A 72,089-nucleotide genomic window follows, 5' to 3' on the forward strand; every position below is an offset into this window, starting at 1 on the left:
CTGTGGTTTATGGTCCAGTGTGTTCCAAAAGTACTCTGCAAATTAAAAATAATAAGGACTGAAACAATGTTCTTATCACATCCACCAGTCACGGAAGTGTTTTTACTACCATGTCTTGCTCCACAACATTGCATAATATATGGTATTGTTATGCAGATTGCCATTGAAATCAATGCTGCAGATGTCCCATCCATTTCAATGGGTCTTTGTGTACTAAAGATAATACTTGGCTAAAACACTGCCAGTGACGCTATTGTCAAAACTACTCACAGAACAAAGCTCTGACTAGATAAGATGCACAAGCACAGTAAGTAGGATCTTTTGTTATTGCTCTGATGTATGTTTCCATACAGTATCGCACAGTATTACGGTAGAGTGCCCTTTTTGAATGTGCAGGGGAAAGATATAGGGTACATTTTGCACAACACCACTCAATCCTGCTTCCCAATGCGTTTTGCTTTTGACTGCAGTGGGAACTGGGTCAGACCTGTACTGTTGAAACCCCTACCCCTCCATTCTTCATGCTCAGGTGGCCCAGGTGGGAAGGGGACATCTTTATTGTTCATTGATTCTGGGACCAGTAGGCACTAATCAGGTTCCAAGATGCAAGTTAGCGTAACCACAAAAGTGCTACAAATTATGCCAGCTGCCAACAGACCTTTTCCCTGGACATGCTCACTGTCCTAGTGGATGGGAGGGGGTATGCTGGCTCTATACCCCTCAGGAAGCCTCATGGCTGGTTAAGTTGCCTTTACAGCTGCTTTGTGCAGCCAGTACAGTACAAAGTAATCATAGTGAGGCTGAGAATCTGCCAAAAGAATTCGTTTTCCTCCAATCCAACAACATATTCTTGCACCAGATGTAACCTTCCCATTCCTTTCTGCTCATGGAATACACAGGAGAGGATGTCACTGCATAAGCCACAGCATGGCTGATGGGAGAGAGGGGAGTCCAGAGGGCCTCCACACCACCAAGAGTCCCCAGCCGTGCAGGCACACAAAAAGTTTCTAGGGAGTGATGAGGTTCCATGGTAGAAAGAAGCTCCTGCAGACCCACTTGGGCAATGCAATGTGTGTATCATGTGGTGCCCTAACTTGCACCAGCTCCAGCCATCACCCTGTCCCCTTTGGATCATCTTGCAGTTTGAGGTGACTCTAACCCTGCCCTGTCTTGCACTCACAGGCAGGACTGTGGCTACCCACTGTGCCGGTGGGCAGTGGAGCAGTGTAACCCTTCTGCCAGGTGGTTAATGGCAGCAACAAGTGTCACATTCAATATATCTAGGTTCCCTCTTGACAATAACTAGATTGGCTCAAGCCCCCATCCAGAAACCTGGGAAAACTAAACACACCTTCCCTCAGTTCCTTCTCAGGCAGAACTTCCTCCCTCACAAGCACTCCAAGACTGCGAACAAACAAGGGAATCCTTATTAGGGGAAAGGGAACACACTCAAACTTGGAAAAACCCACCATCAGAATATATAGGGTAATAAAGAGTAAAATACCCCCCTCTCCAGTAACTTACTGGCCATCTTACTACCTTCCCATATGCCAGTGAGAATGTCCCACAGGTGATATTCCTTTGGCCATACCTCAGATCACCCATCCACTAAACCCTACCCAAGGCTGGGATCAGTGAGTAGCAGTCGTTCAAGTGTCTCTTTACCGGTCTCTCTCCAGTCCCAAGCAAGCTGCTTGCCCGGTCCTGTCTGGAGGTGCCACCGCCTAACCCAGCTTAGTGATTCAGCTTTAATAAATGCTGGGTAGGCAGGGCCTCACCAGAGTCCACTCAGCTCTGCTGCTGTCCTTTACATCATCTCTTGCCCCAAAGGCCTCCGTCTGTCTATCTGAGGTACTTCCTTGGTCTCTAGCACCGCAGTATCTGAGAACCTCACAGTCTTTAATGAGTTTATTTTTACAATGCCCTGATAAGGTAAGGAAGAGCCATAATACCTATTTTACAGCAGGGTACCTGAGGCAAAGAGAGGCTAAGTGATTTGTTCAAGGTCACATAGGAAGTCTGTACCAGAACAGAGAACTGAACCCAAATCTCTGGCTAGTGGCCTAATCACTAGACCATCCTGCATTGTCTCTTGCTACAGTCTATGTTGTCTCTCGTAGCAAAGGCTGCCTGGGAGGGGAACCAAGAGCACTTAGGACCTTGGAGCAGAGTCCTAGATGATTGGAAATATGGTCTGACACAGGTAAGAGCTTTTTCCTTCCTTTGAGCCATTCTGGGAGCCTATTATCCCCAAAAATGCAAATTAGGGTATACTTATACTGACCTCCCAAGAGTCACTAGACAAATTGTTGGCAGCATTGTTCTCAGTTCATCAATAGAGGGAGTAGAAAGTTCAGTCACCTCTGGAGCTTCTGGCCTTAGGACATACTGCAGCATCTCCTTGAGTTCCCACCCCAGTCTCCCCACCCCTTTCCACATATGCACAGGGCCAGTCATAATGTGGCCTATATATTGTTAAGGAATTGTTATAAAAATTTACGAGTCCATGCACAATTCTCAGTCTTGCAACGAAATGGGAGTATAGCTCATCAGCAACAGTATCTGAGCTTCATCTCCTGGCAGGAAAACATTCTTCCAGATTAGCTCAAGTACATAAAAGTGAAATGAAAGAGTTGTCATATCTTGCAATAGATTTCTTATCTTTAGGTTGTTTTAAAAGTGATCTTATATTTCATTAGCCCATGCTTTGTGCATCTAGTGAGTCTAACATGTTTCTGAGTGTGTTGGAAGTATAAGCCATTAAAACCAGAAAAGTATGCTATTTCACAATTAGCTCTTCCTTCAGCCCAATTATATCTTCACTGGAATCTGCTTTGATTTACAGGACTTTAGAGCTTCTATGCAGTCACACACTATCACGATCATTTCTCCCTTTGAATTTGCCTGGTACTGAAGTTAGGTTTACAGGCCTGTAATTGCCAGAATCTCCTCTTAAGACTTTTTAAAAAGTCTGCTTTACATTAGCTATCCTCCAGTCGTCTGGTTCTGAGGGTTATTTAAGCAATAGGGTACATACCACAGTAGTGGTTCGGCAATTTCATATTTGAGTTCCTTCAGAATTCTTGGGTGAATACCATCTGGTCCAGGTGACTTATTACTGTTTAATTTATCAATTTGTTCCAAAACCTTCTCTATTGACACCTCAATCTAGGTCAGTTCCTCGGATCTGTGACCAAAAAAATGGCTCAGGTGAGGAATCTCCCTCGCCTCCTGTGCAGTGAAGATGGATTCCAAAAATTTATTTAGCACCTCCGCAATGGTCTTGTCTTCCTTGAGTGCTCCATTAGCATCTCAATCATTTAGTGGCCCCCACTGATTGTTTGGCAGGCTTCCTGCTTCTGATGTAGTTAAAACATTTTTTGCTATTAGTTTGTCTCTCCTTTGCTAGTCGCTTTTCAAATTCTTTTTTGGCCTGCCTACTTATCTGTTTCTACTTGACTTGCCAGAGTTTACACTCTTGTCTAGTTTCCTCAGTAGGAGTTGACTTCCAGTTTTTAAAGGGTGTCTTTTTGTCTCTAACCACCTCTTTTACTCTGATGTTTAGCCATGGTTGCGGGGGGAGAAAGAGGAGAGTTGGTCCTCTTTCTGTTTTTTTATTTGGGTTATACATTTCATTTGAATCTCAGTTATGGAGATTTTTTTTTAACTTAAATGCTACTTGGTGGGTTTCTTTAGTATTCCCCTCTCCCAAGGATATTAAATTTAATTATATATGGTCACTGTTACTAAGCATTTCAGCTTAATGTACCTGGTGGATCAGATCTTGTGCACCACTTAGGACTAAATCAAGAATTGTCTCTCTCCTTGTGGGTTCCAGATTAGCTGTTCCAAGAAGCAATTATTAATGGTGCCTAGAAATTTTATCTCTGCAACCCATCTTGAGAAGACATGTACCCAGTCAATATGGGGGTAGTTGAAATTCCCCATTATTATGCGGTTTTCTGTTTTTGTAGCCTCTGTAACCTCTCTGAGCATTTCACAATCACCATCACCATCGTGGTCCAATGCTTAGTAGTATATTCCTGCTATACTCTTATTATTCAAGCATGGAATTTCTATCCATAGAAATTTTATGGGTAGATTTCCCAGCAACTCAAATCTCCCAGAGCCCTGGCCTTCTGAAATGTCAGTCACTTCTGCCAGCTCTCTTCTTGCTTCTTTGTGGGCCACAACAGCCCTCTGCTCCAGCCCAGTTTTTTTAAAGTGTTTTTATCAATACCCTTTGTTTTTCCCTGTCTCCCTTCCTCACTCAGGCACCTAATCTTCATACCTTCCCTTCTCCCACTTCTGCTCTGCTCCTATCACCATGCCACCATCCTTTACTCCATCCGCAACCCTCAGAACTATTTCTTTGCCCTTTCTCTCCATTCCATTCCCTCCCCTCTTTTGTCACCTCTAGAAAATAAATCTAAGTAGCTGTAAACAGTCATAAGAAAGAGAAGAGAAAACTCAGCATCATTTTAGAACCCAGAATGATGTGCATAGCTGAGTATCCTCCTTTGTGCAGTTCTTCAATACGTTTGTTACCTTCAGGATTTTTAATTTGGGATGATCTGCAATGGGAGAATCTCACTTTTTTCACACTCGACACAAGTCCTCCTCAGAAAACTTATAACTCTTTGCACTGGTTCTCATGTCCCTTCATAGGCGGTGTTAGTTTCCATCACCTTTTAGAAAAAGACACTTTGGGGATAAGCACAATGATTAATGGGTGCTCAGAGTGACTAAGCAAATCCCATCAGTGGAGGACTGGAGACATGAATTTGGAGCAAACTATCATCCCACCCAGACAATTACTGCGGACCCCTGTGGGTGATGACCCACAGATTGAGGAAGGCTCACCTAGAAAATTAAGTTTCCTGGTTCCAGAAGAAGCACATTATTTATAGACTGAATATCATGTCCTTCACCACACTAGTCTACTGGGAACTGTTAGCTGGCAGTAATTGATAAGCATTCTAACTATAGCATAAACAAGGGAATGCAATGCTGTTTCCAGTGGAAATATTTACAACCTTGGCAGAATTGCCATCTCTTACACGTCAGCTGGAGCTAAGAGTTAACTTTATTCAAAATGTTGCAGGGAGCAACTTCAGCCATTCATACAGCTTCCCTGTGAGGTACTAAAATAATAGTCAGCTCTATGGTTGCTTCCGATTTCTGACCATAACAGTTTAATCTTGGTGTAATTAATGAATGTTTGATATTTTAATGGGTTCTTTGGAAAGATACATACAAGGCAGTTTATCTTCATTATTTTGAGTTTGCTTAATAAAGGTTCTGATTAGCTATTTTTTCCATAATATTTCTTGAGTAATAGAACAGTTTAATGCTATTTTTTTAATTACAAACTTAACACAGCCATTTATCACCAAGGAAGTAGTGGCTATCAATTACAACTAATGCAATCATAAAACAAAGTGGATATAGACTGCTTTAAAATAACAGTGTAACTAATACTGCATATAATAACAACATCAACTGTTGCGTTAGGATAGGTAATGGCCAATTTGTTTCAATACTAATCACTTTGATTTTACCTTAGACTTGGTAATAAGAACCCATTCATTACATTTTTAATAATAGCTAGTGATTGCTTTTAATTTATGGTTTTGACATAATTGGCAAAATTATCCTCTGGGCTACTGGTGCAACCCTGCAGAAGCCAGAGGGTGTCCCCAGTGTTACTGAGAGGAGACTTGAACCTGTTGTTTTTGAAAATTGAGCTTCAAGTGCAGTAAAGTAAGTAAAATGTTTGGGCTCCATTGTGGATTTGCTACACGCCCCATTTATGATACAGCCAGTGCTTAATTTATGCCAGGGCTTCCCAGGGCAGAGCTCCGGTACCTCTAGGCTTGGCAGTTCATAGGCCTGGCACCTCTGGGCTTGCTGCATCAATTATGAACATAAAAAACATTCTTGAGCCCTGGCATCTAATTGCTTGAGCCTTGGCACCTCTTTCATTACTTAATTAATTGCAGCATGTTGTTGCTTTGTCCCAGGAGCAGCCCAAGAAGCAAACTGTGACATAGATCATCCCAGTCTGCCTCCCAGTTCCCCACACCCTCTTTGGGAGCAGGAATATTCTACACCAGCCTATACCGCAGTGGTGTACTTCTTCTGGCATGCTGAAATAGCTGTGCTGGCTGGTGCATGAGGGGGATGGAGTCAAGGCTCCTTCCACTCCTACCAACATGCACAGTGGAGGCAGGGGAACGTAGCTGCCCCACAGAAGCTGCTATCCCACCTAAACAGCTACCCCGGTATGGGTAGCCACTGCAGGAGGGACCACAGTCTGGCTATTTGTTTTTAGCTGCTAAAATCAAATGGTTGAAGATTGCCACCTGTGCGGTACAAAAACCTGGGACATCCGGGATAATCCTGAGCCCACAAAACTGGACAGTTGGCAGTGTGTACTGATCACCCTTTTAGATTTCCCAGGACAGCTACCTCAAAAAAGGGCCATCTTGGGAAAGCCTAAACAGGTGGCAACTCAACATAGTTAATTTCCTGAGCTTGCGTGGGCAGGCCTAGGTGGATTCCAAGCTTTTGATCTTCTCCTTTATCCATATGTTAACATCATGACCTTTTCCACTTTCTCTCAAAGACAGAGAGAACAGTTTACTTACTGGTCATCAGCTTTTGGTAATGTTCATACATAATATTCAGTGAGTCATTTGAACTACAGAAGATGTGGATGCTTGTATTAGCTATACTATTGCATTGAAAATAAAATTATGTGTAAACATAATTATTATCATCAGAAACTTTTTGGATGGAATGTTTTGGTTTGTCTGGCTAAAATGTTCCATATCTTACTGATATCTTTGTCAATATTGGTCAATGTACTTATTCATTTATCCCTCATCTTCTTGTTGATGCCAATGTAAGCATGGTGTAAATCAGAAACAGTACTGTACATGATATTTGATGTGAAAAAATCACCCCTAAACAGTCCCCAGAAATGCAGGGTTTTTTTCAAGTGGCAGTTTTCTTGTCATCAAATGGAGCCAGTGTCCAGCAAATGATATCTTAGGACTGTTGTTCTTTAGCCTTTGGTTCTGCCAGAAATTGCCTGAACAAGCCTTCTTAACTGGACTCCTGGCTTCCTGTTGGTCAGTGTCTCCTTCTGGCCTTTCTAGACATGTGGAGGACTAAGTCTTGTTGGTAGCCTGACCTGAGCAGTGGTTGTCAGGGTGCTAACACCTCCAACAGAGGGCAGAGAAGGTCAGATAGATCCACTCACAGTCTCACATTATATTAGATTGTGGCAAAGTAATAATCTTCTCAAAGGACTGGTTTCTTAACAATAAAATGAAAATACAACAAACATAGAAAGTTCTGAGATGTCTGTGAAGACAAAGTTATAACAAGATCCAGTGGCTGGAAGTTGATGCTAGACAAATTCAGACTGGAAACATTTTTTTTTTTAAACAGTGAGGGTAAGTACCACTGGAACAACGTACCAAGAATTCTGGTGGATTCTCTTTCAATGGGAATTCTTAATCAAGAAAAGATGTTTTTCTAAAATATATGCTCTAGTTCAAATTGGAAGTTATATGGCCTGTGATATTCAGGAGATCAGCCTGGATGATTGCAGTAGTCTTTTCTGGTTTTATAACCTATGAATTAGGGCTATTAATCACAGTTAGCTCACACGATTAACTAAAAAAATTAATTGTGATTAATCGCACTGTTAAACAATAGAATACCAACTGAAATGTATTAAATATTTTGGATGTTTTTCTACATTTTCAAATATATTGATTTCAATTACAACACAGAATACAAAATATACAGTGCTCACTTTACATTATTTTTTATTACAAATATTTGCACTGTAAAATGATTAACAAAATAAATAGTATTTTTCACCTCATACAAATACTGTAGTGCAATCTCTTTATCATGAAAGTTGAACTTACAAATGTAGTTTTTTTGTTACATAGCTGCACTCAAAAACAAAACAATGTAAAACTTTAGGGTTTACAAGTCCACTCAGTCCTACTTCTTGTTCAGCCAATCGATAAGAGAAACAAGTTTGTTTACATTTACAGGAGATAATGCTGCCCACTTTTTAATTACAATGTCACATGAAAGTAAGAACAGGCACTCATATGGCACTGTTGTAACTGGCGTCGCAAGATATTTACATGCCAGATGTGCTAAAGATTCAAATGCCTCTTCGTGCTTTAGTCATTGTTCCAGAGGACGTGCTTCCATGCTGATGACACTTGTTAAAAAAATAATGCGTTAATTAAATTTGTGACTAAACTCCTTGGGAGAGAATTTTATGTCTCCTGCTCCGTTTTTTACCTGCATTCTCTCATATATTTCATGTTATAGCCATCTCGGCTGATGACTCAGCACTCATTTGTTCGTTTTAAGAACACTTTCACTGCAAATCTGACAAAACGCAAAGAAGGTACCAATGTGAAATTTCTAAAGATAACTACAGCACTCGACCCAAGATTTAAGAGTCTGAAGTGCCTTCCAAACTCTGAGAGGGATGAGGTGTGGAGCATGCTTTTAGAAATCTTAAAAGAGCAACACTCCAATGTGGAAACTACAGAACCTGAACCACCAAAAAAGAAAATCAACCTTCTGCCGGTGACATCTGACTCAGATGATGAAAATGAACATGCAGCGGGCCGTACTACTTTGGATCATTGTCGAGCAGAACCTGTCATCAGCATGGACATATCTTCTGGAATGGTGGTTGAAGCATCAAGGAACATATGAATCTTTAGCACATCTGGATGTAAATATCTTGCGACGCCGGCTACAACCGTGCCATGCAAATGCCTGTTCTCACTTTCAGGTGACATTGTAAAGAAGCAGGCAGCATTATCTTCTGCAAATGTAAAAAAACTTGTTTGTCTGAGTGATTGGCTGATCAAGAAGTAGGACTGATTTGACTTGTAGGCTCTAACATTTTACATTGCTTTATTTTTGAATGCAGGGGTTTTTTTTTGTGCATAATTCTACATTTGTAAGTTCAACTTTCTTGATAAAGAGATTGCACTATAGTACTTGTATGAGGTGAATTGAAAAATATTATTTCTTTTGTTTTTTACAGTGGAAATATTTGTAATAAAAAAAAGTGAGCACTGTACATTTTGTATTCTGTGTTGTAATTGAAATCAATATATTTGAAAATATAGAAAACCTCCACAAATATTTAAATAAATAGCATTCCATTGTTTAACAGCGCGATTAATTGGAATTAATTTTTTAATCGCTTGACAGCCCTACTATGAATCTATGAAACACCTTGGGCTAGGTCCTCTGCTGGTGTAAATTCATATAGCAGCAGCAGTCAAAAAAACTAACAATTTTGGGAATCATTAAGAAAGGGATAGATAATAAAACAGAAAATATCATATTGCCTTTATATAAATCTATGGTATGTCCACATCTTTAATACTGCATGTAGACGTGGTTGCCCCATCTCAAAAAAGATATAGGAGCCTGATGCCCCTATTTCCCCCTATGTACCAGGCTCCCTGGCTAGACTACTTCTCCCATGATGCACCTGCAGTCATATGACTTCCATGATACACCACTCAGCTGAGGAGGACATCCTAGTTACATCATGAAAGATATAGTCCAGCCAAGGGAACCTGACCAATAGGAGAGAATGGAGAAAAACAACAGCTCCCATGATGCATTGCACCACAATGGAGAAATGCAGTTTAACGTTGAAATGATTCATAATTAAATGTTTTGGGTTAGTTAAATAAACTGAAGTATTCTGATTCGGGTCAAGCAGACACAAAACCTAATATTTTGTTTTAAATTTTCCAATGGAAATTTAAAAGCTTTCCCAGCGGAAAATAGGAATTTTCTTTGAAAAACTGAAGTTTACCCATGGAAGTTTTTGATTGAAAAGAAACTGCATTTTCCACTGAAAAACCATTTTAACAGAAAAATCCTGACCAGCTCTAATACTGAGAGGATAAGTATTTTCCCTTTGTTTGCTCCACATTTGTGAACCCTTGGTGTTGTATCTTTCATTATTATGCTGTCTTATTATACATTTTCATCCCAACTTTCATCATCTTAATTACCTCAATCAAATCCTCTCCAACTCTTCTCCTTTGCAGGCTGCATAATCCTGATTTAATTCCAGTAAATCAGAGAGAAATGTGCATGACAAGAATGCATTCAGAGAAATGGAACATTTTGCTGCTTGTTTTAGTTTAACAGCTGAACTGTTAAAGATGGACCAAGTGGAAAGAACTAGTCAAAAATCTGATTATTTTTATAACATCATGTGTAATGCATAATTTACAGTAACCTATATCAAATCTGCTATTAATTTATACAACACTTTGTATTTTTCTAGAGTACATAGAAAATAGTCAGCAGTTCTGTTTATCTTTAATTTTAAAAAGTAACAAAATAATTTCAGCTTTCACTATTACTTGTCATGGGCCCTGATTCAGAAAAGCATTCCTGTTCAGGACAGCCCTTAAGAATGTCCTTAAATCCCAATGGGGAATAAACACATGTTGAAGTTAACCACAGGCTTAAATGTTATGCGGAGTAGAAATGGATTTAAGCACATGCTTAAGTGCTTTAGTGAATCAGGGCCGTAGTACCCACTAAGTAGTCTCCCTTCGCAGACCCTTACACTTTCAACTGTATCTCTCTAAAGGTTTGGTGAACAAAACCAGACACAGTTCTCCAAAGAAGCGTGCACTCGTTTGCTAGAATACATTCTAAAGACCTCTATACTATTTTCTATCTTTAGGCATCTTTAAGATGTGCCAGGGCTTCATCCTACATTTATTTAAGTCAATGGAAAAGTTCACATTGACTTTAATGATGCAGGATCAGTGCCCTGGCACATCTCTTTTATTGAGATCTCCAAGACGACTCGCTTCTGCAGTATGCACTCTTTTTTCTGTGTTGATCTCACAAGTCCTTGCAAGAGCCCATCAATACATGAGACATTTGGGGCTAGATTTTTCCTGATTATTTCCAAGTTTCATGAGGCTTATTGTTACGAAGGGGAAACTACAACTCACCTGGGAGAGTCAGCAAAGAATTTAACCTTAACACAGAGAAATAGAAGAAAATTAATTTAATTACTATTCTATTGTATAGCAGTCCAGTATCTGAGCATCTTCCAGTAGTGCATTAAGTAATGTGACTAACATCTGTCTCATCTGGTTTGTTCTTTCTCTCCTCCTCTCCCCAGGGGGAGAATTGTGTGTTGTTTTGTTTTGGTGTGTTTTTTTTTTTAAATGTACATACTGCTGTGTGTTTATATTAGAGCACGCAAGGTTGAAGTGTGCTTTGCCTTGCACTTAGTAGAGAAGGTGATGAGGTTTTGATAGTCTTTAGTTCCTGGGGAGTTCATTTCATACTCTCAGACCTGCCTCCAAGAAAGCTCTGGCCTTGCACAGATGAGCTTTACCCTTATTGTAGAAAGTTCCACTGTCCCTGAAGAGTAGAGATGTTGACCATGATCTGACTATCTGAAATTGATTCTCTGAAGTCATATGAAAATTATACTTAAAAGTAGAGAAAATATGAAAATAAGCGTAGTGAAATTCAGGAATAATAGAATTTCAAAGCACATTTTCACCAAGTTAAATTGAGTCAGACTTTTTATGTAACTGAGCAGTTAAAAGTAGGATGATTATTTAGGCCTTATTCTGAGAAATGGTTGAAACATTTTTCCTGAATTTTTTTCCTAAAAAATTCAGCTTGAGACAGACATGTGGTATGGAAATTTCAGCTGAAATGGTTAAAGTATGGCACCGTTATAAGCAACTGAAAACAGGATCTGTGACAGAGTGCTGTGCTAGCAAGTGAGCCACCCCTGAATCACTTAGGGCTGAAAGGGCTTGAGGGTATCCCCCAGGAAGGAATTCCCAAGTGAGCCTTCCTGGGTTCTCAAAGGGGTTTTGCACTTGGGTGGTGACAGCATCTACCCATCCAAGGTCAGAGAGAAGCTGTAACCTTGGGAGTTTAATACAAGCCTGGAGTGGCCAGTATTAATTTTTAGAATCCTTGCAGTCCCCCACCTTCTGAACTCGAAGTGCCAGAGTGGAGAATCAGCCTTGACAAAAACTTATATGTCTATGAGGACTGCAGTGCATTTATGTAGCCTTTCAAAAGTAGAAGCCATTAAGAAGTTAAAAAAAAAAGAAAATTTCCACTTAGATTTCAGAAACAAAAAGAAGATCCCTTGAACATAATGATATTTCTGCATTGAATGTGACAATAATATCCGAGCGAAGTACAGGATCATGAGTGCCTTAATTTGGAATGACATCTAAGTTTTCTTTATACAGCAGAGATAAGCAATTAATCTCAAATATTTGATCTGCCTCATGGACATTGTCTAGAATACAAAATACTTGCTTTTGTTTCAGCCCATTGACAAATTATGCTGTCCAATATAATTAGTTTGAGACAACCCAGGACATGTTATTAAATGATTAGATGACCTTTAATCTAAGTGGAGATTTTAGCACATTGCAGTCATTCAAAACCAATCAAGGAAAAAGAGTTATTACATTTCAAGAGGAAAAAAAGTCAAAGTCTACTTTATATAAGGAGAGGGCCGGTAAATTGGACCAAAAAAATGCAGGTATCAGCATAAGCACTGAGGGAAAGAAAAGATACAAAACACTGTGAATTAAGAAAAGAAAACAAACAAAACCTCCAAAAATCTCCACAAAAAGAGCACACAAAAGAGGCAAGGGCAGGATAATCAAATAACTCACCATGTAATTTGGGGCACCTGATGGCCCTTTGCCTCTAATCCTAAAAAGCCTTCAGGAGAGGGAAGGCTGGATCTGCATCTGGATTCCAATACTCCATTTCCATCCTCACTCATGCCAGGATTTTGGCAGGAGCTGAAAAACAAACATTCTTGTACCCATTACAGTAGCTCTTTGAGTAACCTGTGCAGAAAAAAGGCAAGTTTCACCAACAGACAGTTTGCAGAACTAGGTTTATGCAGTGATGAGCTGCCAAAATCTTAACAACCGGTTCCCTCCTCACCCCACTAGGGGGTCGTGGCCCACCCCCCCCCCCGGAACCCCTGTCCCATCCACCCCCTCCCCTGTCCCCTGACTGCCCCCAGAACCAGGCAGGAGGGTCTCGTGGGCCACCATAGTGGGTGCCCACCCCGCCCCTAAGAGCGGGAGGGACTGCCGGGGGCGAGGTGGGGAGTCCCGGCAGTGCTTATCTGGTGCAGCTCCTGGGAAGAATCCGGCAGGTCCCTCTGGCTCCTAGGGGCAGGGTAGTGTAGCTGGGGGGGAGCAGGCGCTCCCCCCACTGATCACATCAAAAGTGCTGCCTTAGGCACCGACTCCGTGGGTGCTCTGGGGCTGGAGCACCCATGGGGAAAATTTGGTGGGTGCAGAGCACCCACCAGCAGCTCCCTGCCCCGCGCCCAGCCCCAGCTCACCTCTGCTCCACCTCCGCCTCCTCCCCTGAATTCCCACCCCCCCCCCCCCCCGGCTTCCCTCAAATCAGCTGTTTGTGCAGGAAGCCTGGGAGGGCTGAGAAGCAAGCGGCAGCTTTGCGCTCAGGCCCAGGGAGGCAGAGGTGAGCTGGGGTGGGGAGCAGATCCCCTGCGCGCCGCCGCCCCCCGGGGGTTACCTGTTGCAGCGCAGGCGGCCCTCCTCGCGCCCCCCCCCCCCCCCCCGCCCCAGCTCACCTCCGCTCCGCCTCCCTGGGCCTGAGCCCAAAGCCACCGCCTGCTTCTCAGGCCTCCCAGGCTTCCCGCGCTAACAGCTGATTCGCAGGAAGCCAGGGGCGCAGGGCGGAGAAGCAGAGCGGGGCGGAGCGTAACTCAGGGGCGGAGGTGAGCTGGGGATGGGGATGGGCAGGGGAGCTGCCGGTGGGTGCTCTGCACCCACCATATTTTCCCTGTGGGTGCTCCAGCCCCGGAGCACCCATGGAGTCGGCGCCTAAGGCGGCACTTCTGGCCGATTGTTACATTCAGAAGCCTTTTTAGAACCAGTTGTCCCTCGCGGGACAACTGGTCCTAAAAGGGCTTCTAAATTCAACAACCATTTCCAGCGAACCGGTGCAAACCAGCTCCAGCTCACCACTGGGTTTACGTATGTCAGTAGAGGTTGAATCAGTCAAAGATCCATGTCTATCAAACACAGTCAATTCATCTGCTCCCAGTATTAGTTTCTTTTTATTTTGAACTTCAAGTGTCACAGACTTTGTCAAGGTGCCCCTGCTGGACACTCGCTAGGCGGATGTATTTGGGCCCTACATACTGGACCTGTGTGCTTTGCAGCTTTCCTGAGACTAAGCAGAATCCAGGCATTGCTTCTGGCTGTGGGTTTCTAAGCACCCTCTCAGGATATAGATTCTTTTTCTGCCTCCCATTCTGAGAGCTGGGACTCCATGGTCCAGCTGTATAGCACCTGAAACTAGCACAACTCCCCAGACTTCCCAGTTGCTTAAGCACACACACCCCTGGGCTCCAACCTTGTGGGCACTCTGTTTTATAGTTTACCTCTTCAGGGACACATGACAGTTGACACAAAAAGACACAGACTGCACAAGGTTTCTAGCCCAATCATCCTTCACTTTAGATAACACAAGAGATAAACACCTGTATGCTGTCCCCTGCCTTAGTTGTCTCATCACTCTTGAGCCTTCTTTGGAATCTAGACAAGAGTCCTCAATGCTCCATGCTCATGGCAGCTCATGGCGTCTTCTCCAAAACATGGAGTCTGATCTCACTCCTGCAGCCTGCTTCCTTCTGATTCTGGTCTCTTCTTCCTTTCTAAAACAGCTGGGAAGAGAACCTTCCTTTTATAACTTCCAGTCCTCTTTATCAGGTGACCCCTTAAGTCAGGCTCAGTGCCTCCCCGACATCCAGTGATCAGTTGCCTGGTTACCAACCCATCTACAAGGACTTGTTCTTTTGGATGGTAGCCAAATCAATGACCTAGGGTGCTTCCATTCTAATAAACAATCACCAAGGTTTAATAACCTTCTGTTGTTAGCCCTATGTCAAAGAATTTCAAACTGAGGTGGAGATAAAAAGACAGCAGAGAAGGCAGAACAGCCTTACAGTCAAAATGGAATTTGTAGTTTGATATATAGATACATATAGAGAGTTCATAATCACAAATAGAATTCATAAATTGAACATAGATTCCCCAGATTAGCACACCACGCTATGATCTGGTGTTTGAAATTCTGTATATTGTCCCTGAATCAGTCATCAGCTGGCAAAAATAAATAATAATGAGCTCATTTCACTAACAATGGACTCATAATTATGCCAGCTGCTCAGTCTGTAAAGGCTTTTCTTTTTCTTCCCCAGTAGAAAGGGTAAAGCTCTCCTTTTTGTTTGTCTTTCTGCTTGATTTCTAGGATCTCTTTGGCACTTGTCTGTATGTGGGGGCAATACAGAGCTTCGCTACTGCAGCAGGCGCTACATGAAGTGCTGGGGTTCACTGACATGCAGTGGGAGTGCATTTTTAGGAAGGTGGACCATGTACTCTCACCCTGGTTGCCCAGCTATGCTGTTTGGGGGTGAAAAAAGCCATAATCCTGCCTCCTCTCTGTATACTCTGGGGTGTCTAGTGCCTCAAGGGGATGCCAGTAGACATCCTCCCCGTTATAGCTATTATCTCATTGTTTCCTTGTTCTTTCCTGTCTGTCTTCCTGCCTATCTCCATCTGCAGTTTCCTGTTTGGTTAGATGGTAAACTCTTTAGGGAAAAGGTCGTCTTTTGGTTCTGTGTTTCTACAATGCCTAGCACAATGGGGTCCTGTTACTTGACTAGTGCTCCTAAGTACTATGGTAATAAAAGCAACAAGAGAAAATGAAAGCCTTCCACTGCGCTTTCTGTCTGGGGTTCTAAGAGAGCTGCCTGTTCATGCACTGATTTTGAATTCTTTCTGGAGATCCCTGTACAGGAGTCAAACAGGACTAAATTGTTCCTCTAAGGCACAGCCCTGCAACAGGTAGTGTAAAAATAAGCACAGGAGAAATTCTGGCTGATTCAGCATCTGTTCCTTCTCTTGGTGCCCAGGGAGTGCATGCTGGAGTGGCAGCTCACCTTAAATGGGTGCAATGTCTGTTCCTCTCCATTCTCAGTCACCTCTTTTGGCCAATGCAGAGAGTGGGATGAGGATCATGGCCCTCGCCTCCCCACTCATCAGGAAAGTCTATTGCTGCTGAGGGCACTAGTATCTGTGCTCCCTAGCCATAGTGCAGTGGGCTCATGTGCAGGGACACATGGTAGGGGAGGCTCCTTGAGCTCTCTCTTCCCCTGTGCTCCCTCTTAGGGACACAAACACAACCTGAACCATGGCACTGACTTGACATTTTCCTCATAATTCTGGAGTCTCCAGCATAAAGCCTTTCTGTGCAAGCTCAATAGCTTCATCTGCAATTTAAAATATATCCAGATTGCTGTTCCAGCTACATCAGTTCATGTACCAGTTTCCTTGACATTTGGACATTTTGCTGAAGCTTTAAATGGATGTAATGGATGTATTTGCTGTCTGCACTACAGAGAGTGGAAACTTCTGACAGTGGAAACTATGGGGACAGCTTCACAGCAAATAGTCAGCAAAATTAGCCCCGTTCTGTTGTGTGAAACATCAAAGGTGCCAGAGAGAAGCAGTGCAATGTCTTTCTTGGAATAGAGAAATAAAATCATATTAATGGCTAAACCTCTTGGGCATAAAATAAATATAATACATTAGATATCGCTCTTTGACTGCTTTTGCTGATAAAGGCAAACCCAATACACAGTGTTTAGGGGCGATTTAGTGAGCAGGCCCATTGGTGTCAGTGGTGACTCACTAGAGCATGGTCTGAGGAATTTGGACAAAAAGGTTGAAAACACTTTACAAACATGAGCTAATTAATTATAACACTAGTCTCCAAGCTAAGTGTTATCCCTCTTTTACAGACAGGGAAACTGAGTAAAAAAGTTTGGACAACTTGCCCAGGATTACACAGAGTTCTGATGTTCTCATTTCACAGTCTGCTGCTCAGAATTACTTGTCTATCAACTCTCCTAGAAGATTGCTATTGGACATACTGGAATATAATTTTCTATTGGACCCAAAATAAACCAGCAAAAAAGAACAAACCATGTAAATTTTTAGCCAATTCAGTTAAAAAGTGTACCAAATATCTGTGAGAAGTTTTACACAGTGTAAAAACTTCAGTAAATACTCAGGTATTACAAAGTATGTTTTCAACCAACATTAGTTCTGTTTTCTCAGAATCATACTCTCCTGGCTCTCAGGAGCAGAGATGCCAATGATGCCATATACTCACTAAGTTTTATTTTCCTTCCATATGATCCCTATTTCTTTTAAGAAGTTTCCATCTCAGAGAAGGGAATTTGGAAGTCAGTATTTTAGATTTAGTATTTAAGAGCTACATGGCAAATAATTATTGCATTCTAGTCCTACTATGATAGGATGCATAAAGAACTCTGGAAACATTTTGACAAACTTTAGTAGCAGCTGTTTAAAGAAACAATTACATTTCTTTGTGGCTCTACCAAGTGTTGTTTGTCTTTTCATTCAGAAAGCAGAGGTAAGTTTCATGACTTTAGAACTACTATCCACAAGCTTAGGTTTCCATATATTCTGACCTACTCACAATTTAAAATTAACTTACCTGAAGAAATAGAATAATTTGCAAAGAGAAGTCAACCCACTTTTTTAAACACTACATGGCTCACTGATCCCTGTTTCTGCCCATATACCAGTAAACTTAAATATGTTTTGGAATAGAGACCTATACTGCCCCAGGTTCAGCTGAAAATGGAGTGTCAGCTGTGGATGGGAATACAAGACATTGTCATTGTCCGGATTCTCAAAGTGAGATAGATATGGGAGATGTGAATTCATATAGTCTTTCCTGAATAGTAAATGTAATTTCATTTCTAAACCCTTTATGCTTTTAGTGCAATAAAAGTGAAGGCAGCTGTAAACAAACCATTTGGCAGCAGCTGAATGTTAGAGTTATTTGGGACTCTATTAAATCATTTATATGAAATGTCTTGAGCCAGTTGATCCCTATCTTCTGCAGCCTGAATCTGGCAGAATTGCATACAGTTTTTCTAATGAACATATTTAACTTCTGAAAATTTTCTTCTATGCAATAAGGGACTACATTTTGGAGAAATTAGGACAATACCTCCCTTCTTTCTGCTGTCTTCCATGCTATGCAATATAATAGAACCAAGATAGTCTTGAATAATGGATCTCAGATTAATTTAAAGATAAGGTAACTTCTATACTTTAACTTTTTACCAAGTAAATACTATGCATTCTGGTACCATAGACAGGACTCTGGCAAGCAGAGAAATAGAAAAAAAAAAAAGATACAGGTGTATGTATATAGTGTATGTATATGCTACATGTCTGTGTGATCAGAGAAATCTTGCAACAGATTCATGCGGGGAACATAGATGGCGATTCTAGGAGCTTCCAGTGACTGAATTAGTTGTTAGCATAAATTAGAGCAGCATCAAAGCCTCCCTATTAGCCATAAAAGCAATTATAATAATAAAAACAGTGCAGACAGTGCTGGAGAAAACGTTGTCCTCTTGCTTCTTAGGGGCTCAATCAAGACTTCCATTGACTTTAATGCCAGTTGGATTAGGTCCCACAAAATCAGACTCCAAAGTAATAGCCATACTCCAGGCAAAGCATGAAACAAGGATTATATCAACACTTCTAGGTGTCAGAATTCAAGTGTCCCCCTCTCTTTGCACACACATCCCCCAACCACATGCTGAAATTCTTGGTTTCAGAGTAGCAGCCGTGTTAGTCTGTATTTGCAAAAAGAAAAGAACATGTGGCACCTTAGAGACTAACCAATTTATCTGAGCATAAGCTTTTGTGAGCTACAGTTGCATCCGATGAAGTACATCAGTTGCATCCAATGAAGTGAGCTGTAGCTCACGAAAGCTCATGCTCAAATAAATTGGTTAGTCTCTAAGATGCCACAAGTACTCCTTTTCTTTTTGAAATTCTTGGCTAACTGAAGATAATTCCTATGTACTCCCATTAACATTTTCAAGAAGCCTGGGAACAAAGATTTCTAGAGAGCTTGAATAAATTGGGATGATTTTGTATTTTCTTGGTGCAATTACATTTCATAAAACTTATTTATAATGATTACAGGGTACAAGTAGCTTTCATCCTTTTCTCATTCATTACACTGTTTCTGGTTTCCCGCATGTAAACAAGAAGCAAAAGTAATTAATATCCTACAAAGTATATGATAAGCTGTTACAAATCAAAACCATTAATGTAAGGTTGTCCATGACACTTGGAATACATTTCCTGCTCCTTAAAAATGCACACTGAGAAATCCATGGTCTTCATACCTTAATATGAGATGAACTGAAATCAAAGAGTTTTTTGGGTTTTAGGGTGGGTGTTCAATTTCCATGGCTAGCCCCCAGCTGAACTACATAATATAACACAACATTGCCATTTTTAGGGATGCTTTAGAGCAATGACCGTTTCTGGTTAGAGTGGTGTAGGCAGCAAGGAAATGGTAAGAGTAGAGTTGTTTTCTTATAGTCTATAAAATGTATTTCTGCAAGGTTTGTGTATTAGGTTGTTTTAGACAGAGTCAAATGTTACTTGAGCATACAAATTTTTAATTATTTTTTAACCACTAAGTATTATCTTTAAAAATGTTCTATGGTAGTTATGAGCTGGCTGATTTTCCATCCTAGAAGATATTATGAGCGATGGTACAGTTCACCAGGTCTGTAGCCTAGAAATCACCAGTGGCTTTAACAGAGGTTCACAGGTTCAATTGTACATACAAAAATCATGAAGCCATGGGTGTAAAAACAGGCAGATATACACATCTCCTGGTCAGTGTAGATGGAAGGCCCCTGGGGTGGGTGATGGAGGGGGAGTCTGCCCGGCCTTCATCCCACAGTGGCAGCTCCTGAACCAGAGGACTGGGCCTAGCTCCCCTCTGCAGGCATTGAGACCTGATTCATGGAGTTACAGCCCCACTCAGGTTTGGCCAGGCTGCCTCTCTGATGGTGCCCCCTTCTGCAATTTAGCACAGTGCATCCATTGAATCAGGAGGCTACATCTGCCTCTGCTAGAAACCCATTCTTATAGGATTAATTCCAATAGAAAATAACAGTGCAAGTAATCAACCACTGGAATAGCTTACTAAGGCTTGTGGTAAATTCTCCATTGGAGTCTTTCAATCAACATTGTGTATCTTTCTAAAATATATGCTCTAATTCAACCGCAAGTTATTGGGCTACCTGCAGGAATCACTGGGTGAAATTCTATGGTGTGTGTTACACAGGAGGTCAGATTAGATTATCATAATGGCCCCTTCTGCATTTAGTCTAAAATTAAAGGTGCTGCTTGAAAACTCATGAGTTTGGATAGGCCGGAGAAAGGTTTGCGATCCTTGATCTTTATTGATTATGTATCCTTTTGGGGAGAGAAAATAAACTCTTTTGTGAAATTCTTTGTAAATGGTTATCGCAAACCTCTCTGGTCCTCCCTACTCTCCATGCTGTCGCCACGACCCTCATCAGGAAAAGCAGCATCAAGGAAAAAGAAGAAGTTTATTTTCTCCCCCCAAAAGAGTATATAATCAGTAAGGATCAGAATCTCTATTGAGATCTATCCCTTTTGTATCACTCAGGAAGCACAAAGGTGTCAGCAACTGGCTACAAATGGCCAGCAGAAAATTCCCCCTGCATAGAAAAATTTCCTGGCTGGGTCTCTGCCCTTCTACTCATCGGCTGCAGCTTTGGGGATGTACCAGGAAAGAGAGTGGCATACCAGGCAAGGAAGGGGACATGTCAGAGGGGCTCTGCTGTACCAACTCTTCACGGACATGGGATCCATTAAGGATCTCATATTAATGGCATATGTTAGAATAGCCCAGCAGCTCCTCTAAGCATCATTGAGACTGACCAGAGTTGGCACATACCAGCCACCAGGAACAGAGAGCCGTAACTAGCTGCCTCAGTATCCCCCTCTTCTGTGCTGGCGTGCTGTGTATGTCAATGACAATGTAGTTAATGTGAACAGCAGAGAGGAGAGTTTATTGGGCAAGTAGAGTGCTTTTTTATATTCTCAACATTTTTGTTTTCAAGATGTATGATTGTTTCTGCATCACACACTCAGCCAGCATGCACTAAACTGTTTTGTATCAGAATCACAAGAGCAGCAAACATTTGGATCCATGAGGCCAACCCTATTCATTTCCATTAGAGCAGGGGTTCTTAAAATTTTTCTTTCTGAGCCCCCCCACATGCAGTAAAAACTCCACGGCCCACCTGTGCCACAACATCTGGTTTTCTGCGTATAAAAGCCAGGGCTGGTGGTAAGGGTTAGCAAGCAGGGAAATTGCCCAGGGCCCAAAACCACAGGGGGCACCTAGAAGCTAAGTTTCTTAGGCTTCTGCTTCAGTCCCAGATGTCGGGGCTCAGGGCTCTGGGCTTCAGCCCCATACTGTGGGGCTTCGGCTCTAGTGAGTCTAATGCTGGTCCTGTTTGGCAGCCACCCTGAAAAATACTCTCGGCCCCCGGGGGGCCCCGGATCCCTGGTTGAGAATCACTGCACTAAAGTTCATAATACCCTAACGCAGTATGAAGCACAAGGTTTGTGTTGTTGCAGACATCTTAAAACCCTTACAAGATGCCTTCCCATTTTTCTCCCCATCCATCGCCTCTATACTAATAAACAAGTCATTTGTCCATCATTTTCCGAAGGCTGAAATCTTGATGCCTTAGTTCTAACTCCCACTCTTAGTTAGCTGCTTGCTGGAAGGTTTTCTGACTCTGTTTCAAGGGGAATTATGATTTCCAGGAGCAACAATAAGCTATTAGTGTGTGCTCGCTTGCTTATAATTGTCTTTTAAATCCTTAATCTTTTATTGACAAGTATATTTCAGTTAAAAAAATGCTATATGGAGATGCAAGATAGAAGGGAGTTCCAGAAGTAGCATATAAAGAGCCATGTTAGAGGATAACATCACAAAATACACCCCCAAGTTTTAATACCAACATCTTGTGAAAACAGAGAAGGAAAAAGAATAGCACCAAAGAAAATAAGATGATAAAGAAAAGAAAGATGGATGATAAAGCAGACAAAGAAGAAACCAAAGAAACATTGTCAGAATTTACTAGCCTGCATCGATAATCATTATGATATTTAGTGAATCAGTGCTGTGGTGCAATTATCAAGCTCTATAACTATTCTATGATACATGTAATATAGAATAAATGTTGACATGATCTAAAATATAGTGCCTGATTCACCATTGTGTTATTCCAGATTAACACCAGAGTTGCTATAATTTAATCACTATTCATTCTCAATAATGGACATGATACCAACAATTGCTGGCACCAAGAGGTTAATGTGTCACCTTTTTCCTCTCTTCAGTTCTGATGTTAATGGCCTTACTGCTGTGTAAAGATGGAATAACACAGCGGTGAGTGAGGCCTATTATCTCTTTCATATCTTTTGCCAACATGACCTCTATTTCTAAAGAAATGGAAAAGAGGAACAGCTATCAGTAACTGAGTGTCAGTTGCAGCTGTTAGCTACTAGCTTTTCCACTTCAGTTTCCTTTAATAACAGCAGATATCATATTGCAGAAAATAAGATTAGAGTTAGACAGATTTCATCATGCAGCCATGTGTGTCCAGGTTTAGGAAATATTTATTACCATTATGCATATAACCAGTAACGGTGGTGGTAGGAAGTGAAAGAAATAATAATCAGAGAAATAATGTGATGATAACCTTGAACATCCACCAGCTGCTACAGGAAGCAGATAGATGGGATCTTGGTTTAACATCTTTTTTCACAGTAAACCTTTCAACAGCTAGGTATGTGTATACATATTTAAATCCATAACATTCTTGTTCAGTAAGAATCATATTGGTAACTGCAAGATAATACCCCTAATTTCAATTTGTATCTTTAAATTGGATATTTTTACCAAGCTAATAGTAGCTACCCATTATGCTGTCTCTTTCTAGCTGTAATATGTCCATGATAATTTTATATTATCTACCATTAATACTTGCAAATTGTTATTAATGGAAGTATTCTGGAAGTTTGGAATAGTTGAATGGGTTAGTTTATTTTTTCCCCCTCCATGTATAAAACTCATCTTGTTTGATTTTGATGTCATATAAATATTCTCTTTCTAACAATATTACATCACCCACCTTGTGTCTCCAATATCCTGGACCAACATGGCTACAACAACACTGCATACAACAATGGAAGATATTGATTCTTTCTAATGAGACATGAGAAGTCACCTTGAGGTCAGTCTTAGTCTGCCGTTCCAGATGAGGAGCTATATGAATGAGCTGCCAGATTAATTTTTTGGAAAATGTGTGCACTGCATTGTAATCATAAGTATGTCTGATAATTAAAAAAGAGGACAGACATAATTATACCATATGTAGAATTTTCATTAGCTTATTTTAAAATAGTTACTTTGATCGTTAGACAGGTTTCAGAGTAGCAGCTGTGTTAGTCTGTATCCGCAAAAAGAAAAGGCGTACTAGTCTCTAAGGTGCCACAAGTAGTCCTTTTCTTCTTGATCATTAGAGTTTCATTAGCATACAGAAGAATCACAGAAAGACATTCCAAAGGAAAAATTAGCCAGTATCTACAATCAAGCTGACTGATTTTGCTGTATTCCACAGTGCTGGAGGGTGCTGGTGGGGGAAATCACAAATTAACCTTTTGATACCAACAATTGCTGCCATCATGTCTGCTGCTGAATAAACATATCAAGGACAAGACATCGTGACTCTTGATGTCCAAGGCAATGATGGGTTTAATTGGTTAATTGGAATCTGACATTTTCACTGATAGAATCCAGAGGTTATGCATTATTGCAGTCTGATGAGTGAAAGGTGATGTATGTGTGAAGCTTTCTGAGGTAAAATCACTCCCAAATTCTGCTTCAGAAATACTCTGATCCTAGTGCTTTCAAGTCAGTGAGGATACTCCATGTAGAGTGCTGAAAAATAAGGTCTTTTGCCGCGAGGGTGACCAGACAGCAAGTGTGAAAAATCGGGACAGGGTGTGGGGGGTAATAGGAGCCTATACAAGAAAAAGACCCAAAAATCGGGAATGTCCCTATAAAATCGGGACATCTGGTGACCCTATTTGCAGCTTACATACCCATTTTGGGTTTCATTTAATTTGATATTTCTTTTTGTGTATCTTCGGGTATGTCTACACTGCGAAGTTGTCGACAAAACTTTTGTCTTTCACAGGTACTTAAAAAAGCCACCCCGCAAAAGACAAAAGTTTTGCCGATGCAAGTGGCATTGTGAACGCAGATTTGTCGGCAGGAGTGCTCTTCTGCCGACAAAGCTAATGCCGCTCGTGCAGCTGGAAGTATTTTGTCAGCAAACGTGTCGACAAAGTACCGACAAAGAGCGTTTACACACGCTGACTTTTAGCAACAAAACCTTGTCGCTAAAAGCTGCATGGTGTCAACAAGCCATCATCAGTGTCTTTCTGTACTTTCCTTTGAGATCAGTGTTTTAAACTAAAAAAAAGTGACTTCTTTTGTAACTTTTGTTAAATTTGTAAAAGGTTTTTTGTTTTTAAAAAAGTTTCAACTAAATCCAAAACCTTAGAACTCTAAAGAGAGATATTATTGCTGCCAATTGCTATTATACATCATTTACTGTTTATACACATCAAGTCTGATGCAAGGCCTAATAAAGTCAATTGAAAGGCTCCATTGACAATCGGCTTTGGGGATCAGACACTATTCCTTGTGATATTTAACACTTGAATGCATTAGCACACATTGTAAATTATCAGTGGTAGACAGGGAAAACACAAAAATCTACCCTGAACCATAAGAATATTTGACAACAAAAATGTAGTTCCATCCTGAAAGTAGCCTGAGAATCACAACTGTGATCCAAGTAAGTTAAAAATTGTAACTGGAACTTATTTTGTGGTAGTGTGAATTGAGTGTACAAAATCTTTAGTCAAACAAGACTGGCAAACAACTCATTTAAACTGAATTTCTGGCTAGTGGAGGAACTCACTTCTGAAGGGAGAGGATTGATATAAATAATATGGGGTTTCAGTATATATGTCCTCAGTCCCTGGAAAAATCATGGAGCAGGTCCTCAAAGAATCAATCCTGAAGCACTTGCATGAGAGGAAAGTGATCAGGAACAGCCAGCATGGATTCACCAAGGGAAGGTCATGCCTGACTAATCTAATCGCCTTTTATGATGAGATTACTGGTTCTGTGGATGAAGGGAAAGCAGTGGATGTATTGTTTCTTGACTTTAGCAAAGCTTTTGACACGGTCTCCCACAGTATTCTTGTCAGCAAGTTAAGGAAGTATGGGCTGGATGAATGCACTATAAGGTGAGTAGAAAGCTGGCTAGATTGTCGGGCTCAACGGGTAGTGATCAATGGCTCCATGTCTAGTTGGCAGCCGGTATCAAGTGGAGTGCCCCAAGGGTCGGTCCTGGGGCCGGTTTTGTTCAATATCTTCATAAATGATCTGGAGGATGGTGTGGATTGCACTCTCAGCAAATTTGCGGATGATACTAAACTGGGAGGAGTGGTAGATACACTGGAGGGAAGGGATAGGATACAGAAGGACCTAGACAAATTGGAAGATTGGGCCAAAAGAAATCTGATGAGGTACAATAAGGATAAGTGCAGGGTCCTGCACTTAGGATGGAAGAATCCAATGCACCGCTACAGACTAGGGACAGAATGGCTAGGCAGCAGTTCTGCGGAAAAGGACCTAGGGGTGACAGTGGACGAGAAGCTGGATATGAGTCAGCAGTGTGCCCTTGTTGCCAAGAAGGCCAACGGCATTTTGGGATGTATAAGTAGGGGCATAGCGAGCAGATCGAGGGACGTGATCATTCCCCTCTATTCGACATTGGGGAGGCCTCATCTGGAGTACTGTATCCAGTTTTGGGCCCCACACTACAAGAAGGATGTGGATAAATTGGAGAGAGTCCAGCGAAGGGCACCAAAAATTATTAGGGGTCTAGAACACATGACTTATGAGGAGAGGCTGAGGGAGCTGGGATTGTTTAGCCTGCAGAAGAGAAGAATGAGGGGGGATTTGATAGCTGCTTTCAACTACCTGAAAGGGGGTTCCAAAGAGGATGGCTCTAGACTGTTCTCAATGGTAGCAGATGACAGAACGAGGAGTAATGGTCTCAAGTTGCAGTGGGGGAGGTTTAGATTGGATATTAGGAAAAACTTTTTCACTAAGAGGGTGGTGAAACACTGGAATGCGTTACCTAGGGAGGTGGTAGAATCTCCTTCCTTAGAGGTTTTTAAGGTCAGGCTTGACAAAGCCCTGGCTGGGATGATTTAACTGGGAATTGGTCCTGCTTCAAGCAGGGGGTTGGACTAGATGACCTTCTGGGGTCCCTTCCAACCCTGATATTCTATGATTCTATGATTCTATGTAGTGTTTTAACAGTTAACCCTTTGCTTTTCATTACATCATAAATATAACACAAATAAATTGTTTAATCACTTTCTCTGATATGAACTAAATGATTATGCTTTTTCAGAATATAAGGAACAGAATACTAGTAATAAACTATGTGACAGATTGGTTTCAGTCTGTCTGCAGTTCCCATTTGATACAGAGTAGAGCTAATGTCAAGAAGAAAATCTAAGAATTCTATAAGCCATGTCTACTAAAGTCAAAGACAGTGCAGAAAATGAGCTGTCTGTAAATTGGCATCTTCAGACAAGGAGGTTAATCATACTCAAAAAAGATCTAACAACAGACAATCAGCCCGAGAGTGGGGTGAGGGAGTTGCAAATGTGGCCAGAAAGTCCCTAGTTGTGTGGCTCTACCTTCAAAAGCATATTTAAGGTAAAAAGTGACATAGGAAAACCAATAATGAAACTGTTTAGCCACAGAACTGAATACAACCCTCAGTGAATTTGGAGACAGACCACAGGAAACACCACTTTGGATCTATGTCTATACTACAAAGTTTGGTCAATATATGTTATGTTGGCTTACAACTGCCAGCTTCTATATGTCATTCAGGCATGTGCACAGTTGATTGCTTGCATTGGTGCTGCATGTCCTCATCACAAGTAGTTGCATCAATAGAAAATGTAATACACCATGGGTGGTATTCCAGTGTGCCCTGCACCACCATCTGGTACAAAGCCTTGTGGGACGTTTTAGCAGTGCTTTGTGGGATACCAGCAATTCCCTCAGGAATTTTTGGGGAATTACGGGTCAAGTTCCCACAATCCCACATTCTCTATCCCATAATGCTTATTCCATGCTATAATTTCATGCCATTTTTAAAATTTCCACCGCTTTTCAGTCTCTGACATCTCTCTGGCAGACGTTTGGCTCCTGCACAGCTCAGCTCAATTCTTATGACTATTGCTAATACAGGACACACAATTCTCCTGTATCTGTGGAACTTCAGAGACTACTACAACCAGCAGTGCAATGAGGATGATGAATGGATGAAGAAATAAAAATGCCAGGTTGCTGCTGGCATTCATACACTGGCATTCATTCCACTTGTTAAATGAGCACTGAGTGGTGGGATCGCATTGTAATGCAGATCGAAGATGATGAGCAATTTCTGTAGAACTTTTGGATGTGAAAGGCCACATTCCTGGATCTGTGTGCTGAGCTCTCTGACACAGCGATACCAGAGTAAGGGCAGCACTGACACTGCTAAAGGGAGTGGCAGTCATGCTCTGGGTGCTTGTAATACTGGATTGCTGTTGGTCAATGGGGAATCAGTTCGGAGCTGGGAAATCCACAGTTGGGGCCATTGTCGTCTGAGTGTGCAAAGTCATTTAGCATATCCTTCTGCATGGGACCGTGACTCTCAGCAATGTGCAGGAAATAGTAGATGGATTTGAAGCAATGGGGTTCCCGAACTGAGGTAGGGCAATAGATGGGATGCATACTCCTATTCTGGCACCAATTCCACTTTGCCAGTGAGTACATACACTGAAACGGGAACTTTTTCCAGGGTTCTGCAACCACTAGTGGGTCACTGGGGATGCTTCACTGATAATAACAGTGTGGGCTGGGCAGGGAATGTGTATGATACTTGCATCTTTAGGAACAGAGGACTCTTCCAAAAGCTGCAAGCAGGGATATTCTTCCTTGACTGGCATATTCACTTTGGCAATGTTGACATGCCAGTAGTAAATCTGGAAGACCCAGTCTATCTCTTGCTCCTGTGGCTCAGGAAGCTGTACGCTGGCCACCTTGACAGAACCAAGAAAAGACTGAGCTACTGGCTGAGCAGGTTCAGGTTGACTGCTGAATGTGCATTTGATAGACTCAAAGCGCAGTGGTGATATTTACTAACTACACTGGAACTCAGGAAGGCACACAGTCCTATCGTTATTGCTGCATGTTTCTATTACATAATATTTGTGAAACAAAAGGGAAAAGGCTACTGCCTAAGTGGAGGGCTGAGGTGGACCTGCTGTTTGCTGAATTTGAACAGCCAGACACAGAGGCTATTAGAAGAGCCAGCTGTGGAGCTATACAGTTGATGGAGTCCTTTACAAACTCATTTTAATAGTCAGCTATAGTTGTGTTATACAATGCTTTGGGGAACTTGTGTGCCTGTTATGGATTTGTAATGTGGCAAATCTGCTTGGTGCAAACTAGTAAATATACTCTGTATTTCAAAAAAATAAAACTTTATTGTGTGCAAATAAATGGGAAACAAAGTTAAAGTGCAAATAAACAAGTTAAACATTTTAGCAGCACTGTAAGAGTGTGATGCATCCTTATAAAAACGGAGTAAAACATGCATGTTTACGTATTCAATATTACAATGTTTCATTCAGGGTAAAAACAAGTAGGGGACTGTGCTTTCTGGCTTATTCTGTAGTTATCACAGATCAGAATAAGTCTAGTCATTGTTTTATTTGTTTTCCCCTGCCATGGAGTGGTAGGGATAAGGGTTCATCTTCTGCTGGCACCTGGTATGCTGTGGGGTAGAGGGATCAGTGATCATAGGGTTTTCCATGGAATGGCAAGGCAGCTGTGTATTCAGTCTTTGGGCATTTAGCTCAATAAATGTTCTGCAACATCTGCGTTTGTTGCCTGAGCAAACCCATAATGTCCTGGTGCACTTCTGCCTTACTTCTCTGACCTTTTGCTCTCCTCCAACAACCAGTTTTTCCATTCCTGGCCCTTACCCTGATTTTAGCCATTTGGCCCCTCCAATCCCCATGTTCACAGTCAGCAGCTGTGGAGCACTGGAAGATATCAGAAAACATGTCCTCCCTGGTCTGCTTCCTTCTTCCCCGCTCTGGGTCAGGCATTCAGCAGACATGGAGGGGGCACCTCTGAAGGCCTCCATGCTAGGGGCTGCTGATTAAAACATACAGATACCACATTATATTTACAGTCACAATGGCAAGGGAAAGGTAAGTCTCACAACTCTCTTACATTATTTCCATAAAAACCTTTAATAAAAAATGCTAATTGTCACTTTAGCTTTGAAGCACCTTGTTACAGCATCACTCTTCAGCTTAAGCCATGGTTAGTACAGAGTAGTATGGGGGCATGGAAACTGTTGCATGGAAGGTTTAGATGCTGGCTGCTCCTTGGTATGAGTATAGGGAAAGTGTAGTAAATATTGCTAATATTTTCACATGCAGTGGTGATTTTGACTAACACCTCACTCCTGAGGGTGACAAAGGTCCAGAGAACATTGCTGCTACTGGCATCCCAAAGCCCCTTGGTCCATATGTTGCTCGCTTGCTTATTGTAATGGTGCCAGCAGAACTCACCACAGAGTGGCATGGGGCTGTCTCCTGTCGCCTGGGAAAACACAAGGTTGCCATCCCTAGAAATGTTCGGGAGAGGGTTGCAGAGCATTTCCATGAAAGTTGAGAGATTGTTGAAGAAGATAAGAGAGACATCCTCTTCAGATAAACAAAGTACTCCCCCTGGGGAGAATTGTGGGGCCCCTGTCTAGCTCGACAGGCCAAACAATGGAAAAGCGAACATCAGCTGTATCTCTTCATTCTACCTCTATCCGGAGGAGGGCAGTGATCTGTTGTGGATTGTGTCAATTGGACTGCTATACTAAATTTTTTTGAATTAATTTCCTAACACGTAGTAGTTCATTAAAGTGTCAACTAAGTATGCATTCTAAAGCATTAACTTTAATTGTATTTCCAGTGCTGGTTTTAAAAGTAAAATGAAGAAGCAAAAGTTGATGAATTTGTTCTCTAACTGGGCCGATGGGATAGGTGCTATTTTTAAACAGGGAAACAAACTGCTTGTAAGGAATAATGCATCTGTGCATGTACCTGAGCTCCCTTCCCCTCCATCTCCAGGCTTATCTGTGCTTGCCTGGTGAGACTGGCTCAACTACAGTGGAGTTCTGAAGAGCTCCTGGCTTGCTGCAGGCTTTGAATCACCCTCCACTTCCCCCATCCCCTCTTCATCCTCCTTCCTGTGCACTGCAGGAGTTATCATACCTGGGTCTAATGCAGGGTCAACAGTCACATTCGGCGTGCTGGTGGAGTTCCCACCAAGTTTGGCATACGGTTTACAGTAGAAGTGGCCTCCTGGGTAGCCCCAGATTTGTTGTTGCTATCCCTCACTTTCTGATAGGCCTACAAAAGTTCTTTGGCTTTCACCCGGCATTGATTCTCATCTCTGTCATGCTCAAAGTTTAGCATCCCCAGTGCAAGCTTCGTGTAGATATCTATGTTCCTTCAGCTGCTCCTTAGCTAGGCTTGCACAGCCTCTTCTTCCCATAGGCCAAGGAGATCCTGGACTTCTGCTCTACTCCAGGCAGGAGAATGTCGAAGTATAGCTCTCTGTCTGTGCAGAACTGGCATGGTCAGATGCTCGCAAAGGTGGACTAGAAGGTTTGCTCACCAAGGTGGCCAACCAGGCAAAGGCATTTCAAAAACATGCTGAGGTTTTTAAAGAGGGTGGGGTGTGACAGGCTTCCAGGATCTATGACCTCTGGGCAGTAGAGTTCAAAATTGTGACCAGAGTGACCACTGTCATGGGGGATGGTGCATTGTGGGATAACTGCTGGAGGACAATTAGGGTTGACACAGTTGATGCAGTGTCTACATTAGCACTATGCTGATAAAAATAGGTCAACTCTGGCTGTGCATCATTTGGCAGGGGTGCTGGGGGGGGAGGGGGGGCTGTAATTGTGCTTAAGTTGATGGGAGACATATTTAGGTTTGGATAATACAAACCTATGTTGAAACAAGTCGACTTAGGTCAATCCATCTTTGTAGTGTAGACCAGGCCTGGGGAAGGAGATGTTTGTGATAATAAGACAGGCATATCAAAGGAACCAGAAATGCACAAGAGGACTGTGAAAGAGACCTAATACTATAAGCTACATGGGACTGATAGGCTTGGTGGCCAAATGGATCACAAGGGAAAAAAGGAAAAAAGTGCTCCCTAGAAATGTAAGTTACTTTATTGTAACTAAGCATGAATATGTACCTGCCTAGCTTAACTCTTTCCAAGTATGAGACTAGATCTGTTATACAGTCTATTTCTTATGTCTTAATCTTGTTTTTAATTTATTCTTAAAGAACCTTCTTTTTAAATAGACCATTTGAATCTTTGTCAGTTGTCTGCAATTTCATAAAGCCCATCCCTGAGCGGTGAAAAAAACTAAGCAACAGCAGCGAAGGAAGGGTGTCTGGACTGGAGCACTCTAGGGCCCTGATCCGTGGTGGAAGCTTTTAGGAGCTAAGGCATAAAACAACAAATACTGCTATGAATAAAAGGGCATACCTGACCCATTAGGTGTGCCATTCACAGGGCTGCAGTCATATGGGTACACAGGGTGTGCCTAGTGCCTAGATGGGAATTGAGTTTAAAGGATGTCAACAAAATTCAGATCTAGATTTTGATCACTCCACAGTTCGGGGATGTTTGAATGTGGGATTCTGATTTAGCCTATTATAAAGATAAAGGGTCAGTTCTAAAATTCTGATTCAGATCCAGTTCAGAATTCAAACATCTTCTACAGTCCACAAGTATTTGGACTGATAACTTTGTACAGGCCAATATCTAAAGAGCACCTGAATTAAAATGGGCCTGATTTTGCCAAGTGTTCCTTTCACCCCATCCCCTCTAGTTTAATTAGCACTTTGCTGAATACCACACATATTTGAGCCCCAAGACACCAAATGATACAGCTATAGTCAGATAAAACATCAAGTAAAGGTATATCACTGTCATCTACTTTTTTTTGTGTGTGTGTGGTTCTAGGTGTGTATTGTACAAAAGAGAGATACGGAGAAGATGTATGCTATGAAGTACATGAACAAACAACAATGCATCGAAAGAGATGAGGTTCGAAACGTGTTTAGAGAATTAGAGATCCTGCAGGAAATTGAACATGTATTCTTGGTGAATCTCTGGTGAATATCTTCTTTTCTGATGTACACTTCTGGTGACTGCATGTATTCACAAACACCTTACAGTAACCCTCATAGTCAGTCAGTTTGCACTTGACAAGGGGCGATGAAAGAAATCTACTGAGTTGTCCCTATATCATCTCTGGATTTCTTGCTTATGTGAAAACTTGGGGAATCTGTCCTGACAGCTAAGATGTTTACATTTTAAGGCACATTTTTAAATCATTTGATAAATTATCTTACATGATTTCTTTAGAATATTTTTTTTTAATTGGTAAACAAGTTTTCTTTCAAATCTGAAAATCAAATAACTGTTCCGCTCACACTTTTTGAGTTAAATTTAAAATAATTTTGCAATACAACATGTTAAAGTGAAGTTTGGCAAAGGAACTTTGATGCAGTCAAACAATTTAATCATAGTATTTAATTAAAGAGCTCATACGTTATTGTACTTTATATGGAGATACTGATCACTGTGATTCTGTCCATGTTCTTTACTTTTTCATCATGAATTGTGTGCTATATTTTGTAATCCTTGCATCAGGCACAAACTTGAACGTAAAGAATTAAAAGAAACTGGTAGCTCTCCATGATGTAGATTATGTTTACCATCTTAATAATAAATAACAATAAATAATAATAATGCCAGCAACATGGTACAAATGTGTTAAAAGTGTATGGGGCTTTACACATGGTTCTTGTCTCTCAGGCATCTTTCATTCTAAAGGAATTGATTTGCAAACACTTGCTACGTACTGGGTAAATGGACTGCTCTGGGTCATAAGCGCTAGAAGTAAGATTTTGCTAGGTAGGCCCTATTAGAGCGGCCCCAGTTCATCAAGGCAGTTTAAATATGCACTTTAAGTTAGGCACATGTTTAAGTACCTTGCTAAATGGAGGCCAGGATGACAAAGAGAGGCCTGTGAGGCGGGTGGCCAGACTACATGAAATATGGTCATACAGGTGCTCCAGCAGCACCGTACATCTCACGCTATACAGTAAGCATCCAAAGACACACTTTAAAAGCTTTTTATGGATCAAAACAATTTTTAGACTTTAGCTGTGCTATAAGGAAATAATTGCAAAAATTAAGAGTCAAATCATTGGTATTTGTTGCAGCGAACCAGTCATTGCATAGTCTTTGCGAGTGGATACATCATCAAGTTTGAACTGCTATTAATACTGAGCAATTTCAAATGTAATCACCTTAGCTAGTGTTCTCCTTTTGACACATATTTAAGTAGTCTATTCAAATTATCAGCCATGTGGCAATTATTGAAAGCCTTGTTGTAAACAAAATGCTTTATAAAAAGTTAAACTGGTCAATTAAAAGTGCATTCGTTTATAATTCAGACTTATTTTCGGTATTCACTTTTGCACAAGCTAAATCTATTGGCTGATGATAGAAAATGATCCAATAAGCCCCAAAGGATCATAAATTCATTTTTGATGAGCATGCAATAGTCCAGATATTTATCTGAAGTTTATCAAAATATTTGATATTCCTTCCACCACCATCTTCATGATCCTCTAATGGGTCCTGATCCAAGTTACCCCTGCTGCAATTGCTCTTGCCTCCCCACCACACATGCTCTTTTGCAGGGATCAGCAAATCTCAGTAAGTCTGTCATCTTCCTTGATGGGCCCTGGAAGCTGAATTCAAATTGTGCATGCTCAGAGACACTGTGCCAAGAGAGCATTTAATGCATGAGTGCTCATAAGATTCATTGGCAGCCAGGCCCAACAAACAGGTTTACTGAGTTCCATGATAGAATATTCAGAGAAAGCATTAGGAAAGAGGTAATATTGGAAGATACAGGAATGGATCCATGGCCCATATTTACAGACAGTGGGGAAGGTCAAATCTATATAGCTTGGTGGAAGGAACCTGGGGTCAGGTAAGAAGGTTACAAGAAGGGAGGGTGATGTGGCCATACTGGGAAAGAGGATGAAAGTGAGAAAGAGCGGGTGAGAGATGGGTCATCCTTATCCAACCTGAACATTGGCGTTGGGCTGCTTAAAATTTTGAGTTGCTTTTATATTTTTCAAATGGCTTCACGCATCCTTTGTTACAGTTTATAGTATATTATTTCAAACGATAAAGTAGCTTTTTGTAAAACCCCAATTCCTCATTTGAAATCTGGAGAATATAATGGAATCAAATAGCCAATATTTCCAATCCAGCAGTTTTTCAAATTACCTAAAGACTCATGCAGTCACATCTTCTCTGCTCATTAGAAAAGTGTGTTGTAATGATAAAATGAAGACTGTGTTCATAAAGTAACAGGTAAATAAGGTGATTTTTTAAAATAAAAAATGCAGTGAAGTATATTGATAGTGCCATAGTTTTCTCTAATAGGTGCCAAATTTCCTGTTGGATTCCAAAGTTTATGTCACAAATGAAATGTGTTTGTTAGTCTAAAATTAATCCCTGTTGCATATTGTTTGACCTCACAAAGACATCAGGAATGACGGGCACTTTTTCTCAGGAAAGATCCACAAACCTGATAGCGGGACAGGCTGAATCTGCATTGATAGAGTTGGCAGGGATGTGTGCTTCAAGGAGTCAATCTCTATTAGCCAGTGCTAATCCTCCAGCCATGTTAATGAGCAGTGAAATTTCCCGAAGATTGAAAAAGCCCCAATAGCACTAAAATAAAATGACGAAATAAAGTCTATGCATAATGCCTTAGGATTAGATTCAGTAAGTCCCTTCAGTATAGTCAAGACAATCGGCCTGAGTTTGTAAAACCATTTTAACAATTGCTCTACTGAGGTTGTTAAGAAAGTAAGTGTTTTCTTTTAGCGCTATCAGATAATAGAATTGTACATTCATTTCTAGCACACATTCAGTATAAGAACAGAAATTTGTGAAGCATAATTTGTGATGCATGCATCGCACAATCCCACATATAATTCACTAAGTAGTACTGTTGTCACAGACAACTACTGGAAATTCTTTTGAGGTATGTCCAGAGTTTGGTGGGGTTTCTCACAAAAGCCAATTGTTTCAGATTTTAAAAAGACCTTTCTATTTTGTAACTGATATAAGGCTCCTGCTCTGACATTCTATGAGTTAAATTAGCCCTTGTATTCTCTTACTTCATTTTCAAAAAAGAGAAAAATCAGTTTATGAAAAATACAGAAAATCTGCATTTAGAATGAGTCTGAAGTTAAAATGAAATGGGTCTTTAGTAAAGTCCCAAACTTTACCTGTTAATGAGGTGAGTGATTCATAAAATATAACAGGGAACTATGTAGCTCTGGGTGAATGGTTAGTAGGGGCTGACAATGTTTCTCGCAGTGAAAATCATTAGAGCAAAGTGTTGAAACTTGAGGCCAGATTTTCATAGCCTAGCTTCCCCGTAGGTGCAGTTCAGGCCATTTTCCTGATCATGCCACAGATCGGTAACTGGACGTCTAATGGTCTGATTTTCAGAGCTAAGCACTCAACCCCACTGGAAAACAATGGGAGCTGTGGACCTCAGGCTTAGGCTTAAATTGCACTAAATTGCACTCTCAAAGAAGTGAGTGCCAAGTTTCGCCTGTAATTATTTCTGCTGACAAAACTGTGGATACAAAAACTTTAGGCCTGGTTAAGGTCAGGCTGAAACTGAATCCCTAGAAATCTCAGGTAACTATTTTCAACTAAATAATTTAGGGCCTAATCCTGTGAGTTGCTCAGCCCCTCCCATAAAGTGCTAAATGCACTCAAAGGGCCCTTTATTCCCACTGAACGCCACATGGGATGGGACCTTTAATTTTGTTTGGCTGATACTATATATAATGAGGGTTTTTTTAAACAATACATAAGCAATAAACTTTTGTAACATATGATCCCGTTGACATGCAGGCTGCCATGATGCATGCTGTGTGCAGTTCCGTTGACCTCAAAGGATTTGCACATGGTGTTAGAGAAGAATTTGTCTCACTGCATAAATGGTGCAGATCCTGTATTGGCTTTCTGAGTATTCATTGGAGCAGGGACTGGAACCCAGGTGTCACCTCAACCCAGGTGAGTCACCCAACCTAACCATCAGGTTCTCTCTCCCCCTTTCTAAGCCTCAGCTGGGAGGTGAGAAATCCAAGTTCAAATTCCTGCTCCAATGACTATTTAAGTATTTTATACAAAGAGGAACAGCTTCAACAGGCGAGATTGAGAGCCCCACCTAGATTATCCCATATCTTAGTGGTTAAGGCGCTCATCTAAAATGTGGGAAACCAAAGTTCAGCTCCCTGTTCTGAATCAGACAGAATGGGGACTTGACCCTGGGTGTCTCCTATCCCAGCTGAGTGCTATAACCACAGGGCCATTGGGTAAACAAGAGAGTCCTCCTCTGGTTTTATGAATCTATCCCAAAACATTTTGGGGGCCAAAAGTATTTAGCAAATTGGCGTCAAATCTGTGAACAGTTTTAGTTGGCCTGAAACAGCATTTTTCATCAGCTAAATTTGTCCAAAAAATTTTGCCCAGCTCAACTAAGAATTATAGGTATGCCCCCCACAATGGGGCCTTTGAGAGCGTGCAGCATAGCACCGCACACATTGACCTCATGCTACTGCTCAAGCAAGGACAGTCTTCCCTGGCCCATCATAGGTCCTTCACACTATATGTCAGAGAAGTGGCTAGAGGCTCAGTCAGGGGGCTAGAATCAGCACTAACATTTTAATTGTAATGGAGATTGGCTATCAATAGCTCTGAGTAGCATATTCTTTGTGGGTGACTCATTAGAGCTGATAGCAGGGAGGTTTATCAGATAACTACATTTGGTTTGCTGCTCATTATTCCAGCACAGTTTTGATTGTATCAGGAAGAATAAGTGTGTTAAGAATATAGGAGTTAAATGACAGTGCCCTGAATATAACAATGGACTGTGCAAGTAGGGTAAAATTAATGAGTATTGCTGCCCCTTCACAGAAATTTTGCATGGGATAGCCTGTGTAAGTTACACAATGGGGAAGGCAGCATGCAAATTAATTCATCCAGACAGAACATAGCAGTAATGAGTTAAAAAATATAAGACAGTATATTGAATCATGCATGCACAATTAAAATGATGTAAATATTGAAGCCAGGATATTCCTGTAACTTTACTTGGGTAAATGGAGAGGATAGGGTTGTTATCATTTAACATGTAGAATATAATTAGGATTAAAAAAAAGCTCCTTCATTTTGTAGCACCTGTGAAATTTGCAAGGTGCCATGCTGTTTACTTGCTTGTGGTTGTTTTCTGTAGGTACTCTTTTCAGGACGAAGAAGACATGTTTATGGTAGTGGATTTACTCCTAGGTGGTGATCTACGGTATCATCTACAGCAAAATGTTCAATTCACGGAGGAAACAGTGAAGCTTTATATTTGTGAGATGGCACTAGCTCTAGACTATTTACGAAGTCAGCATATTATTCACAGGTAACAGCAAAATCTGTTAGTCTCAGCTGTTGAAAACTAACAATCTAAATAAACCAACATCGATAAATGAGACGGTCAGGATCATTAGAGAATAAGGGGCCAGATCGTCAGCTGGTGCAAACTGGCATAGGTCCATTGCAGTCTATGTTTGAGTTTAAGGTGGAGTTGTTCTCATTGTATTGTATGCTAATGAGTATCCCAACATCATTAACAGTTGGTATTCAGTAAACAGCTCCCATTTAAACTGCACCTGGCCATCTGACCCCTTGGTTAAAATTCTGCCCTCATTTATACTGGCGCTGGTCCTTTGCCATCTGTGGATTTACTCTAAATTTACCCCATCATAAATTTGGCCCAGTATTTGATTCAAAGTTATAAAGTTCTTCACAATAAACACCAAGTCTTTCAGTATTAATTTCAATAGGAGTTTTGCAAGAGCAAGATCTGGGAGTTTTGTCCCTCCCCCCTCCCCCCTTTTTTTTTTTTTTTGCATGATTGCATAGGAAAAACATTTATCTATTACACATGTAAGAGATGGCACATGCATGAATAATTTCTCTCATACTAGGGTACTTTATTTTATATTTTCTACCCTAATTGTTGGTCACAAGAAATAGTTTTGCCTTTCTTTTGAGTTGCTTTTTCCATTTGCATAACTTCTTACATACATCCTCATTTCTTTTCCCAGAGATGTAAAACCAGACAACATTCTTCTAGACGAGCAAGGTAAGAAAAAAAAACAAAACCTGTCTGTCTCTGCAGTTCTTGTAAGCCTAGGTCCTGATTCTCCACTACCATGCATCTTGTGTGCATATTTACCCCTAGGCAAGGTGGGAGCAAGACACTACTGCTCTGGTTTGGAAATATTTTACATTAATTTTGCACACAGGTTATGCAAGGCAAGGGAGAATGAAGTCTCAAGTACGTTTGTCATAAACCAAAGCTTATTTTAACTAGCTCTTATATTTTTAGGACAAATAATATTTCTGGCTGAGATTTTTAAAAGTGATATTTTTTCTTCAAAGATATTAATACAATAGCTTCCAATCAAATTAACTATTAGAAAATAACTTTGTGTCCTACCAATCTGCTAGTTGATAAAAAATGTTGGGGACCTGTTTCCACAAATACCTTAGGCGAAGGTATCATAATCATTTTTCATCTTCAGTACTTCGGAGTCAAGAAAAGAGGTATTTATATATTTACTTTGAGCTTTAAAAATACAATTGTAGTCACCTACCTTGTGCTTTGGGCACTCTGGCTATACATTAAAAATCACAACATGAACATAAACAAAGGACTGCCCATAAACATCTTCTCCTCAGCTTATGCTCTCTTCAGCAACCTTACAGAAGCAGACGGGAGGGAAGAGGGGGCAGGGGGGCGGGGGGCGGAAATGGGCTCTACAACCTGCTTGGAAGATTAACAAATTTGGGCTCTGACAGAACAAAGTGGGAAACAAGATCAAGACTCTTCATTGAGAACGTACTACTAGCCGCTCTCTGTTTTAAATGGAAGGCGTTCCAGGCTGCACACCACTGCTGATCTCAGCTGTTGCAGTATATCATTGGGAAAGACAGGCAATCTCTCAGGCAACCAAGTTCTAATCCTTTTTGGTTTTTATAGGTTCAAACCAACAGCTTGAATTTCACCTGAAAACTTACCAGAGCTGGTGCAGATCGCAGAGCACTGAAAAACTAGTGAGCATAAAATAGAAAGAATGAGATGAGAGGCGAAAACAGGAGGAGAAAATGGGCTATTCTGCCCTTGATTCAGACATGAAACATCCAAAGATGTCAGCTGGGGAGCCACATGCAGATACTGGGCAGAAAATAGCCTTACAGGAGAGAGAGAGAGAGAGAGTGGTTTGCTTTGGACTAGATTTCTAGCTTGGCTTGAAAGTAACTATCCCCCAGGCAAGATTTGGAATAATTGGTTGACCTGCTGCAACTCATGTTGGATTTCTTTTTTGTTAGCCTTGACAGAGTAGATGAACTGACCACAGATTTTATATGCTCCACCTAAAGTAGTTTTATTGTGATGTGTCTGTTACACAAGTAATCTATGAACAGCCACCTTAATAGCATGAAAAATGAAATTGCCATGTAGCCAGCTTCTTTTAAAGAGCAGACTTGGCTATACTGGAAGCATGATCAGAGTTAAGGAATTAAGGAATATTGGAGTTCACTACAACCCAAATCTCCTCCTTCAGTGCTATACTGAACTGTAGTGAGTCTCTTTTCTTGCTGTTCTGAAATCTTTCTCAAGGACTTAAGAGAGAGTGCTGCATCTTCCTTCATTAAAAATATGGTTTTGCTCTGGAGAAGACACTTGAATGCAAACAAACCAGTGAGCTTTTGATGATGTATAAGCAACTGCTTGACAATTTGTCCACATATCCCTCTGTCTTCATCTCTTTTCAGATCAGGCAGCATTGGTCTCATATGCATAATTCATATAGCTATCAGAACAGCCGCGCACAAAGGAGGAAGAAATGGCAGGGATATGGTACTGCCAGCTTACCCTGACCACAGGCTGTTTGGAAGACTTGCTATACATACTCATGGATAAGCCAGTTTATACTTAAGCCATGTTGGTTTATACATGGGTTCATGCAGTAAAGAAAGAAAAAAAAAAAGAGAGCCAGCTCTGCCTGAGAGAGCTGTTTTTCTCCAACCGGAAGACGAGAGATTTATTCCCATTGCCTGGGAGCCCCAAGTCCAAACTGGGATGCCCATCCCCTATAATGGGGAAAAGACAAAACTGCCACAGCGGCTGGGGAACAACCAGGTTCCTACGTGCATGTTAGAATCCTTGGACTTGTGGCTCTTACACAGTGAGCATATTATAAACTTTGGAGATCATAAAACACGCATGCTGCAAGCTCTTTATTTGCAGTAAGAGCTGCTAGCTGGGGGGTTACTGTCTCTTCTACCACCTGGGCAATCCAGCAATGGGCATCCCAGTCAGGATTAGCGACTCTGTGGCAAGTACAGTGCTCACTTTGATACACCCATAGACCAACTCTTGAAAGTGGCCCCAAACATCAGCCTAAATATGTGGTATGTGTGCAGTAATTCCACAATGATATAAGAGAAACATTCTGCTCGTGATAGGGAACCTCAAAAAGCTTAGAGGCCCATGCTCTGGTCAGATAAATATCCAAACTTTTGAGTGCTTATCTGAGCGTTATCCAATCTATCTATACTAGTTAGCTGTACAAAACTGGGCTGCAGATCTAACAAGAATATGTATTTTCATGAGCTCTTCTATCAAAAGTATTTTTTCTTGCTGTTATTTTGGAATTCCTGTTTCTAGTCCTGGCCAGAAACAGGAAAAGCAGAGATAGGAAGAAAATATTCAAACTTTATTTGTATCTTTTAGGGTCTCAGTTGAAGTTTTAAGTGAGAGTTTGGAGAAGTTACTTCTGATTTTATCTGAACTGGTTTGCCCATGCCTAATGTCTACACAGAAAGTTCTCCATGTTACTCCAAGATTGGATATTTGGAAATTTTAATGGCCACCTTGCTTTCATCCAACAACATTCCAAGAAGCACCTTTTGACTTTTTATTGAAGATGTTGCTATGGCAAATGTCTTAATACAGAATTCTAGCATTTCCCTATTGTCTTCACTATTTATATAGGATCTGGAAAGTTGTTATAACTATGTGAACAAAAATGTGAGAGGATCTAGGCTAGTGGTTCCCAAGGTACTGATATTAGTATTTAAGCTTATTAAGTGTTTGTTCCTGACACATTAGGCTTCCCCCTGCCCCATCCCAGTCTGTGCTGAACATTGGTGTACCATCATTGCCTGCCTCATGTTCACTTGTACACAGCTCAAACTGGAGCTTGGATTGCTCCACACCTCAGTCTCACAATGCATCATGAGTACCCAAATGAGAGAAATCAGACCCTAGCTGATATAGGTATGTTGTAGTCTGATAACTTGGCACAGCTGTCCCAAAAGAATGGGTACTCTGGCTCTAAAAGAAACTGCAAACAAGAAATTATGCTCTGAAGGAGGTCTCCACAATTCTATTTTTCTCTTCCTACTTTTGCTGCTATTTCTATAGGGCTTCCCTTTGTTCTGAAATGTCCTTTTAGTCTGGTATCAAAATCAGATGGCATAGAATAATAAATACATACTCCCAGGAACAATCCTGCTTTTGCAGGGAAATGGGCTTGATGATCCAGGAGGCCTTTTCCATCTCTTTCCATTTTGTGATCATGACTCTTCTCAGTACTAGACCTAATTGAAAACATTTTTAACATTTTTGAAATTGTTCAGTCACTTCTATCTAAGGGCATGTCTACGCTTGTCATTTAAAGCGGAAAAAGTCCCTTTTCTGCACAAAAACCATGGGAGCATCTACACTTGCCAATTACTTTTTGCAGTGAAACTGAGAAGTTTCACCACAAAAAGAAAACCACCTCCACGAGAGGCGTACAGCTCTTACCGGTGATGCTTTTGCAGTAATGTGCAAGTGAAGACACGTTCTTCCTGTTTACAGAGCTTTTAACCTCCGCAGGATATCCCACAGTGCCCAGGTGACCACTCTGGCCAGCAGCTCTGCTGCTCTGTTGCCAGGTAAACAGACGTCCACCCCTCCCCCTGTAAAGCCCCAGGAACTTTGAAACTCCCCTTCCTGTTTTCTTGGCAAGTGCTCACCTATCTGGCCAGGTGACAATGACTGCTCCATGGAGCAATGCTGAGCTGCTGGAGCTGATCAGTGTTTGGGGAGAGGAGGCTGTGCAGGGATCCAGGATGCCCCGCGATCACCCCCCCCCCACACACACACACTTCCCAAAAGACCCATCGTCAAACTGGAGAGAGCTGCACTGTGGGATAGCTGCCCTAGAGCGCTGCTCTCATCCCCGTGGAAGTACTACTAATGTAAACACTCTCTGACAGCTGAGGAATGAAGTGAATACACAAAACAGGGTACTACTTTCACTGGTTCCCTATCACCAGTGAAACTTGCAGTGTAAAAACTCTGCAAGTGTAGACATAGCCTAAGGTACTTACATGATACCATCACTGTAGTATCTGAAGGCCTCACAATCTTTAATGTATTTATTCTCACCACAGCCTTGTGAGAAAGAGAAGTACTCATCTTCATTTTACTGATGAGGAATTGAGGCATAGGGAGACTATGGGATGGATTTTTAATGGTATTTAGGCACCTAAAGAATCAGAAATCAATGGCAGTTAGATGCCTAAGCACTTCTGAAAATCCCACTAGATGCCTATTGGAGGTCACTTGTTCAGAACCACATGGGAAACCTGCGGCAACAGGGAGTTGAACATGGATCTCCTGATGTCCAAGCTCTCACCCTAACTACTGGACCACGCTTCCTCAAAACAACAACAAAGTGAAAAATGTTATCTATTTGAAAAATTGAATTTATTTGACTATTGTTTCTCTTGTCCTCTTGCTTTCTAACCAGGAATCAGTTCCTTTCTTTTAATTTTGACTTTACATTTTGGAAAATGACTGGGTTGCAGAAAATGATGAAAAATTGGCAAACAAAACAAAACCTCAGCAAATTTGCCAATTTTTAAATTTATTTATTTTGTGAATGTTTCTGGTTCAGAATCCTATAATGGCAAGGAAATAGGCCTTTAGATCCAAAGAGTCTTTTCCCTCACAATCATCTTTGATTCTTTGTCTGTCAAACCAACATTCCACACAAGCATTAAAGCCATTTTAGAAAGGGGTAGTTCATTGCAGACATAATGTACAACAGGTGTTTATGAATGCATGTGTAATTGTAATGGCTGCCTTACGTGGAGTTAATTTATGTACTGTGGTAATCAAAAAGGCATCTTCTTGTCCTTTGAAAAGCCACTGTAAGTTACAGTTGATAACTATGCATTCATTGCTGTGTGGGCAGAAAGCAGTATATCCATTTGCCCATATGTAACTCATTTTAGCTCTGATCAGATGCTTGTATGAGCTGGAATAAATTGGACATTTTTAATGACTACAGAACAGCACTTCAAGTTTGGCATTTAATAAAGGCAGAAAAATAACTATTTTTTTTCCATCTGAAAAGACTGGGACCTTAAGAATACCTTCAGGATCTATTATGATCATTTAATAAGAGCCAGGTGGCACATTGCCTGCTCCTTTGGTAAACAAGCATCAAATGTTTTCTGAATAATTTAATGGGTGTCTAGGTTACACAATGTTCCATTTATGACTATTTTATTAATACCTCTTTAAAAATTTGTCTTTATTTCTAAGGTCATGCACACCTAACAGATTTTAATATTGCAACAATAATCAGAGATGGTGAAAGAGCAACTGCGCTAGCTGGAACCAAACCATATATGGGTAAGAAATATTATCTAATAATTGTCTCTACAATTTGAAAGGGTACTTATAGCATACCATTTTATAATTTGTGTCTAACACAAAGTAATTGAACTAATTTAACACATTAATGCAAGCAATTTAGTTATTCAGAAAAGTTAATTAATCAAGCAATCTATCCCTCAAGACGTGTGAATTATTTTCCCTAAAACACCTCATGACCCTCTTATGTTTGCTCTCATCCACCTCCCAATGTCGACATCAGTTCCTATTGTTCCTGCATTAATTTGGGACCTGTTCCTGGGAGGTGCAGTTCCCACTGACCTGGGTGGGAACTGAGGGCACTCAGCACCTTGCATGACTAAGCTCTTAGACAGTAAGCTATTTGGGACAGAATGTTTCTTGTTTGTCTTGTAAGGTCCCACCTGTGGCACTAAATAAAAGTAATTATTGCATCCACAAACTGATGTTTACTCCAAATCTGCAGCAGGATGTAAACACATACTACAGCCAGAGTGAAGAAATTGTTTTCTTTTCTGTTTTTATTTAGCTCCAGAAATTTTTCACTCTTTTCTGAATGGTGGGACAGGCTACTCCTTTGAAGTTGATTGGTGGTCTTTAGGAGTGATGGCTTATGAACTTCTTCGTGGATGGGTCTGGTGTCCTCTACTGTCTTATATGATAGTGTTTTCAGATATTTTTCTTAATAATCTTCAAAGGGAAGAACTGTATTTTTTTCATATTTCCATTTTATTTTCCTCAGAGACCCTACGACATCCATTCCAGTAACCCAGTAGAGTCTTTAATTCAGCTGTTTAGTACTGTAAGTGTGCAGTATTCATCAGTATGGTCAAAAGAAATTGTTGCTTTATTGAGAAAGGTAAATACTGTTTTTCTTAGTACAATTTCAATTGTGTGGTCACAAATTCCATACTGGCTACAATATGTACAGGACTAATTAGAAAATAGTCTTCTGTTCTGCTTCAAGATATTAACAAGTTTCCAGGCATTGAAGAGGGACTACACTTTATGACTTTATACAATGGTTAGCACAATTTAATTGCTCCAAAATATAATTTGAGTAGTCATTTGCTGCTTTATCCATCTTCTCTTTTGTTAGTTAGCAAGTGAGGTGTGTTACTTGATTGGTTTAAGTGATATAATCATATACTTGCTCAGGTTAAGATACTGTAGTGTTAACATAACTGCCTGTATGGAAATGTATTACCTCCAATACTCTGAAATTCATAGCTGGCTATTGAAATAACTACCTTTCACCATAGACTAATTGCAGCATAAAATACATAGGTGTTTGGGTATCCTACTGTGATAATGCTTTTTTTCCTTTCTCCAATTCTGCAGTCAGTGAATCTGATTCTGATTTGTCTTGTAATTAGAAATGTGTTTGTTTGCTTTTTTCTGGGGAAATGGGTGCTTTGTCACTTTCATTTTATTGTTATATCTAAGAAAGTCTGTTGATTTGAAGCTGATGTTGGTTTCCTGGATTCTGTTTATTAAAGGATTCAGAAAAGTGGCTGATCAAGAGAGTATAAAAGAGATAAACACTTCACTGACAGCAAATAAGTGACTCCAATATAAGTTAAAGTTGGGTGGACAATTTACATAATTGGATTTTATTTTAGTAAGAAGCAGAGTTCTTAGTTATTATTGCAATAAAAATTACTCAGCAAGATCACATACGCCATCTACTGGGTTAACTCAGAGAATGCATGCTTTTAAAGAGAACATTATATATGGAAATAATAATAAATATCTATAATCCAAAAGTAGGGTGACCAGACAGCAAATGTCAAAAGTTGGGATGGGAGTGGGGGTTAATAGGAGTCTATATAAGAAAAGACCCAAAAATCAGGACTGTCCCTATAAAATCGGGACATTTGGTCACCCTATCCAAAAGTTATCAGTCATCACCCCCAAACCAGGAAGTTGCCCATGCCTGCAAGAATCCCACCAGTTTTCTTGCTCTAAAACATTGTCCAGCTGAGGAGAACTGCACGAGAAACTCTTCGGAGCCCAGTATCGCTTTTCCTTAGGGCTTGTCTACACTGGCACTTTACAGCACTGCAACTTTCTCACTCAGGGGTGTGAAAAAACACCCCCCCCCCGAGCTCAGCAAGTTTCTGCCCAGCGCTCTGCTGCGACTACACAAGCCACGTTAAAGCGGTGCCGCGGCACCGCTTTAATGTTGCCAGTGTAGACTAGCCCTTAATCAGCTGGCTGAGGAATTGCTGAATAACGTGGGGCATTTCTTTCCCAGCATAGGCTGAGCATGTTACCTACACAGCGCTTCCTGATCTTACCAGGCAACAAGAGATCAGGACTAATAATCAAATGTTTCCTCCTTCTGGCCCCAAATGAGGAATTTTCCCATCAACTAACCCAGGCATCATTAATTATGGTATTTTCTAACATTTGAGTGCTTGAGTTTGCAACCTTAATAATTTTTCTTTTAACATGGGGTGGTGGGCTTGGGTTTTTTTTTTGTGTGTGTGTGTGCAGATAATAAGTTATATGTCATTTCCCACAAAGGGTTTTTTCTTGCTTAGTTAGTTATAAGAGCATGATTAAAGACAGAATGATTCTGTATGCCTGCTCTTTCTCAGGCCAGACCATGCCTTACTGCAGTGCTTGTCATTTCAGCTATTGACGGTGAACCCTGAGCATCGATTTTCCGGCCTCACTGACGTTCAAACTTCAGCTTACTTATCAAATGTCATCTGGGATGATGTCTGTGAGAAGAAGGTGGAGCCAGGCTTTGTTCCTAATGTAAGCAAAAGTGATGACTTAATCAGTTTCCCCTTATTGAACAATGATCACCGTTTACTTAATAAGACAAAGGATTTCTATGGCTGAAATAACTCCTAAATGTATTAGCTGAAACATATTCTCATAAATCACAGAACTAAGCCTTCAGTCAGTACCTTTGTACCATTCTAACAGAAAGGCCGTCTGCATTGCGATCCCACCTTTGAGCTAGAAGAAATGATCCTGGAGTCAAGACCCTTGCATAAAAAGAAGAAAAGACTTGCAAAAAACAAGTCTAGGGACAACAGCAAGGACAGCTCACAGTCAGTAAGTCCGTCCTTGAATAGCTAAAACAGTACAGGGGACAAAAAGCTGATGTGTTGAAATCTGGTTGTTATAAAAGCAGTTACTTTGCATGGTGGATTTTCATTCATACGTGTTATAATAAAAATGTTCAGCCAAGTGGACAGTCAGACTGACTCTGCCCGAGAACTAAATTCTCCTCTTCCATCTTCATGGCAGATCTCTTCCACATTTTTCTGTTATCCCTAAAGTGACATGAGTGGGGGATCCATGCACATTGATCAAGAAACTATAAACGTCAGGAGATCCACGATGTAGATAGGGAAGAAAGATTTTTCAGATCAGATGCGGTATCATTTAAACAGTTAGATCCTGTGTCTTCTGTCACACTGGTTTACACCTGTGTAACTCCTTTGAATTCTATAGATTTACTACTAATTGACTCTCATGTTAGTGAAAGCAGAACCAAATTATTAGTAAAATGAGATGTGTGGCAATTTAGAAATATGGATGACACAAATATTAATGATTCAAAACTTTGAGTCCTCCACTTGAAAGAATAATAAAATTCTGCAGTATTACCAGGCTGGCTTCTCACAGCGTCTTTCAAATACTGCATGTTCAGTTCTCAAGAGCTAGTCTCAACTGAGTTTTGCAACGCTACTAACCAAAACCCTAGGCTATCCTGTGCAATCCTGATTTAGGATATTCCCAGGAATGCATGGGAATCACTCTTTTCATGTAGATCCCTCCTGAGTGTTCATGATGACCCTTGGTAGGCCTTACAGTGCCCTTCCTTTGAGAGGTAGCAGGAGGCTTTGGAAACAATCAAGTACAAAAAGCAGATCCTATGTGTCTCCCATGTATTCCCACTAATATCCAATGAGATTGTGCTATGATTTTTTTCTTACTAACAACAAAACTATTGCAGCCAATGAAAATAAATATTTAGGAAACACCCATTCTTTTAGAAACTAGGTTATATAAATGTTTATCATCATGGGAGCCAGGGTTCAGGCTAGACTCAGGTCACTAGTAAAATGAATACAGGAGTCTCAATCTTCTCCATTATGGACATGTTCCCATAAAATAACAATGACATCATTTGGCATAGTACGTAGCTTCATCTCAGGGAAAGTCTAGTATTTGTAAGGCGTGTTGCGGGCTATAACTGATGTGTATGGGTAGATCTAGGTGAGGAAGCATTCACAACACCTAAGCACTTATTTCTGGACTCAGGACAGTGCTTCTTGCATCTCAATTACATGAGCATTAAAATTATCCCCAAAATAAAAATAAAAACATAATAAACATTTTTTTTTTTAAGAATACCAGTTATCTTATAAACAGCAGGAAGTATCTGTTAGATTTCTCCCTGACTTGTGGGCTGAGTCTATTAACAGCAGTAGATCATTTCCTCCTTCAGCACTAGTTAACATTACAATCAATGAAGGTTCCTATAAAAGATTAGAAGAATAATTCAGGAAGCCAAAAACCAGAATAAGCAAACTTAGCAATAACTTGCGGAGGCACTCACTGACAAGTGAGTTAAAGGCACTGCTACATTTTCCTCCAGCCTCTATATGTCCTGCCAATCTCCTTGATGGTGCTGTTTAAATGTAGCTCTTAAGACACTCTGGGATCCTTCAGGATGATAGTCAATATGGGTGAAATTCACCCCTGGAAATAGGGCTAGTTAAAGGTCTATATACCACTTAAATCCTGCAAAAGACCTGTTTTGAAGATTTAAGTGAATGAGTAGATATAGGCCTTATGCTTGCTCTCTGCACCAGGGTGAATTTCACCATTTATAAACTGATTATTCATGTAGTAAAGGATTGTGTGTATTAACATGTTATTTATGTTGTAGGGAAATTATTGCACCAGAACTGAAAACAGAACACAGTGATTTAAAAATGTGAAAGAAATGAAGGTCTTCTTTTTCCATCATCAATTTAGGCTGAAAGACATACTACCTGATTAGATTATATTCATGTGCATCTAGACACAGCAATAGTCACATATACAGTCTGTCGTTTTCGGTATTGACTTCTCATGCACGTGATGTTTTTCTTTTTTCAAAAAACAGGAAAATGACTATCTCCAGGAATGCCTCGAAGCAATCCAGCAAGACTTTGTCATTTTTAACAGAGAGAAGTGAGTGAGGGGGTATGTTTTCAGAAGGAAAGGGGGCTTCTTTTTACTTAGCAGAATTTGGATTAACAAAAAACGATTGTTGGCGGCCATAAATATGAGAATTAAAGCAATGGCCCAGTTCTGCATTGTTGACTTCAGTGGAGCAGTCCCAGGCCCTATTTTTTTTTTTAAGCTTAATTAAAATATGGAACTGAAGAACAACTCCAAAAGCCTCAATATTTATTAAACTCTGTAGTTAAATCAAATATGTTACAGAATCTTGTGGATTTTAAAATAATTATGATTTTGAGTCTTGAATACACCCATAATACCCACCCATCCACTGCATTTTTGACGATGATATGGCAAATGAAAGAAATATGGTAAAATGCCCTCCATGCTCCACAATGGGTGAATGAAAGCACTGCAATCAAAATATCTGCTTTTCCCTGTTGCTTGAAGATATTTATGACATTTTTGCTATTAAATTAAAACAATATGATAGGAGGCAATTCCTTCCAAGCTAGGAAACAAACCATGCTCCTGAGTAAGCTCATCACAGTAGGTTACTAGATATCCCCTTACGACATGTACAGCACTGCATATGCCATTGTGTTTAAAATATAAGAATACATCTGCAGCTGTTTGGGTTATGGTACCCTATAGTCAAAAAGACTTTAAAACACAGGAGCTTATACAAAAATTTATGAAAATGTTAGGATATGGGTTGGGCGGATCTCAAATATGGAAGAAACACTCAGGTGTGTGTTTCATGTATTACATTTGTTCATGCATTTGTTTCATATGTTACATATGATACTTAGCACATAAGAGAGAATTCACTGCAATGGCTAAGACATTGGTTGTCAAACTTTTCCAAATCTGGGATTTCCCTCCCGTTTAGGAAGAATCTATCCAGGGCCCCTTTAGCTTTCCGAGAACTACAAGGTGGTTGTGACCCCCCTGATGCCTCACTATGACCCCTAAACTGAGAACCCTGGTGATAAGTTAGTACATGTGGATGGTAGGGGCACCTTAGGACTCATTTTCCATTTCAGTTTTTTCAATCATTGTTTCTACAAAAATTTTAAGTATAGAGAAAGCATGTAACCTGTTACTCGTATGTTCTGCACAGGTTGAAGAGGAGTCAAGATCAAATGAATGAATCTATTTCTCCTCCTGAAACTACAGATGAAGCCGAGACAGAAGCCGAATCTGAGAATTCCAATTTAAACATGTGTAGCTCAGTATGTTCTTCTACAGGCAGCAGCTAGGACTACAGTTTCAAGGCAAGGGGCCAAAAACCTACACGCTTCTTGAATAAATCATTCTCAGGTTGCACTGATGAATATATACTGTACACTGCATACTATAATTGAAAAAAAGTCACAAAATCAATATTGTAAAGCTGTAGCAGAGGTAGATAGTTCTTAAAGAACTGAATTCATGGATTTAAATGATGGCCAGTTCTGAACACTGGATTACCTACTATGAGGAAAAAATACTTGCTATGCAACACTTTGGAGAAAATAGTTCAGTTTCTTTCTTTGCTCTTTTTTAAAGGCAGATTGCTGACTCAGGCATGTTTGAACATGGTAAGTGAACAGGTCAGATCCTTGCATATGAGCAAGGCGCACACAGCACAAGTGTGTGTTTGGGAAAGATTGAGAAGATGATGTAAAGCTCACCTTTGCACTCCGCCAGAGCTAAGATTGCTTTTTACAGGATTGGCCCCTTGTGTAAATTGGAGAAGCCCTCAGGCTGCTCTAATTAATGACAGGTGCTAACAGCCTCAAGGGACTAAATAGCTGAGGAGCGTGCAGTTTAAGAGCACCTCAGTCACACCCTCTTTCCTCTGGCTGCACTCTACATGTAGGAGCCTCTCTGTCAACCCAGTGCAACTGGATGCTTCTCCTTGCACTGGGCCAATCCCAGAGGGGCTGGATATACTGGCTTTACAAAGAGAATCTGTTAGTGGAGTGGCACAAAGTGGTTGCACTGCACCAAAGGATCTGGTCTAAAATATTTAATCTCCTTGTATGGCTGTCCTTAGCTACAAGGAGCTGTGCACATTACAAGCCAATGAATCAGAAATTATTCTATTTTTTCATCACATTGAATTAATAGGGCCTAAATTCTATTGGATTTAGGTTTTACTGGAAACGAATCCAGTGAGTAGCCATAAAATGCTGCTCAATAATAGAAGAAAGGTGATGTCAGTTTTACCCATCTGTTTACTTTATTCTAAGTGTAAAATAAAGTACTGTACATAATCTGCTGGTACCTGTCTTAACTTTTCATTAGGAGAGGAGATCTCTTGACTTTGCTCCAGCTGTGGATATTGTTTGTTTGTTTCAGAAGCCTTTTCTATGTTAGGCTTAGTGGCTTATTCTACTGTATAGTGGCTTTAAGTTACTATTACTGAAATCAAGCCATCAGTTCTTCTACACCATTCAATTACTGTGCTGTGCATATATCTCATTATAATTATATCCACACAAAAGCTAGCAAAATCTGTTACCAGACCTTAAGAAATTTGCCATGTTTGCATCCTTACTGTATGTTCCTGAAGCATAATGGATAGAGAATGTTTTTAACAAATGCAAACGCTTTCAAGGCAATTTCTGCTGTGTTGATGTATAGTTTGGAGTATCCATGAATGAAACAAAAGGAATAACCAGTGTAAAACAATTTTATATGTAAAACAAGACATGCTTATCTTTCCACAGTTTTATGTGGAAACTAGTAAGTGGTGAAAATTGTGCAGAACCAAATTTTAATAAAAAATATTCAAGTGTGCAGGCACAACTTGTGGGGGGGAAAAAAGACACCAAAGCTTTTATACCAGTTGCACAGTTATTTTTAGGACACAGCCAGGTAAATGGTAAGTCCTGTTAGTAATTAAACTGTAGAAGACCATGGTTCTTGCTAGAGCATGGCCATCCACATCCTATCATTCATAGTATAATCAGAGCTGTGAGAGCTTGAATAGGTTGTAATGTGGGGAGCCACTCTTTTCAGAGAATAAATACCATCCAGCTATGTTAATGTTCCTAGATATTACTATAAACTATCCCTGCTCTAATGATAGGTTGAAGTAAGGGTTGGCTTATTTGAGTAAAACAGATCTAAAATAAATACTCCCCTCCCTTTCGCCCCTTCCTTACCAGCTACAGGAGAATATTTACCTCCCCAGCTCTGAGTCACAAACAAACTTCAAAAGGGAGATTTTTTTTCCTTTTCCTTCTGCCCTGCAGTAACATTCCAGCTGATTACCAAATCAGCAAAAGAATTCACACAGCCATCCTCCTTTGCTGTTCCCTCCAAAGGCATATTAAAGCATATTTGAATAGAATGTATGATCTGGGCCCTATACTTTGAAAGATTTCAATGAACATTTTTCTAGCAACACTTTGCCCTGCTACTCATGCATTTTGTTATCAGGTTCCACCTTCCTCCACTTACATTTTATTTTTGTAAAGGTAATGGACCTAAAGCCTCACATTTTTGTCTTGATCCAAGACATACCTTGCTTTGCTCTATCTCTCTTCCCCTTTCTGTTGCAGATTCCCAACCAGCCCATTGTCCCATGGCAGGGAAATTACCTTTTTAAAAGAATCAAAATTAATAATAAGTGCCATAGTCATCTTCCAAAATAACAGCTATTTACTCTCATTCCCCAGTCCAATGTCAGAGTACTCAATATCATGTCTCTTTCTTGTGTTTGATAAAAAGAATCCAATAAAAAAGGCTCTGAGAAGTAGGTGCAAACATACCTCAACTTGCCAAGCCTCAAATATGGGTTGCAATGTGTGGCAAAGATGCAAAGTGAAGGGGGCAAAAAATTATTAATGCAGGAAACTTAAATGTTGTCAGCCTCAGTCTGTTATATAGATGGATCTATCGTGTCAGTTTCATTATTCTTTATTTCTCATGTAAATAATTTTCACCAATAAAATGATGGCACACCAAAATAGTGAGGAACATAGGTAGCGATGGGAATGAAATGAGCAATGTTTGACAGGCATGGATGCACGCCTAACAAGTTAATGTCAGAAACTCCCTCTGTTTAAAGGAGCTCTCTGCAGCTCAATTAAAATATACTGTAACAGCAAAAGCAATAGAACCCATTCACTGCTGTATTTAGCACATGGTGTAAGTGGTTTCTAAAGCTGAAGTAACAGCGTATAGGAATGAACTGACTTTTCCAGGTCAGGCTTTGTTTATTTCTCATTACTTCCACTTTTTGTCACTTATCTTTCCTGTATAAACCAAGCAGAAATGTCTTTAGTAGTACCAAGCAGTAAACAGCAAAGCTCCAATGAGGACACTGCTTGTAGGTCATTAGGGCCCAAATTCTGGTCGCCCAGAAGGCACTGCTGAAGTGCAACATATTGTTTCCTAAGGAAACAAGATCTGGAAAACGCTTGTGCACACACTATTTCTGCCTCGATTAAATGTATTTCTAAATCTTGATCTCCGAGAAGCAAATGACATGAGAAAGAGAGACTTTTAGAATTATTGTCCTATGTATTTGAATCACCTTGAGTACAATATAATTTTAGTACTCATTTTCTGTCTTAAATAACGCATGCAAATGTACCTCACTAACACCCATCTGGGAAATACTTTTACTGATGCCTATTTACACATATTCCCTAGCGAAGAGATTACATGCATATAGTAACTGTAAAAAAAAGACAAATTGTAAGACATGGATACATATTTGCTTTATTGTTAAACAAAAAAATGAGGTGTAATATGATGGGCCAAATTCATCTCTGGTGTAACATCACTGAATGTTCTATACCATTTATGTTTGTATGTTCTCAACATAAAATGTATATTTTGCTTTAGAAAAAAATATGTGAAAGGATTTTGGACTATGCACTCCAGCATATTTTACCAGTTCTTCTCTTTGCTGTCTATGGGGTATCTGTTGTTTGGGGGGTGTGATAGAATCTATAATAATGATATTGTGATCATTTTAATGCTGCCTCTTTACTTGACTGGGTGGCATTGTCCTGATTTCTATGTTCCTTTTAGGAGTCTTTGATTAAAACTGTATAATCTTCTGGACAAATTGGGCCTGATCCAATGCCCTTTAAAGTCCTTGGTCATCCTCCTATTGACTTCAGTGGACATTTGATTGGGCCCTTTTTGTCTATTTCAAATAATGCCCTGTGTAAAACTTCATTTGATATGTATAAAACTTTTGAGGGCAATAGGATTTTTTTCTTTGTTCACGTATTTCATCAATACCATGTTCCTGGTACACAATCTTTTACACAGACACATACAGTTAGACCTCTTTAGGAATCAAGAGTTTAATGCATAGTCTTTCTGCTGTACAGTGAATTAATGTATTTTCTAGTCTGTACTTAGGTCCCTTGTTTATGACTAAGGCCCTCAATGAGCAGGACTAAGTGGGGTAAGATCAGAGTCCCTAGCTTTCTAATTCTTCTACCCTTGTAGCCAATAACATTAAACAAATATTTACCTTGAGTGCAGAGTTTGTCAACACTAATCTTTGACTGAGGAAAGGAATCATTCTTTTCGGATGTTGTTTATATTATTTATATTCCTAGCTAAACAAATCCATTTGCTAATGTAATCCAAGAAGTGCTTTTCACGTTCCATAGGGCTTGCCCTAGGTAAAGATTTTAGTATTTGATCATTTAAACAATTCTAATGGTTAGTAGAAGCAATTCTTAGACCCCCTGAGTTCTGGAAAATGGAGATCACATGTTTTACCCTGGTTTTTATGTTTACATGCAAGGCCCTTTAATGTAAGATATTCAAGAACACTTGTGACTGTGTAGGGTTGCGGCCCAATTCCAATTTCTTACACCCCTCAAAAACACAGTGGGAATTTTGGGAGTAAATAATGGTATGATGGGCAGTAGGTGAATAGTAAATCCTACTGCCAGAAATGCTTTTACAGTAGTGGCATGGGAACTTTATTTGAAATAAAATATGAATCATGTGCCACTTACGTCTGATTGTACCAGTGGCAAAAACAAGACTAAAGATGTGCATTGCTCATTGCATTTTATGTAACGAATGACATTAAGTTATTGTAGGACTCTATTTTATTTGTGAATGGGCTGGTTCCAATTAACAATATATTTTTGGTTTGAATCTCTCTGCACCATTTCTCTTTTTACTGTATCTCTTATTTTAGAGCCTGCTGCTGCACTTGGTCCACAAGCAAAACTACCATTGTAATTCATGGACTACAACTATCATTTGCAATTATTTCCAGAGCGGATCACTAACTCTGCTTGCCATCTCTAGCTCTCCTACCAGAACCACAAAACTCAATTGAATCTGCATGAGATATTCAAATGCTCTGTGTATTAATCATTCTTCATGATACATCTATACAATCTCTTTGTGGTTTTCCACAATCCATTGTACTAGCTGTATGCCATTTTTAATGGAATCATCATCAATTCATTGCTGTAAAATAAGTAATGTCCTCTTTTCTCAGTTTGTTGCATTGGAAATTTCTGAAAATACTTTTAAAACCTTCCAATGAACGCCAGCTGACTTTCCTGGGAATTTTGCATGACAAAGGCATGCAGGAACTGTCCCGTAAGGGTTAATTTTTTTTGCTATTTATTGGTCTATTCCTTGCCCAAAAGAGTAAAATAAATAACTATTTTTAAAAAACAGTAGAAATGTCTACAACAGCATAAACTTGACTTGGAACAGTGCTGAAATACTGATGCCTTGCAGGCTTCTTATTTATTTATTTATTAGTTATTTGAGTGCAAATCACATATGTAAGTATATCTTTGTATTTTATGATAATACAATTCTGTAATTTTTATTGCATGAAAACACCACCATATTACACAAGAAAATTTAAGTTCTGGCAATATATTTGTGTTTTTGCAGATACTGCAGAGAAGCCATTGCATTTGTGGAGTAATAAATGTGTATTTTTAAGATATCTGGAAATTTGCAATCATTTCTAGATTTATTGTTCAAGAGAAATAAATTAAGTATTGTAAGGAGGGCATGTAGTGGTCACATTCCTTATTTACATATTCAAGGGCTAGATATTTTTACAGTTTGGTATAACAGTCAAAACATAACAAATCTATTTTATATCAGCCATATGGTCATGGACGTGCTCAGTAATATTTTTAGATCCATTTAATATGCCAGTCAGTAATCCATGTAAAAGTATTTGTAATTTGCACCCAAGATAAAAAAATGCAATTATATTCTCCATTCTGGTGTTTTGGTCACTCGTCCATAAATTAAGTATTGCTGATCTTTAGAGGTAGTGCACACCTAATTTAGGCAGGTTAACACAATTGTGTTTATAGTACATCCAGAATATTAAGAGAATGCTCCCAGGATGCACTTCTCCTACATGAGCACTTGCAGCATCCAGCAACACATGCAGAATGTATTTTATTCCTCCAAGATGGTATATACTGGTAAGCTAGAGACTCTGTAGGCCTGGGGAAATAGGTAATAAATTGCTCCAGGAAAGACACAGTATTAGGCCTTTTAAAGCCAGTGCATATAATATGGGTAATGCTTGTTCACCATAACCATCTCCATTTGTTCCCACATATCTAAGAGCCATCTACAGTGTGGAGGCCTGGGTTTTCCTCCCAATTTGGCTTTCCTGGTTTTCACCAAAATCAATAAAATTTTGTCCATTGATACCTAGAACATTCCCAGAAATTTGGAAGTGATCGGATATAGTGTTCCAAAGTTATTAGATTACAAACAGACACAGAAATGCCATAAAGTTGAGTGTAGGGCCTCACTTCACTCACCTAGTTATTTATTTGTATTGTGGTAGCAGCTAGCAGCCCCAGTCCTGGACCAGGACCCCACTGTGCTAGGCACTTACAAACACAGAACAAGAAGATGGTCCCTGCCTCATGGAGCTTACAGTCTAAAACAAAGAACAACAGGTGGATATAGTCAGACAGATGAAGGACCACAAAAAAGCAATGAGAATACCAGGAGTCATCTCAGCACACTAGTTGCCTAACTGTTGTCAGATTCTTTGTAGGTACCACAGCAGAAGATGGTTAAAAGGAGGGATTTGAAGAAAGATAATGATATAGCTTTGTGGATGTAATAGGAGAACTTTTCCTATGAACGAGGGCAGCATGAAGATGTTTTGTTGAAAATGTAACAAGTAGGCAATGAACACTGAGTGAGCTGTAGCTCACAAAAGCTTATGCTCAAATAAATTTGTTAGTCTCTAAGGTGCCACAAGTACTCCTTTTCTACTGGCATCATTCACATTGCAGAGCCAGGAGTAGACACCTTTATTTCTCATATACTATTTGAGATATCTTAGTTTTATACTGCCACCCAACATTGTAAACCCAAACACTGTAATATCTGGGTGCTTTCCATGTAATCTCAGTAGCAAAGTCCCTAACAGACTTCATAGAGTCTCTGGCACTTCTCCATTTATGGGATCCAGAACTCTGCTTGAGAAAAATTTTTGTGTTTATTTTTTCCTCATGCTTATTCATTACATGATGTTTTAGCTTTATTTCAATGTACAAAAGATTAACACAAGGTCTCTTATGATTCTGTGTCTTTGACAAAGGGCAAAGATGCAAATGAACACCTAATGCTTACTAATTTTTTCTCATTAAAAATAATTTTGTAGATAGTGACACTGCTGAGGCTGTAGGTTTGCAGATCCAATACTCATCTACTTCACCTGCCCAACGCTCAGCACTGTCAAATTCCAATCCAGTAACTTGGCCCATTTGGTTCCTGAAAAAGGAGCTATTCAGTAGTTTAGTTACTTTAAAAATATCATTTCTCGTGTTTGGACTAATTAACATCCAGCAGCAAAAGCACAAAGTGGGAAAAGTGCCACAAGCAGAAAAGGTAAAGGGAGAGCAGGGAGAAGGGGAAATGGCCTCTTACTAATACTTTTCAATCCTCCCTCCCATGTCAAGCCACTAGTACACAGCACATTCTGCAGACGGCACACACATAACTGTGGTACCTCTCAGACACAATGCTGCAAACCAAACTGCTCAGATAGTATTTATTGGCTAGCCAGGATCAACTTGATTTGTAAGGGTCAGAAGGAAGGAGTTCTTCATGCGGTGCACACAGAGTTGGATTTGTCCACCTTTACTGGCATTAATTCTAACATAAATCTTCCTGAGCAGGGGGTTGGACTTGACCTCCTGAGGTCCCTTCCAACCCTGATATTCTATGATTCTCACGCAAATTAAGGGGTTCAGCCATTTCTCACAGTTACCCCTTCCTGTATCATTAGCCTACCTCACCCTTCTCCTTTTTTCCCAGTGCAGACTATCTAGGTAGGATTAAGACTGGCACAGGTAATGCAGCCAGTGTCAGGTCTAAGACATATTTTAGATGTCACACTGTTCTACCACAGTAAGTCATTAGCTACACCTGCATTCATTAGTTGGCCTTAATGTCTCGAAGGTCTCTGTTGTGACTAGTACACAGTTAGAATGCGGTGCAGGTGTCCTGCCTGAAATTCTAATTCTGCCGCTGCTTTGGAGACCCCACCCAGCAATGTGCAAATGCTGGGGTACTAGAACAGCTGCCTCTGCCTGGGTCCTTCATTCTGAAGGGCTTTTCAGTTAACAGCTACGAATGGTATGTTGAACTAAAGCTCAGGCAATTATATTTTAGTTGGATTTCACCAGTCTTTCCCCCAAGCAGTGCCATGTTCCATGTATCTCAGTGGAAGATACAAAACCAATTAATTGCCTATTCTTTAGTTTCTGTGGCTCTGCTGCAGATTTTGCTCCTGGTTTTTTCCCCCCCTCGCAGTTTAGTCAGTGAAACAGAAGGAGCCAATGGCTGTTCAGGAGCATGTGACTGTTGTTTTGAGTTTGCAACCAGTAGCGCACTGACTTAGCACGTACACATGGCCTATAAATAGAACAAGTGCATATACGTGCTCTATACATGTCTGCAATATAACTTCACTATGTGGCATCACATGGTCATGTTACAAAAGACTCTTCCTGATGATTACACTCATGAAAACAGAAGTAAGCCTTTTGCATGGACCTTAATCTCTTCATTTCCTGCCTTTTATGGGGGCAAATTTTTAAAAAGCAAAGGTTTGTGTTGTATTGAATGCTATGAAGAGACCTCAGAAAGGGAGAGAAGCTAGGAGAGTGAAGTCATGCTGCAGCTAGGTTGCAATACATGGTGCAAATCTTTATCAAAGAGAGCAAAAAATCCTGTGAGGAGGTTCTGTGCTTTGTGTCAGAAAGCAGGGGAGGCTTAAACCACTCTTGCCGCCTTGGGTGGCCAACAAACAATGCAAACATAAGAACAAAGCCCAGATGAAAATACTAGCCAGGGATAAGGCAGGTTCTGTTACTCCTAATCGGAGGCAAACCCTCTCTCCCTCTCCCTCTCCCTCTCCAGCAATCTCTCATTCAGAATGTTTGTTACGCCTAGAGTGGGCAGCAGTCCTGTTTATAAGCTCCTGATTGCATGATGCCGTTCACCTGTGCTGAGCAAGGCCCTCAGCTTAGTTTCACCCCCAGGGACTGGCCATACCTAAGCAGGAGCTAAGATTCAGAGTAGGCTGGCATTTATCAATCGAGCGGAGGCCACTTTGAGCTTTGAAGTTCCTAGAGCCACAGACAGTCTTCTTTATACAAAGCCAAGCACACTGTCAGTGCTTAAAAATTAAGAGTAAGCAAAACAGGAGATTCTGATGCAGACATCCATAGCATAGCTAGTCACTGCTGTATGTAGATGGGTGGGGTTATTCCCAACTCAGCCATAACAGCTGGTTTCCAAACAAACACAGCATTTAATTTAAGAGCAGAAGGACTTGAATCCTTCTTAACAAAATAAGAATATTGCATATTCCTTTATTCTCTCAATTTTACAGGCATTCTAATTTCCCCTTTTTCCATGTAATGTTTTTAATACTCACCATCATGTCACTAATATTCTCATATTTAGCAAAAATACCAGCCAGATCTAAAACTAAATCATCAGCCTTTAATCCATCTCTAGGATGGATGCCACTAATCTGATATGAAGCATCGCTGATAGTTGTCCTATTATATAAATAGGTTCAGTACGGTATTCTCATCTCCTTAACACTGTTAGGCCCCTAATATAAGCCCATCTTTGTCTGCTACAATTTATTGTACCATATTCATGGTTGGTAAGATCTGGTTGAGTGGTAGATCCTAAGAATGCATAATGACGATTGTAAACGGGGAAAGAAAGATAAATTACCCTCTTTATCCACTAGAGGGTAGTTCAAGGCCAGGTTTGGAATGAACTGGAAAAAAGAAGCAAAGAAATGCAGCACTGGCTTCATATTTGATTGCTGTCTGACACACACTCTTCAGTAAAGAACCAGGCATTTTTTTCATACCATCAAATGTCTGAGATTGATAGGCTAGTGAATGCAGACAGAAAAATCAAATGCATTTTTAATATCATAGAATCGTCATAGAATCATATAAGATTAAGTTTGGAAGAGACCTCAGGAGGTCATCTAGTTCAACCCCCTGCTCAAAGCAGGCCCAACCCCAACTAAATCACCCCAGCCAGGGCTTTGTCAAGCCAGGCCTTAAAAACCTCTAAGGATGGAGATTCCACCACCTCCCTAGGTAACCCATTCCAATGCTTCACCACCCTCCTAATGAAATAGTTTTTCCTAATATCCAACCTAGACCTCCCCCACTGCAATTTGAGACCATTGCTCCTTGGTCTGTCATCTGCCACCAGTAAGAACAGCCTAGCTCCATCCTCTTTGGAACCCCCCTGCAGGTAGTTGAAGGCTGCTACCAGGGCTGCTGAGCAACACAGCTGATTTCTGTACTGCACTGTGCACACGCTGTTTGAGAACCAGGAAAAGAAAGCAGTAACTAGGAATGTTCATGAAAAGTCAAAATATAAGAGCATCCCACGCTATTTTTTAAGTACATCGGAAGCAGGAAGCCTGCCTGCCAACCAATCAGTGGGGCTACTGGACGATCTAACTGCTAAAGGAGCATTCAAAGAAGACAAGGCCATTGCAGAGAAGCTAAACGAATTCTTTGCATTAATTTTCATTGAAGAGGGTGTGAGGGAGATTCCCACACCTAAGGCATTCTTTTTAGGTGATAAATCTGAGGAACTGTCCAAGAGTGAGATGTCAAGAGAGGAGTTTTTGAAACAAATTGATGAATTAAAAAATAATGCAATCCCCAGAACCAGATGGTATTCACCCAAGATTTCTGAAGGAATTCAAATATGAAATTGCAGAAGTACTAACTGTGGTATGTAATCTATTGCTTAACTCTGCCTCTGTTCCAGATAACTTGTATATAACTACTGGGACACCAATTTTTTTAAAAGACTCCAGAGGCGATCCTGGCAGGCAACTAACTTTAGTACCAGGCAAATTGATTCAAATTATAGTAAAGGACAGAATTATCAGACACATAGATGAACATAATTTGTTAGGGAAGATTCAGCATGACTTTTGTAAAGGGAAATCATGCCTCACTAATTCATATATTAGAATTCTTGGATGGTGTGAACAAGGATGCGCCACTGGATATACTGTACTTGGACTATCAGAAACCTTTGAAAAACTCGCTCACCAACGGTTCTTAAGCAAAGTAGGCAGTCATGGGATAAGAGGGAGGGTCCTTTCATGGACCAGTAACTGGTTAAAAGATAGGAAACAAAGGGTAGGAATAAATTGTCAATTTGCATAATGGAGAGAGGTAAAGAGTGGGGTCCCTCAAGAATCTGTATTAGGACCCGTGCTATTCAACATATTAATAAATGATCAGGAAAACAGGGTGAACTCTGAGGTGGCAAAATTTGCAAATGATATGGAATTACTCATGTTGGTTAAATCCAAAGAATTACAAAGGGATCTCATAAAAGTGGGTGACTCGCAACAAAATTGTAAATGAAATCAATGTTGAGAAAGGCAAAATAATGCACATTGGAAAATATAATTCCATCTATACTTACAAAATGATGGGGTCTAAATTTGCTGTTACCACTCAAGAAAGATCTTGGAGTCATTGCGGATAGTTCTTTGAAAAGATCCACTCAGTGTGAAGCAGCAGTCAAAAAAGCTAACAAAATGTAGGAAAGGGATAAATAATAAGACAGAAAATATCATAATGCCATTATGTAAATCCAATGTAGGTCCACACCTTGAATACTGTATGCCACTCATTGGCCCTATCTAAAAAAAGATAGAATTGGAAAAAGTACAGAGAAGGACAACAAAATTGATTAGGGGTAAGGAACAGTTTTCATAAGAGGTGAGATTAATATGATGGGAATGTTCAGTTTAGGAAAGATACAGTTAAGGGGTAATATTATAGAAGTCTATAAAATCATGACTGGAGCAGAGAAAATGAATTGGGAAGTGTTATTTACCCCTTCACATAACTCAGGAACTAGGAGTCACCCAAACAAATTAACAGGCAGCAGGTTTAAAACAAACAAAATTATGTTACTTCTTCATACAAGGCAGTCAGCTTGTGGAACTCATTGTCCTGGGAGCCCAAAAGTACACCCAGAATTAGTTAAGTTCATGGAGGATGGGTCCATCAGTGGCTATTAGCCAAGATGGTCAGGGACACAATCACATGCTGCAGATGTCTCTAAACTTTCAGCTGCCAGAAGCTGGGACTGAATGACATGGGATAGATCACTCAAAATTGCCCTGTTCTGTTCATTCCCTCTGAAGCATCTGACACTGGCCCAAGTCCAAAGACAAGATACTGGACTAGCTGGACCATTGGTCTGACCCAGTATTACTGTTTTTACGTTCTTATGTTCCTTATACTATACTCTGAGAAATACAAGACCTCCATGCATTGTTATGCTAGAGAATAAGGCATACAATCAATGAGAGCAGCAGATGCTACATTAAGGGGGAAAGTGTTCCTAATGTGAAATGTCAATAAAATATAAGCCAACAATCTCATTTTGCAGATCTTGTTTTTTATTTTGGTTGGTATGCTTGAAAAGTAATAAATAACCATGTTCATATACAAAGGGAATATACCAAAATGCCAGCATCTTTACCATGCTTACTTAACTACAGAGACTCACAGAAAACATATTCAAGCCTAAGTTAATTGTATCCAGTTTGCAAATTAATTCCAATTCAGCAGTCTCTCATTGGAGTCTGTTTTTGAAGGTTTTTTGTTGAAGAATTGCCACTTTTAGGTCTGTAATCGAGTGACCAAAGAGATTGAAGTGTTCTCCAACTGGTTTTTGAATGTTATGATTCCTGATGCCAGATTTGTGTCCATTTATTCTTTTGCATAGAGACTGTCTGGTTTGGCCAATGTACATGGCAGAGGGGCATTGCTGGCACATGATGGCATATATCACATTGGTAGATGTGCAGGTGAACGAGCCTCTGATAGTGTGGCTGATGTGATTAGGCCCTATGATGGTGTCCCCTGAATAGATATGTGGACACAGTTGGCCACAGGCTTTGTTGCAAGGATAGGTTCCTGGGTTAGTGGTTCTGTTGTGTGGTGTGTGGTTGCTGGTGAGTATTTGCTTCAGGTTGGGGGCTGTCTGTAAGCAAGGACTGGCCTGTCTCCCAAGATCTGTGAGAGTGATGGGTCGTCCTTCAGGATAGGTTATAGATCCTTGATGATGCATTGGAGAGGTTTTAGTTGGGGGCTAAAGGTGATGGCAAGTGGCGTTCTGTTATTTTCTTTGTTGGGCCTGTCCTGTAGTAGGTAACTTCTGGGTACTCTTCTGGCTCTGTCAATCTGTTTCTTCACTTCAGCAGGCGGGTACAGTAGTTGTAAGAACGCTTGATAGAAATCTTGTAGGTGTTTGTCTCTGTCTGAGGGGTTGGAGCAAATGCGGTTGTATCATAGAGCTTGGCTGTAGACGATGGATCGTGTGGTGTGGTCTGGATGAAAGCTGGAGGCATGTAGGTAGGCATAGCGGTCAGTAGGTTTCCGGTATAGGGTGTTGTTTATGTGACCATCTCTTATTAGCATCATGGTGTCCAGGAAGTGGATCTCTTGTGTGGACTGGTCCAGGCTGAGGTTGATGGCGGGATGGAAATTGTTGAAATCATGGTGGAATTGCTCAAGGGCTTCTTTTCCATGTGTCCAGATGATGAAAATGTCATCAATGTAGTGCAAGTAGAGTAGGGGCATTAGGGCACAAGAGCTGAGGAAGTATTGTTCTAAGTCAGCCATAAAAATGTTGGCATACTGTGGGGCCATGCGGGTACCCATGGCAGTGCCACTGATTTGAAGGTATACATTGTCCCCAAAAGTGAAATAGTTATGGGTGAGGAAAAAGTCACAAAGTTCAGCCACCAGGTTTGCCGTGACATTATCGGGGATAGTGTTCTTGACGGCTTGTAGTCCATGTTTGTGTGGAATGTTGGTGTAGAGGGCTTCTACATCCATAGCGGCTAGGATGGTGTTTTCAGGAAGATCACGGATGGATTGTAGTTTCCTCAGGAAGTCAATGGTGTCTCGAAGATAGCTGGGAGTGCTGGTAGTGTAGGGCCTGAGGAGGGAGTCCACATAGCCAGATAATCCTGCTGTCAGGGTGCCAATGCCTGAGATGATGGGGCATCTAGGATTTCCAGGTTTATGGATCTTGGGTAGCAGATAGAATACCCCAGCTCAGGGTTCCAGGAGTGTGTCTGTGATTATTTGTTTTTGTGCTTTTTCAGGGAGTTTCTTGAGCAAATGCTGTAGTTTCTTTTGGTAACCCTCAGTGGGATCAGAGGGTAATGGCTTGTAGAAAGTGGTGTTGGAGAGCTGCCTAGCAGCCTCCTGTTCATATTCCGACCTATTCATGATGACGACAGCACCTCCTTTGTCAGCCTTTTTGATTATGATGTCAGAGTTGTGTCTGAGGCTATGGATGGCATTGTCTTCTTCCGAGGCTGAGGTTATGGGGCAAGTGATGCTGCTTTTCCACAACTTCAGCCCGTGCACGTCCGCGGAAGCACTATGTAGAAGTCCAGTCTGTTGTTTCAACCTTCGGGAGGAGTCCACCCAGAAACCTTCTTTTTGTAGTCTTGGTAGGAAGGTCTCTGTGGGTTAGTATGTTGTTCAGAGACGTGTTGGAAATATTCCTTGAGTCGGAGATGTCGAAAATAGGATTTTAGGTCACCACAGAACTGTATCATGTTCATGGGGGTGGAGGGGCAGAAGGAGAGGCCCTGAGATAGCCCAGCAGAAGAATCTGTCCTAAGAGTATAGTTGGATAGATTAACAATATTGCTGGGTGGGTTAAGGGAACCACTGTTGTGGCCCCTTGTGGCATGTACTAGTTTAGTGTCCGTTTTCTTTTGTAGAGAAGCAAAGTGTGTGTTGTAAATGGCTTGTCTACTTCTTGTAAAGTCCAGCCACGAGGAAGTTTGTGTGGAAGGTTGGCTTTTTATGAGAGTATCCAGGTTTGAGAGCTCATTCTTAATTTTTCCCTGTTTGCTGTAGAGGATGTTGACCAGGTGGTTCCGCAGTTTCTTTGAGAGTGTGTGGCACAAGCTGTCAGCATAGTCTGTGTGGTATGTAGATTGTAATGTAGATTGTAAACTTAGAATTTTATTCTCAGAGGTCCCCTCATAAGGCCCTTTGTACCACTCCAGTCCCACATCTATGCCCCACTTATGCCCTTAACATAGGGCTTATATGGCCCACAGGGGTGAATTTCACTTTAATTGTAACAAAAAAATGGTGGGCCAGATCCCCAGATGCTCTGAAGCAGAATAGTCAGAGCGACACCAACTTATACAAGTTGGGGATCTGGCTAGTGCCTTATCCTTACAACTCTGCCACCGCTATATGCAGTAACCTACACTTTTTTCTGCCCAGTAACAGCCTCTGAGGCATCTGACCTGTTTGCTAGCTAGGTGTCTGTGAGTCTTTCTAAACAAATAATCAGCTGGGCTTGCGTGCAGCTTTCCTGTTGGTTGGCATTTAGTGATGTCGTGGGGCTGGGAGCCTTTGTAAAGATCAGATTTCTTTCCTGACCATTCATTGCAGCTGTCCAATTACAGGTTAGGGGAGAGTCTCTTTCTAATTCTTGCCTGTCTCCCCTGCTGCCCGAATCATCACATATTAAGTCCTCTCTGTAGCTAACCTTTCGGATGAGAGCCTAATAATGCCACCTCCTGACTGGGCAGCAGGATACGTCCTCATGCATCACAACTTGAACAGGTTTGCATTTTTTTTTTAAAGTGACACACTTTAGAACTATAGCTGTTAGGGATGAAGTCCACTGTCCCCTGGGCATGCAGGACACAAGTTTAGGACAGAAGCTATATCCTGTTTCCAGTGCTACTATAAAACATAGTGACGGGTACTGTGTAAGAAGCCAAACTGAGTAGACCAGTATTCGAAAACAATTGTCGACAAAAAACTGGCAGTGACTTGGGGGAATGGATGAATTTACCCACTACTTATTTTCCATCTCTAGTTTCTATGACTCTATGATATTAAATTAATTATGCCCTTGACATTTGCCGAAAAAGACCAAGATTTAGCATAATGTGCTCTATAGTGACCTATACATGAGCCTATATTTCGAGGCTATCATAGCATATTCTCCTAACGTGCTCTATGGTGCGGCTATATTGGCCTACACTATTGTTGTTGATGTGCTCACTTTAATTTTCACACCCCCGATGCTGCCAGCACTTCAGATGAGAGGAGAGTCATCTGGCACTTGTTCCTATTCCAGCCTCCTCCTCCTCTCCTCACTTTTCTGCTGCCTTTGCAGGTAATGCCAAAATCCCACTGATTTCAGTGGCCTTTAGAGAGCAGGCTCCTGACTTCTGAGTTGCCTACTTCAGAAGACAGCACCTGCACTAGTAATTTTACACACCGAGCGTCCAAACACCCACATATAAACCTTTCACTCAGAGTAGTCACTATGTCTCTGTGTACAGAGAATGTTCACAGAAGCTCATATTTTAAACCACACTCTAGATTTCTCTGATCAGGAGCATGCAGAAAATGTGTCAAAAGAAATTAGGGACAAACCGATAGTTGCCTTAGTCCCCTACACTCTCTGTCTTTTTCTTTCCGTCTGTAGCCTCATTTGCTTGAGGCACCAAACACATTTACAAATGACCAAGTGTTCTAAGATTTGTTGTTTATATTCCATTACACAATGAGGCCTGCAGAAATATTTACAGATCCTGTTGATTTGCATGTCAGGAAGTGGACAAAGACTATATGCTACCATATGTGGTTACTTCCACCAGTGACCCTTAAGGATGTTGATTACCCCATTTCTCCCCTCAAATGGCCTTCTCAGGCATGTGACAAGTAAAATGCAAATATGAAAAGCTCTCTGAGAAATGATCAATGGTAAGGGATGTAGGGCCACATCCTCAGCTGTTATAAATCAATGTTGCTTTATTGAAGTAAGCTATACTGACTTATAACCACCTGAGTATCTGGCCCCTAATGTTTAGTGAATCCCACTTCCTTGTCCTGAGAAAGGACTTTTAACAATTGCATATTAATATATGTTTGATTGTCTTGAAAATATATTAGACTGCACCATCTACCATGTCTGGTCTGCTCTGCTGGTGTAGATGGGGGTCAGGACATATCTCCTCCCTCTTTGTGGTGATGGATGCTCAGGGGGAAACTGGAGGGAGCAGGGACTGAAAATGTAATTAACAATAGGCCTGTCACAGAGAGGAATGCAATGGAGAGGAAGGTCCCTGCAGCTTCCACTGACAACCAGCGTCCTTCCTTCCCTCCCACCTCCCTGGCAGGAGTAAGGCACAATTTGGCATGAATGTTTCTAAAAGCTGCTCATCAATTGAAAGATCTCTGAGGGTCACACAAATGATACAAGAGGACAGACATTTTGGAAAGGGCAACAAGGCCCAGTAACCAAATAAATTACCTGATCCTGCATAGAAAATCCTAATGACCCATCAACTAATGGAAACAAACTAACATCACCAAACACACACTGACGGGGAAAAGGGAAAACTTTCAGTTTCTCCTGCTAGGATTTGACTAATTGGCTTTGCTGCACCATGAGGACATTCCACAACCACAGGCCTTTGTGGGGAAAAAACCTGACTTTGTGATTATCCTGGGGTATGGTCAGCAAATCTAAGCAGGATGCTCTCAAGTGCTGTAATGAGAGTTCAGGTAGGGAAGCAGGCAAGCCCTGCAATCCAAGTTTTGCGTCAAGTTTTTGTATATGTTTTCCAAGTTTGTTGAGGGCCTGTGAAGTGCTTTCACCCTTTTGCTTTCAAGGTTAGGGACACAACAGTTACTATAGTCTTTGCTCTTTCACCCACACAGGGACCTGCCTCCTGTGAGTAGGAGAGAAGGTCATGGGATGAGGCTTTCTAGAAAATGTGCCAAGACTGCAGAGTATAACAGTTTGAAGACATGTGTGGGAGAAATCCCCAACAAGAGTGTTAGCTGATAAGATTTGTGCATCTTCAGTGCCAATTATATTTTAGGAACTGAGTTTCCACATTTTGTTGCTTTAGAATCAGGGACAACATTTTTACAATTGGGCCCATTCCTGATAAACTCTACAGGCTAGCTTCTTGCACAGCTACATTCTTCAGCCTATGCCTCTATGTCTGTCAGCATGTAGGGCAGGTTAGCAGTGTGCATCGGAGATGTAATGACATACTGTATCATGATGATTACTTCTGTGCTAGAAAAACTGATTTGTTGGCAATTCATTGATAATGTCTTTCAAGAAGAGTAATACATAGAGTGTCAGGTCAGCAGGACTGCTAGCAAAACAGAGGTACTTGGAGGTTGATTTTAGGGGCACCTACATTTTCACAAGTGAGTGCTTCTATCCAAAGGCTTTTAGAACCCAGACAACCTGTCATCCTTCATTAGTCTGCACTCCCTCATATAAGATGTGCTCATTGTGACAGAATATTTATTAGTGCTCTCGGATGGCAAAAATGACCTAATTTCTCAGTGGGATTCTCTTACCCTCAGCCTTTTATCATACGAGCACTCAGCTTTGTTCAAATCCCTCATCATGATATTCTTGTTCATTTGCTAGTCACAAAGTTTCATCCACTGTACTGTAAATGGTGAGGTATGATAGATGTGCATAAATCAAATCATGTTTGTTCAGAAGCTAAACCCCCCAAAATGTATTTACTGCTTTTCCTCCTGTGACAAATGTAACGTCATGCCCCTCTCTCTACACGTGAGTAGTTGCATGGATCTTACATGCTTGGAGAGCCTTACAACTTTTCAGAGTACCTCAGATACTTTTCTATGTCCAGTAATCTGACTGAAGGACATGCTTGAAGTTAAGTGCTTGCTGAATCATGGCCTAACTTTTACAATTAACCAAAACTCCAATTGCTTTTTTTGATACTGGCACAATAGTTTAGACAAATAGGGCTTTACTCTAGTACTATAGATTAGAATCATAGAATATCAGGGCTGGAAGGGACCTCAGGAGGTCATCTAGTCCAACCCCCTGCTCAAAGCAGGACCAATCCCCAACTAAATCATCCCAGCCAAGGCTTTGTCAAGCCTGACCTTAAAAATATCTAAGGAAGGAGATTCCACCACCTCCCTAGGTAACACATTCTAGTGTTTCACCACCCTCCTAGTGAAAAAGTTTTTCCTAATATCCAACCTAAACCTCCCCCACTGCAACTTGAGACCATTACTCCTTGTTCTGTCATCAGCTATCATTGAGAACAGTCTAGATCCATCCTCTTTGGAACCCCCTTTCAGGTAGTTGAAAGCAGCTATCAAATCCCCCCTCATTCTTCTCTTCTCTGTCCTCATAAGTCATGTGCTCCAGTCCCCTAATAATTTTTGTTGCCCTCTGCTGGACTCTTTCCAATTTTTCCACACCCTTCTTGTAGTGTGGGGGCCCAAAACTGGACACAGTACTCCAGATGAGGCCTCACGAATGCCAAATAGAGGGGAATGATCACGTCCCTCGATCTGCTGGCAGTGCTCCTACTTGTACAGCCCAAAATGCCATTGGCCTTCTTCGCAACAAGGGCACACTGTTGACTCATATCCAGCTTCTCGTCTACTGTAACTCCTAAGTCCTTTTCTGCAGAACTGCTGCCTAGCACTCGATCCCTGGTCTGTAGCAGTGCATGGGATTCTTCCTTCCTAAGTGCAGGACTCTGCACATGTCCTTGTTGAATCTCATCAGATTTCTTTAGGCTAGTGTCATCTGCAAACTTGCTGAGGGTGCAATCCACGCCATCCTCCAGATCAGTGGTTCTTAACCTGGGGTGCACGCACCCCCTGGGAGTGTGAGATGCCCTTTCTGGGAGTGTGAGAAATGCCAGATTTTTTTTAGACGGTAAATCATTGAAAACACAAATTAAGCACAGTCACGTAAGTACAACTACTTTGTATATTACAGTAATCGTTAAAAAAGTATGTTAATAAATACATAGGTTTGATTAAACAAACAAAAATAGATATCTAAGTTTAAAGAACTGACCTACTTCAACAATTTTTGATAAGGGGTGTGAGAACATATTTTGAGAACCAAAGGGGTGCAGGCTGCAGTTAAGGTTAAGAACCACTGCTCCAGATCATTCATGAAGATATTGAACAAAACTGGCCCCAGGACCAACCCTTGAGGCACTCCGCTTGATACCGGCTGCCAGCTAGACATGTTATGAATTATGATTATGTTATGCTTCGTTATGAAGCCTGAGTTATGGCAAAAGTATATTAAGATGCAAGGACATCACTGTTTGGAGTGGGTTGTTTTTTTTTTTTTTTAAACAAGAATCTGGGGAACAAGGCATTCAAAACATTGAGCACCAGACCAGAATATTTAGCAGAGCAACTCTCCTACAAAGTCTTAGACACCAGGGAAATGACATTTGCATCAATAATATGTAGCTGTTTTTTTTTTTTTTTCCATTTGCCCTGTAATTAGCACCAGATTGTTCACAGCTCAGGTCAAGCATACATCAGTAGACAAAGGGAAGATTGAAATGCAGCATTTCAAGTTAACTGTACCATCTGAACACCCTACCTTGAGGATTGAGGCCCAAGAAAAGAAAGTTATGCCCTGGATGTGTAGCAGTTAGTGTTAGTGGTTAGCTGTTATGCTTGTCTTATTGAATCTGGGGTTGATTCTGGCATAGGATGCCCTTTTGAAATTCATTCTGGTGATCTCCTAATGGTTTCCTTCTGAATGGGTTTTATGGCTCATTTACTCTTTAGAATGCCATGTAAAATCTTGGCATAACATTTAGCGTTTTGTGCTGGTACATAATAGCAGCCATGGTCCACGACAATGATGGTTCTGCTTTGGTTATTGCACATCTACTTGTTTGTATGGTGATTGTGAAGATTTCTGAGCTTCTGTGATGAAAAGCGCTATTTAAATAGAAATAAGGTAGTAACGTAGGGGACACATCACCCCATTTAGCAATCTTTACACATAGAACCCAATTCTGATGTTCATCATACTGGTGCAAATTCAAACAGGGCCTCCTGTGTGTGGGGGAGGAGGATTGGGGGGGTGGGGCGCAAAAGGGGCAGCTTGCCCCTGTTTGAGAGGGGCCACAAACTAGTGGAGCTGAAACCAGGTCATAATGGAGAGGTGGCCGGGCCAAACCTGAGTGGCACTGCGACCCTGTGAACCAAGTCACAATGCCCAGAATGGGGAACCTATTCCAGTCCCATAGGACGGGAGCCATCCGTCACGGGACTGGATG

General features: G+C 40.7%; 1 protein-coding gene across 1 annotated transcript; it reads left to right on the forward strand.

Moving 5' to 3' along the window:
• Nucleotides 1–32,325: 32,325 nt before the first annotated feature.
• Nucleotides 32,326–50,667, forward strand: STK32C (serine/threonine kinase 32C). The gene is made up of 10 exons (XM_077821975.1): nucleotides 32,326–32,459; nucleotides 37,694–37,867; nucleotides 38,556–38,593; nucleotides 44,120–44,209; nucleotides 44,739–44,842; nucleotides 44,952–45,068; nucleotides 46,850–46,975; nucleotides 47,150–47,281; nucleotides 49,347–49,414; nucleotides 50,529–50,667. Exons 1-10 carry the CDS (start codon nucleotides 32,341–32,343, stop codon nucleotides 50,665–50,667), a joined length of 1,107 nt encoding a protein of 368 aa, XP_077678101.1. The 5' UTR covers nucleotides 32,326–32,340.
• The last annotated feature ends 21,422 nt before the right edge of the window (nucleotides 50,668–72,089 follow it).

Source organism: Eretmochelys imbricata, chromosome 7 (genome assembly GCF_965152235.1).
Source record: "Eretmochelys imbricata isolate rEreImb1 chromosome 7, rEreImb1.hap1, whole genome shotgun sequence".
Lineage (NCBI taxonomy): Eukaryota > Metazoa > Chordata > Testudines > Cheloniidae > Eretmochelys > Eretmochelys imbricata.

Excerpts from the sequence above, each read along its gene's own strand:
- STK32C (XM_077821975.1), top strand. The coding sequence starts at position 32,341 with ATGTATGCTATGAAGTACATGAACAAACAACAATGCATCGAAAGAGAT. Across the intron at positions 44,210-44,738 it reads TGGAACCAAACCATATATGG|CTCCAGAAATTTTTCACTCT; the intron begins GTAAGAAATATT and ends GTTTTTATTTAG. Across the intron at positions 44,843-44,951 it reads ATGAACTTCTTCGTGGATGG|AGACCCTACGACATCCATTC; the intron begins GTCTGGTGTCCT and ends TATTTTCCTCAG.